General features: G+C 51.3%; 2 protein-coding genes and 1 long non-coding RNA gene across 4 annotated transcripts; all 3 read left to right on the top strand.

The window, feature by feature from the left end:
• The first annotated feature begins 29,374 nt into the window (after nt 1-29,374).
• On the top strand, nt 29,375-30,771 carry LOC135307368 (uncharacterized). The gene is made up of 5 exons (XR_010368071.1): nt 29,375-29,452; nt 29,811-29,882; nt 30,253-30,309; nt 30,511-30,582; nt 30,670-30,771. It is a non-coding gene; the product is annotated as an uncharacterized LOC135307368 (long non-coding RNA).
• Nucleotides 30,772-33,294: 2,523 nt separating this feature from the next.
• On the top strand, nt 33,295-36,864 carry LOC135307162 (uncharacterized). The gene is made up of 9 exons (XM_064431798.1): nt 33,295-33,391; nt 33,839-33,946; nt 34,595-34,663; nt 34,752-34,832; nt 34,920-35,021; nt 35,453-35,569; nt 35,889-35,960; nt 36,049-36,309; nt 36,757-36,864. Exons 1-8 carry the CDS (start codon nt 33,316-33,318, stop codon nt 36,126-36,128), a joined length of 705 nt encoding a protein of 234 aa, XP_064287868.1. The 5' UTR covers nt 33,295-33,315; the 3' UTR covers nt 36,129-36,309; nt 36,757-36,864.
• A 25,950-nt stretch (nt 36,865-62,814) lies between these two features.
• On the top strand, nt 62,815-67,947 carry LOC135307155 (uncharacterized). 2 transcript variants are annotated; one of them, XM_064431789.1, is made up of 11 exons: nt 62,815-63,705; nt 64,068-64,139; nt 64,227-64,298; nt 64,385-64,483; nt 64,929-65,036; nt 65,205-65,276; nt 65,916-66,023; nt 66,225-66,284; nt 66,371-66,406; nt 66,935-67,088; nt 67,619-67,947. In XM_064431789.1, exons 1-11 carry the CDS (start codon nt 63,609-63,611, stop codon nt 67,779-67,781), a joined length of 1,041 nt encoding a protein of 346 aa, XP_064287859.1. In that variant the 5' UTR covers nt 62,815-63,608; the 3' UTR covers nt 67,782-67,947. The 2 variants fall into 2 exon arrangements, with proteins under 2 accessions (XP_064287859.1, XP_064287858.1); XM_064431788.1 differs by having other exon boundaries at nt 66,371-66,469.
• Nucleotides 67,948-69,633: the final 1,686 nt, after the last annotated feature.

Here is a 69,633-nt window from a genome sequence, read left to right as displayed (position 1 = left end):
GGGTGGGCATGGCCTGTGGTGCAATTGGGGCTGTCTGCCAGCTGATGCCAAATGCCTTCCTGCAGAGGCTGGGCAGAAGCTGCAGCCAGGCCAGGCTGGGAAACAGCCCTGCAGGGCATGAAAGCAGCAGCGGGGCAGCGAGGCTGCCATGGATCCCTTCCTGCTGTGCCAGGCACGGCGTGTCCAGATGTGCAGCCAAAGCCCCCGGCTGCTGAGTCCCAGGAGCAGCATGAGGGAAATGCACCCACCTTGTCTTCTCTGCAGACATTCCTTCAGCATTTGCCACATGATTTATAATGGGTCCTTGAATTTCCTGCCTGCCATGTCTTTGGTCTCTCCTGTCAGAGGACCTTAAGAGAAAGTGGTTCCATTTCCCAGGAATGGACCCCACAAAAGCAGGGCTCAGCCTGTGGGGTCAGCAGGGACACACTACTCACCCCTGCCATGGGAGCTGGCCTTTTGTGCAGCATCCAAGGTAGGAGTTGGTGAGGTCGTCCCTGCAGACACGCCTGTAACACAACAGCCACAGAAGCTTCTGTCACCTGCTTCTTACCAGTCAGTCAAACATTACGCCTTGGTGGGACAGTGAGAACATACCTGCAGAATGCTCAGAGGGCTTCACAACTTCAGAGCGCCAGGCTAATGGAGAATCCTTCCCAGCATCCCAGTCTGGAAGCAAACCAAGATGAGAACTGTTTCCATTGTGTGCCAGGGCTGGCTCTGGCCCTGGGCTGGCGGCAGGGCTCCCGCTCGGGGCTGCTCCTGTGCCTGGGGCCTCTGGGCACTCAGGGCCAGCTCCGCAGCAGCTGCAGCGCCAGGGACGTTGCTGCACCAGTCCCGTTTCCCCGGGGCTCTGAACCAGCTCCAGAGGCCTGGAAGCCCAGGCGCCTCCAGCTTTGGCTGCTGCCGGGCCGGGCAAGGGCAGGCCCTGGGAGAAGAGCTGCTGCCACACAGCCCCGGCCAGGGCTGAGCCCGGCACAGCAATTACCTGCTGTGCCTGTGCCCGTGTCTGGCTTTGCCTTCCTTCCTGCAGCAGGGGCTGGCACCGAAGATGGAGTGCTTCCTTCAAGAAATACCACCTTCCACTGAAGCACTATGTCCATCTCTTGACAAAGGAAGGGAGACAGCTGCATCAGATGGAGCTGTTTCCCACTTGGGTGGTGGCATCAGAGGTAATATTTGTGAAATTTATGGAGCAGGAAAATGGCCAGGTTACAGTGGCATGATGAGAGCACTTCCACCTCCAAACAGCCACCCTTTTCCTAATCTGCAGGGCTGGATATAGTGGGGGATCTCAGGGTGTCTTACAGTTTGGGCATGGCCTGTCAGCTGATGCCCAATAACTTCCGGCAGAGGCTGGGCAGAAGCTGCAGCCAGGCCAGGCTGGGAAACAGCCCTGCAGGGCGTGAAAGCAGCAGCGGGGCAGCGAGGCTGCCATGGATCCCTTCCCGCTGTGCCGGGCACGGCGTGTCCAGATGTGCAGCCAAAGCCCCCGGCTGCTGACTCCCAGGGGAAGCATGAGGGAAATGCACCCACCTTCTCTTGTCTGCAGGGGTTCCTTCAGCTCTTGCCTCATCTGTTTGGATGGTTCCAGGGATATCTTATCTGTTGTATCTTGGATTTTCCCTGTTGGAGTACCTTAGAGAAAAATATTTCCATTTGCCAGGAATGGATCCCAGAAAAGCAGGGCTCAGCCTGTGGGGTCAGCAGGGACACACTACTCACCCCTGAGATGGGAGCTGGGCTTGAGTGCAGCATCCAAGGTAGCAGCTGGAGAAGCTGGAGAAGTCTTCCCTGTAGACACATCTGTAACACAACAGCCACAGAAGCTTCTGTCACCTGGTGCCTGCCCGCTTGTCTACAATTCTTCCTTGGTGGCACACTGAGAACATACCTGCAGGAGGCTCCAAGGGCTTCAAAACTTTATTCATCCAAGCTGATGGAGAAGCCTTCCCAGCACCCTCATCTACAATGCAGCACAGATGAGAACATTTTCCAGTGTGTGCTGGGATCTCTTTCTGCCACAGGGAACTGGGCACTGCCAGGGAGTGGGGTAAGGCCATGGCAGCCAGATGTGAATAGACATGGCCAAAGCTGCCCAGGGGCCTGGGGAGCTCTGGGCTGGCTCCTGGTCACTCTCCACACTCTTTCCCTGCCCTCAGCAACATCCCTGGGAGGGGTGGCTGCAGCAGTGCAGGGACCTGGGACTCTCCCCCTCACACACAGAAGAAATCCTCCCTAAAGCATGGGGGAAAACTGCAGCAGGCAGTGCCACAGCTATCCATCCTGCCCTCCCTCTGTCCCTCCTGCCCTCCTTCTGTGGGGAAACCCCCCAGATCCCAAGGGCAAACAGCCAGGCCCTCTCAGGACACACTGCAGCCTTGCTCTCCCCCTCTGTCCTTTCCCCACCGTGGGCACCCCGTGCAGTCGCTCCCAGGTTTCAGGACATGTCTCCCATGGAGGGACCCCAGCAGGACTGCTCAGTGCCCTGAGCCTGCTCGGGATAATTCCCCTGGGCTGTGCTGCTCTAGTCCAGGCTGTGCCCGCACTGCCAAACAGCAGAGAGGGCAGCTCAAGCCTCAGCAGGGCTCAGGCCCAGAGGCACAGCAATTACCTCCTGTGCCTGTGCCTGGCATGGCCTCCCTTCCTGGAGCTGAGGCTGGCATGCAACCACTGCTTCCTCCAGGAAATGCTTCTTTCTCCGCAGGCTCTCCTTTCATTTCTGGAGAATGGAAAAGAGACAGCTGGATCAGATGAAAACATTCCTGACTGGGAATGGGGAAGGGGACAATTTCAGGAGGCATCACTTGTGAAAGGAATGCATAAGGATCAGAAAACACCCAGGATTTTGGGACAACCCAAGGCTGCTTCCTTCCCCAAACAGCCCCAACATCTGATCTGCCTGGACACCAGGAAATTGCAGGGCATCTGAGGGTGGGCATGGCCTGTGGTGCAATTGGGGCTGTCTGCCAGCTGATGCCAAATGCCTTCCTGCAGAGGCTGGGCAGAAGCTGCAGCCAGGCCAGGCTGGGAAACAGCCCTGCAGGGCGTGAAAGCAGCAGCGGGGCAGCGAGGCTGCCATGGATCCCTTCCTGCTGTGCCGGGCACGGCATGTCCAGATGTGCAGCCAAAGCCCCCGGCTCCTGTGTGCCAGGGGAAGCATGAGGGAAATGCACCCACCTTGTCCTCCCTGCAGCACTTGCTTCAGCATTTGCCACATAATTTCTAATGGATTCTGGAATTTCTTGTCTGCCATGTCTTTGACCTCTTCTGGTGGAAGACTTTAAGAGAAAGTAGTTCCATTTCCCAGGAATGGACCCCACAAAAGCAGGGCTCAGCCTGAGGAGTCAGCAGGGACACACTACTCACCCCTGCCATGGTTGCCAGGCTTCTTTGTAGGAATCAGCAAAGGAGCTTGAGAAGTCCTCCCTGCAGACACACCTGTAACACAAAAGCCACAGAAGCTTCTGTCATCTCTGCTGATCTGCACGGGCACCTCTGAGCCGCAGGAACGGTGAGGGGATCGTGCAGGCCGAGGGCACACACGTGCATGGTTCTGTGCTGGCACCTGCAGCGATGCCTCCCTGGCCCAGCTTTGGGCTCTGAGCTGGCAGCTCTCCCAGGGGAAAGGCCTTGACCTACCCTCAGCATCTCCCACAGCCTCAGTCCTGGACGTGGCTTGGGAAGCTGCACCACCTTCACCAGCAGGTTCAGCTGCAAAGAAAGACAGGACAGAAGACCTGTAAATCCACCAACATAAACACCAGCCAAACCTTACTAAAAGTCACCACTACTCCTTGAAGTAAAATAGCCTGATGCATGTTAATACCTAAGCTTGTAAGCTGTAAAACCCATTGTTATGAGAAGTAAAATATTTTATTTTAAACTGTATTATTCATGAGGTTGTTTTAAGTGAACTGAATATTTAAGGTGTGATATGCAAATTTATTTCAAAAAATAAAATATTTTAGTGCTTTTGTTATAACAGACAAAAGAAATAGAAGTAAAAGCTAATGAAACACTGTAAAGAATATATTAGAACAATAATATGATTCCTGAAAAATCGGAAAAAAATTAAGTATATAAGATACAAACCAGATTTAAGTTCCAAGAAACACTAAAAGTAACATTAAATCAGAGAGGATATAACAAAAACCATTAGATATTTAATAAGGATCAAATTAAAATAAAGGAAAAAAGCCAAGTATAGCTGAAAGAAAGAGAAGTGTACAGACTAATTACAACTTTAGAGCTAAAATGTCAAAGAAATAAAACTATAACAATTAGAAATAAGCAGATGCTATCCTAAATCCTGAAAAACAATTTAAAAGGCTCTTATAAATCTTATGAAGTAAATACTGAGAATGAGAAGAATGACATCAGTGACTAGATCCCAAGGTGTAAGCTCTGCTACCAAGAAGATACACATCTTGGCCCTTTGGCTGCAACCCAAAGGGGCTTTGAGAGAGCTAGAGTGTTAAAACTGCAGAGGATTATTGTCACTGTATTAGTCATCCAAGCCCAAAAAGAATGAGCCATATACACACTCCCAAGTTAGTGCAGTACGCTATAATTTTAACAAATTCAGAATGTGCACTATGAGTAGTAAAAGACACTGCAAAAAAGAAAATGTGAAATATAGCAAAAAGAATAAAATGGCAAAATTTGTAAGCAATATGTTAAAACTTTTTGTTCTGGAAGAGCTAGAGAAGAAATAAATCCTGAGAGTAGAATAAAGCAAATTGCTCAAGAATTAGAAAACAAGAACATGAGACAGTTATAAAGACACGTTTTAACAGGCAACATAAGAAAACATGAAAAACTTATTTTACAATATTACCAGCCTTAAACGACTATGGAGTCAAAATATATCTAAATTACAATAAGCACATGCATTGATATAAAAAATATAATTGACAATCCAAAGAAAAGAAATTAAAGATTTAGAATAATCTACCTTATGAGAAGAGCTGTTAATTTTATGCCCTGACTAGTAGTATGAAAGTGTAGTTGTTAAGTTTTATAAATACTAAACATAAAATTAGAAAATAAGTAAGCTTTGTCAAAGTGTATCCTAAAAGTACAAATTTAATAAATTAATAGAGAAAGGGAGGGATTCTGATAGATTGTATGCACAAATTCATGCTGAGACTACAATAATCTCGCCTAATGAAAATCCTAGCATAACAAAGGAGGGTTCAGGGCAATCAACATGCACCAAAATCCTAGCCTGAATATTCATCCCCAGAAATGCTGATTCCAGAAGATTATTTCTCTGACCAAACCTCAGCAATGTGCATTCGATTTGCATCATCTATAAGATAAATGTGTGCCTCCTAGAATGCATATTGCAGGAGATTTTCCTCCAACAAAGTGAATTTTTTACCAGTTTTGGGGAAACTCTCAGCAAGAGCTGCAGCAAGAAAGGAAAAAATACAAGAATATGCAAAAAGGATAAAAACAACCATAAGAAAGCAGAAAAACTCCTGCCCTCCACACCGCTTGGAGCTTGGAAATGGACAAAAAAGACTTTGAGAGAGCTGTCCCTTCGTGATGCACAGGGGAGAGAAATGCCCCACCTGTCTCACCTGACGCTGTCAGCCTGCTTCAGGGCCAATCTGATATTTGCTTCTAGATTTTCTACGACTGAATTTTAATTATGGAATAAATTCTCCTTATTAATCAAAAAAAGCTAATTCATTTAAAACATGCGGGACTCCTGGAACCCTCATCAGGCAACCCAAAATATCCCTTTGTGCCTCTTCAGGTCCAGGCCCAGATGATCCCACAGAAGGAAATGTGCCCTCAGCCCAGGGACGCTCAGCATGGGCTCCCCCATCCCCTCGGGGCCCCGCCGCTGGGCACAGCAGCCCCTGCCTGGCTCCTGCCTGCCCACACCGTGGCCATCCACGGCTGCTTCTGGACATGGAGCTCAGCCAGTGCTTTTGCCAGGTGGGCTTTGCTGCTGCTACCACCCAGACATAACTGTGAAAACTCCAACTCTTTATTTGAATATAAAATGTGGGCCACGCCCTGCCCTGCCAGGCAAGGGCTGCCCACCTTCAGTCCTGGCCGGGGAACAGGACCAGGGGACTCAGGGGCAGAGGTTCTCGTTGAGGAGCGGTGGGTTTTGGGATGGCCTTGTGACACTGCTGCAGCCATGGCAGGGCAGATAGGGGCAGAAGTGGAGAGCTGAGGTCATGGCTCAAATTCTTGCTGCCTGCGTTGTTAGGCTGCTCTTCTGGAGATGGAGAGGAGCACCTGTGAAGAGAGGAGGTGGCTGACGCCCCAGCTGCCAGTGGCACACAGGGACCCTCCTGCACAGCTGGGCCCAGTCCTGGCCTCCACGGCTGCTCCTGGACATGGAGCTCAGGCAGTGCTGCTGCCAGGTGGGCTTTGCTGCTGCTACCTCCCAGGCACTCGCGTGACAGCTCCATCTCTTTATTGCAGCAGAAGAGCTGATTTGGGAAGTGCTGTGCTGCCCCATTTCTTCAGCCCCACTAGCTGCCCACACCCACAGTGGCACTGGGCTGCCCCCAGAAAACTGTCCAATCTGGGCTGTGGCTGCAGGGCACAGCTGCTCTACAGCACAGGTGGACTGCCTTGGGGGTAGGACTGCCCTGAGGGTAGGGACAAGGAACAGGGTGAGGTCTGCTCTATGTTTTCCTAAGGTGATTACTCTACAGACCATCAGGGGCAAGCCAACACTGCATTAAAGGCATACACCAACTTACAAACTTGGCAGGGTCCCAGGGGAGGATCCAATCTTTAGCCAATTGGGAGAAACTGAGGGTGGAACACCAGGCGGGGAATACAAGGTTTAAACCAATTGGGGATTACAGGGGAGGGGAAGAACTTAAACAAACCAATGGGCTTCCGAAGGATACAAAATTGATAGGGAAATTTCTAGAGCAAGGGGCAGGCTTGGAGAGGGACTGACATGCAATGGGAGGAGGAACAGTGAACAAAAGGGCAGGTCTTTGGAGAGATGGACAAGTGGGGCAAAACCAACACATGGGGTAAAGGAGCAAGCCCTTGGTAATAAAATATGCTATAACAATAGAAAATAAGGGGAGGAGTATAAAACTGACTGCTAGGACCGAATTACAATCAAAGACATGAACTGCAGTGCCGAAACTCTGACTTGAGGTTCAGTTGAGCACTTCCAAATAATTTCCTGGCAGAAACAGATAGCCAGACTTGCCCTTATCACATGCAAACAGAGGGTTCCCCAACAGCAACCCATTCTGAGGCTCTTCTGGGCATGGGAAACACATGTTGTGGGGTCAGCCGCATCTGTGGGAGCGATGGGGAGTGTGAGCCCGTGCTGTGCTGCACTGCTGAGCTGGCAGCACGCTGGATACGGGCAGGACATTCTCTGTTTCCCCCAGAGCTGGGGCCTGCAGGCACCTTGCCGGCCCTTGGCACAGGCTGTGCCAGCCAACAAAGCCCAGCAGGCCGGGAGGAGAGCCCGGGGGCAGCGCAGCTGCTTGGGCAGTGGCTGCTGCCAGGGACACGGGCCAAAGCCATCCCTGAGCAGCCACTGCCACCCCTGGCCCTCCCTAACAAATTCTAGGTTACATCTGTGAATTGCATGCTACACTTTCCTTCATGTTTTTCCCAATACCAGGAAGTTTCTATATATAGTAATGCCCTTGAGAATCTCTGATTATTTCAGGTTGGTTTTTTTTTTTTTTTTTTTTGTTGTTTTTTGTTTTGTTTTTTTTTTTTTTTAATTGAGACAGATGAAACAGCCTTATTGGTTTTAGTTTTGGCAGGTCTGTTTTTTTTCTTTGCATGATGGTTTACTTATTATCTACATTTAAGCTTGTTTTTATTTATGGGTTTTTTGTTCCCCAAGCAATTATTTTGACAGTCTTTTGTTCACTTCTTACTTAATGTTCCATAGATGAATAGTTTGGACTCTCTTTTTAGAGGAATATAAAGATCTCAGAAAGCTCTATTTTTAATTTTGATAACATTCTCTCTCCCCGCTCCTAGCTTTCACAATGATCGTTTTTGAAACATCACTGAGGATAGGTAGAGTTATTTGGGAAATAACCAATAGGCTTGGCTAAACCTGGGTATTGGATTATTATTTTCAGTGCTATAAACCTACATTGCTTCAAGGTTCACACCATGGTCCTGATTTGTGGCTCACCGCATGGATGACTGTCTGAATTAAAAGAATGTTTGTGAGGCAGCTGAAGAGCTTAGACCTCAGAGATTAAAATTCCTGGGAGGAGGAGGTGGAGGAAGAAAGGATAAAATCCTGATTCAAAGGGTTTTTTCTCACTTCTAGTATGCCAGAAGTATGGTAGACTACACCTGTATTCAAATGGCATTTACTTACAGAACAACTCTCTACAGTGTCAGACTCCAGGAGAAATGACTGAACACTTTTCCTCCCAATGCATCAGCTTTAATTCTAGTGAAAGGTAGGCCTTAATTACAGTCCGATTAGAGCAAATCAACACAGCAGTCTTGCCATGGTGAGAGTGGCAAGAGGAATTTGCTTGTGAACAGATGAATATGTCCCACTCAGTAATTAACAAAATTTGCCTTGACTTGGAAGAAAGTAGACAAGGTGCAATGCAGTATTTGGGTTTTATTCAGGGATAAATGGGGCAAGAAGCTGTAACAACTTAACCTGTTTTACAGAACACAAGTACTGATACGGCCAATAATGAACCCACATGAAGGGATCTTCAGGACATTCCTTTATTTCTCTAACCAGGAATGGGCAGCAAAATGCTGACATTTATCTGAAGTGGAAGCCGTGTTCCTCTCCTGTTTCTCCTTGAGCACACTGTGTGTTATTTGCAGACTTCACTGCCCAGCCCATCAATCCTCTCATGGCCAATTGCTAAATGGCACAACTACCAAAATACAGGTGCCAGCACAATCAGCCCAGCACTAATGCAGCACTGCTTTGATGGTGCACAGGAGTACAGAATGGCTTGGGTTGGAAGGGACATTTAAAGGCCATCTAGTCCCAATGGCCTGCAGTGAGCAGGGGACACCTTGAACTAGGTCAGGTTGCTCAGAGCAGGAGCTTGAATGTCTGCAGGGATGGATGTCCACTTCTCTGGGCAACCTGTGCCAGGGTTTCAAAAGCAATAGTGTAAAATATGTGCTTCTTTCATCTAGTCTGAATTGACCATCTTTTAGATTAAAAGACCCTCGGTCTGGTCACAAAAGGCTCTACTAAAAATTCTGTCCCATCTGTTTACAAGCCCCCATAAGGCACTGAAAGGCAGCAATCAGGTGTCCCTGGAGTCTTCTCTCTTCCAGGCTGAACACTGCCAGCTCTCCCATCCTGTCTCCAAAGCAGAAGGGCTCCAGCCCTCAGAGCATTTTGTCCCTCCTCTGGACTTGATCCTTCCTGTCTTGGGGACCCAGAGCAGGATGCAGTACTCTGTCGTGGTAGAGACTGAGACACTACAAAGCAACACACTCCATTTCCAGAAGGCTTCAAACCCTGTTTTTATTCTAACCTGCATGCCTTTTCTACATTCTTACAAAGCTCTTCTTGGAATAGGCCATTGCAGGTTTCTCTTATTTATCCTTCTTTCTTTCTTGGTTTCTATGTCAATGACATAGAAAATTGGCAGAAAATTATTTCCAGGTTTAACGTGGATCCTCTTATCAAACATCTTGATGGCTCACAGAGGCCACTGTAAAACCTCCTCCACAGTACTCCAGGTGGGGTCTCACCAGAGCAGAAAGGTGGAATCACCTCCTTCAGCCTGCTGGGCACTCTCCTTTGGATGCACATGGCTGCCTCACGTCCAGCCTCTCTTCTAGCAGCAACCCCAAGTCCATCCTGGCAGAGCTGCTCTGCATCCCTTCATGCCCCAGCCTGTGAGATCAGCTGAGCTGGGACTGTGTCACAACCCTTGGGCAGAGCAGCTGGGCAGGATGAGCTCGCTCCCGAAGAAGGCAGATCCACCTTCCCAAACAATTCCACCCTGGCCATGATGTCAGAGCAGGCTCTGAGGTGCCAGAGCCCCGTGGTTGCACAGCAGCACAAGGAGCCAGCAGTCAGTCCTTGAGCACAACTGTTGCGGCAGCAGCGGCGGTGGCAGCAGCGGTGCTGACATTGGGACAGCGGTGTCAGGACAGCGGTGGCACCAAGAGCTGCGGGACTGGCAGAGGGCTAGGCACCATGGCCCTTGCTCTGCGCCTCCTACTCCTGCTGCTCCTGGCCGTGGCACTGCCTGCCAGGGCTGCCCAGGCTGCCAGGTTTGTTTTTACCCCAACTGGCTTCAGCAAGGGCATTGAAACAATGAGATTGAGTTGGATATTGGCTGAGTAAAGAAACTAATGCCACATCCACTGCAATCAGTGATATGCTGACAGATGTTACTAGTGTTAGACATGCTACCCATCAAAACAGGGCAGTGGTAGATTTTCTTTTACTGGCACATGGACACGGTTGTGAGGAATTTGAAGGATTCTGTTGCATGATCCTGTCAGAGCATTCTGAATCCATCCAAACAGCATACAAAAGCTGAAAGATTTGACAGCTCAAATTAAAGAAGATGGTCTGTCATAGTTAGATGATTTGTTCCAAGAATGGAGCTTTGCACCTTGGCTAAGGGAACTCTGTAAGATAGGTCTATATGTGCAGAGTGTTTTGGTGGCCATACTAGTAGTGACACCTTGCAGACTTTGGTGCGACAAATGATGGAGAAAACTATCAAAGAAGTTTTTGTCATACAAGAGAGAAAAGTAGGAAATAGATTCACAGAAAGTTGTCAAAATCTTACAGAGATGGTAGATGAACGTATAGCCATAGAAAAAAGGTTTTGAATTAAAACCTTAGAACAGGCGAGATTTTTCTAACAATGACTTGTAATTGTTATCAGACATGACTTATGCCCTTTGAACTGACTGGACTTTCACAGCATTAAAATTGCTGTGTTGTAATATAGCAATACTTAATGTGAGCAAAAAGGAAGCTTTAAGCAAGTAACAAGCAGATATATTTTAGGAAATCTACAAAACGCAAGGGAGTTAATAAAGGAGACAGTTAGGAAAGTTTCTTTTTAGTTGAACCAAGAGGGGGAATTGTGGGAATCCATAGAATCTGAGAGTTTTGGGAAAGCTGCAAAAGGCAAGCCTCAGTGACAGCAGAACTGCAATTAGAGCTAAAAAGTAATCATAAGATTTGTCAGCAGAAAAATTGTATAAGAAGTAGGCAAGTAAAGACTTAGAGAGCAATGGTCTATGTATTAACACTTGTCTAGAACAACTCCCTAACCTGCAGAAACGTCTATCTAGTTGAACGTGAGGAAGTTCTAAGCTTAATAATGGAGCTCTGTGCGTTGTATTTTAAGCAGATATTGTATTTGAAATAAGCATGCATTATTTTAACCAAAGGAATGTGTGCTTACATTAATTGGATGGAACTACTGTCAATAGGTTTTGGGTTTTGTGATTGGCCAGGAAACTTTTAAAGTAAGTTGCAACATTAAGTTCTTGGTCTGCTGCTTGGGATGTGAAATGCTTGCATCTTCCCATTGTCATAACTATATAATGAGACTGGTGCTGGAAAATGAAACGGCTCAAGGCACATTCCTGAGTAGTACTGTCCTGTTTGTGATTTCTACATAGATCCAGATCCAGCAATAAGGGGCAGCTGTCCAGCTGAGCCCAGCTGTGCCAGCAGCTCCAGCCATGCTGGGGAGCCTTGCCAGCTCTGGACCCTGCTGTGCAGGAGGGTCCCTGTGTGCCACTGGCAGCTGGGGCCTCAGCCACCTCCTCTCTCCACAGGGGCAGTTCGGGACAGGAGTTGAAAGACGGTGGCTGCACCTCACAACCAGACAGCGTGAGCAGCTCCTCCAGCAGTAATAAGGGCCTGGACAGCCCTCTCAAGTGCTCTGTGAAGGGGACCCCAGAACAGCCATCTGCAAGGGAACCTCCTCCTACCCTGTAGATCCCACTGCCACCTGCTCTCCCCATGGGTCTCCCCAAGATGCCTTCATCTCTTTTTTGGTCTCCCTGTATCCTGTCCCAGCCATTTCTCAAGTTCTTCTAGAGACCCCAAGACTAGCCGAGCAGTCTCCAGCCCCTCCTGAGACCAACGCATCCCTTCCTCTGCCCCTGAGCTCCCTGGCCTTGCCCTCTAAACAACACTGGAGTTAAGCCCTGCTGCCCCGCCATTGGGCCATTGTGAGTCAGTGAGGAGCAAGGGGTGCAGCTACCTGAGTTGCTGCTGAGTGGCTGATTATAAGAGGTGTCTGGGGAGCAGGGCAAACAGGAGCGAGCAAACAGGGGTGTGGTGAGTCTCTGGGGCTTATACAAGGCAGTTTGCACGGCAGTTCCCACAGGCAGGGCAAACAGACAGGGTTGCCAACTTTCTTGCTAGTAAGGAGTCCTCTGTGTTGTTTGAGGTTTTTCTGCTGCCTGCTTGTGTTTGAGGTGTCTGTTAGTAATGGTCTCTACACGGTCACAAACTGTGGCTGGTATAAGTGTAAGTGAGTGAGTTGAGCCCTCCAAAAAGGATGTGTCTGTACAGACACATCAGAGCCCAGAATGTTTGAGCTTATTGGTGGCTTCAGGGATTGTTGTGGAGGAGACCTGCCTGCGGTGTGAACAGGTGAACGACCTCCTTTCACTGGTGGCTGAGCTTAGGGAGGAAGTTGAAAGGTTAAGGAGTATCAGGGAAAGTGAAATGGAAATAGGTTGGTGGAGCTGGGCCCTTCCATCTTTAAGGGAGGCCTCTGACCAAGAGACTGAGGACTTCTATGCCTCCCGCTGTCAGGCAATAGAAGGATGAAGAGGAGTGGAAATGGGTCCCCATTTGGGGAGGTAATAACAAAAACTCCTCCCCATCCCCATCATCCTGGCAGGTCCCACTACAGAATAGGTATGAGGTCCTGGAACTAAAGACCCAACTAGATGATTTAGAAGAAAACTGTCTGCCCAGTGAGCCCCCCAATTATGATTCATCTGTAAGATGGATCACTACCTCTAACATCAAGAAGAAAAGAAGGGTAATCGTAGTAGGTGATTCCCTTCTGAAGGGAACTGAGGGCCCTGTATGTCGATCAGACCCATCCCACAGGGAGGTCTGTTGCCTCCCTGGGGCCCGGGTACAAAATATCACTGAGAGACTTCCTGGGCTGATTCAGCCCTCTGATTATTATCCACTGCTGATACTCCAGGCTGGCAATAATGAGATTGAAAAGAGGTGTGTCAAGGCAATTAGAAAGGACTTTAGGGTACTGGGTCAGGTAGTTGATAGGGCAGGAGCACAGGTAGTGTTCTGCTCAGTCCCTTTGGTGGCGGAGGAAAATGATGAAAGAAACAGGAGAATCCGCATCACCAACAAATGGCTTAAGGGTTGGTGTCATCGGCAACATTTGGATTCTTTGATGATGGGGAAACTTTTACAGCATCTGCTCTGCTGGAACCAGATGGGGTACATCTCTCTGTTAAGGGCAAAAGGTTTTTAGCTCATGAACTGGCACAGCTCATTGAGAGGGCTTTGAACTAGGTTTGAAGGGGGAAGGGGATGCAGCTGGGCTCTCTGGAAGCAGGCCCAAGGGTTGCAAGGCTAAGTTAGGGGTGAAGTCAGTAGCCCAGCTGAGATGCGTGTATACCAATGCACGCAGCTTGGGCAACAAACATGATGAGCTGGAGGCCATGGTGCAGCTGCAGAGCTAGGATGTAGCTGCCATCACGGAAACATGGTGGGATGCCTCACATGGCTGGAGCGCTGCACTGGATGGCTACAAGCTCTTCAGAAGAGACGGGAAAGGAAGAAGAGGTGGAGGGGTGGCCCTTTATATTAAGCAGACTTTTGATGCCGTAGCAATTGAAACTAAGGAAGCTGGAGTTGAATGTCTATGGGTAAGAATTAAAGGGAAGGCCAACAAGGCTGACACCCTACTGGGAGTCTGTTATCGTCCACCCAAGCAGGAAGAAGAGGTAGATGACTTATTCTATAAGCAGCTAGGTAATGTTTCAGGATCATCAGCCCTTGTTCTTGTGGGTGACTTCAACCTACCAGACATCTGCTGGGAACTTAATAGAGCAGTAAAGAGGCAGTCCAGGAAATTCTTAGAGTGTATGGAGGACAACTTTTTGTTGCAGCTGGTGGGTGAACCCACCAGGAGAGGGACTATGTTAGATCTGCTGTTTGCAAATAGAGATGGGCTGGTGGGAGATGTGGTGGTTGGAGGTCGCTTGGGGCAGAGTGATCATGACATAATAGAGTTCTCAATATTTGGTGAAGTCAGGAGGAGCACCAGTAAGACTCTTGCACTGGACTTCCAGAGGACAGACTTTGGCCTGTTTAGGATACTTATTCAGAGCGTCCCTTGGGAGGCAGCCCTTAAAAACAAAGGAGTCCAGGAAGGGTGGGCATGCCTCAAAACAGAGATCTTGAGGGCACAGGAACAGACTGTCCCTGTGTGCCGAAAGATAAGTCAGTGGGGTAAACGTCCAGCCTGGCTGGGCAAGGAGGTTTAGGAGGAACTTAGGAATAAAAAGAGGATGTATCAGCTTTGGAAGGAGGGTCAGGTCTCTAAGGAAGTATTCAAGAGGGCTGCTAGAGCATGCAGGAAAAAAATTAGGGAGGCCTAATTAGGGAGGCCAAGCTCAGTTGGAATTTAGAATGGCGACTTCTGTAAAGGATAATAAAAAATATTTTTACAAATACATTAATGCTAGAAGGAAGGGTAAGACCAGCCTTTCTTCTTTACTGGGCAAGGGAGGGAACTTAATATCTGCAGATGAGGAGAAGGCAGAAGTGCTTAATGCCTACTTTGCCTCAGTTTTTAGTGGGAAGTGGACCTGCCTTCAAGACACCTGTCCGCCTGGGCTGGTTGATGGTGTCAGGGAGCAGAATGGTCCCCCCCATTATCCAAGAGGAGGCAGTCAGAGAACTACTGAAATGCTTGGATGTTCATAAATCTATGGGACCTGACGGAATCCACCCCAGGGTAAGGGGAGAGCTGGCAGATGAGCTTACAAAGCCACTCTCCATCATTTACCAACAGTCCTGGCTCACTGGTGAGGTTCCAGATGACTGGAAGCTGGCCAATGTGACACCCATTCACAAAAAGGGCACAAAGGAGGATTCTGGTAATTATAGACCAGTCAGCCTGACCTCAGTACCTGGCAAAATAATGGAACAGTTTCTATTAAGTGCCATCACACAGAATTTATAGGATGGCCAGGGTATCAGACCCAATCAGCATGGGTTTAGGAGGAGTAGGTCATGTTTAACCAACCTGGTCACCTTCTATGACCATGTAACCCGCCTAGTGGATGCAGGGAAGGCTGTAGATGTTGTTTATTTGGATTTCAGCAAGGCCTTTGACACTGTCTCCCACATCATACTCCTTGATAAACTGGCAGCCCGTGGCTTGGACAAGAGCACTCTGTGCTGGGTTAGGAGCTGGCTGCATGGCCGGGCCCAGAGAGTGGTTGTGAATGGTGCTGCATCCAGCTGGCGGCCAGCCACCAGGGGTGTCCCTCAGGGGTCTGTGCTGAGGCCAGTTCTGTTTAATATTTTTATTGATGATATGGATGAGGGTTTTAAATCTTTTATTAGTAAATTTGCAGATGACACTAAGCTGGGAGCATGTGTGGATCTGTTAGAGGGACGTAGGGCTTTGCAGAGGGACTTGGAACGGTTGGATGGATGGGAAGAATCTAATGGGATGAAGTTTAATAAGTCCAAGTGCCGAGTCCTGCACTTTGGCCACAATAACCCCCTGCAACATTATAGGCTGGGGACGGTGTGGCTGGACAGTGCTCAGGTGGAGAGGGACCTGGGGGTGCTGGTTGACAGTCGGCTGAACATGAGCCACCAGTGTGCCCAGGTGGCCAAGAAGGCCAATGGCATCCTGGCCAGTATCAGGAATAGTGTGGCCAGCAGGAGCAGGGAGGTCGTTCTTCCCCTGTACTCGGCACTGGTGAGGCCACACCTTGAGTACTGTGTCCAGTTCTGGGCCCCTCAGTTTAGGAGGGATGTTGAGATGCTTGAGTGTGTCCAAAGAAGAGCAACGAGGCTGGTGAGGGGCTTGGAACACAAGCCATACGAGGAACGGCTGAGGGAGCTGGGATTGTTTAGCCTGGAGAAAAGGAGACTCAGAGGTGACCTTACCACTCTCTTCAACTTCCTGAAGGGTGGCTGTGGTGAGCTGGGGGTCGGTCTCTTTCTCTGGGCAACAACAGATAGAACAAAAGGATACAGTCTCAAGCTGCACCAAGGGAGATACAGGCTAGACTTAAGGAGGGAGTTTTTCACAGCAAGAGTGGTCAAACACGGGATTCATCTGCCCAGGGAGGTAGTGGAGTCACCATCCCTGGATGTGTTTAAAAAAAGACTGGATGTGGCACTTTGGTGCCATGATCTAGTTGAGGTGCTAGAACATGGGATGGACTCGATGATCTTAAAGGTCTCTTCCAACCTAGAAATTCTGTGATTCTGTGATTCTATGAATCAGTAGGTGATGGCCCCTTCTTCTGTTGCAATAGAGAGATGGAGCTGCCACCCCAGTGTCTGGGAGGTAGCAGCAGCAAAGCCCACCCGGCACCAGCACTCACTGAGCTCCATGCCCAGGGGCAGCTGGGGATGGCCACGGTGTGGGCAGGCAGGAGCCAGGCAGGGGCTGCTGTGCCCAGCGGCGGGGCCCCGAGGGGATGGGGGAGCCCAGGGGGCAGGCAGCAGCATGGGGCTCCTGAGAACAAGCCACCCCATTTTGCCTTTGTTTTGAATTTTTAGAAATGAGAAAGTTTCAGAAATATTTTAAAATTTATTTATTGTAGAGAGACTACCCTAAATATTTATTCCTGAGTACTACAGAATTTAAGGACTTTTCAAGGACTAAGGACTTCACTCCTAAAGCAGTTTTAGAATCCTGAAAAAGCAACCCTATTTTATCTTCACTTCTAATTTTTAGAAATATTTAGAAATGCTTCTTGTAGAGACAGTTCACCACATGGTTCATCCCTTTTTCCACAATATGTTTCTATTTTTGAAAGTAGTCTTACAGTTCTGGAAAATTCTTTACACTTATACAATAAAAAATAAAGTGGCATTTCAGTGGTAATATTTACTCTGCAAAGAAGTAAGGCACCCTAAGACACCCAGCCTGCTGCAGAAGCAAAGATCTTTTCCCACAGGAACTTTGTACCTAGTCACAACCACATTATGTAAAACCTTTTCCCAGATGTTTCCTGGGATTCTTGACAAGCTCACCTCCTAGTCTTCAGAGGCAAACTTTGAGCACAGTGGGAATCTCTTCAAGTCACCATCTTTCTTTGCTTCTGCAAGAACTGCCTCAGTTCCAGAGCAGGGGCTTCTCTCAGCTTCCTGCTGCCCCCGGGCTCTCCTCCCAGCCTGCTGGGCTTTGTTGGCTGGCACAGCCTGTGCCAAGGGCCGGCAAGGTGCCTGCAGGCCCCAGCTCTGGGGGAAACAGAGAACATCCTGCCCGTATCCACCGTGCTGCCAGGTCAGCAGTGCAGCACAGCACAGGCTCACGCTCCCCATCGCTCCCACAGATGCGGCCGACCCCACAACACGTATTCCCGATGCCCAGAAGGGAATTGGTTTCTGCCAGGGAACACACTGCTGGCTAGAGTTAATGCCAAGCCTGGCTTTTCTATGGCATGCAGGGCATTGGGGGACCCCTGTAAGGATGGCACTTGGCCGGGGTCCCTCATGAGGCACACCAGCTGGAGGGGGGGTTTGTAGGTGTTGGGTTTTGCAGGAAGGCATGCAGGGCTTTGCGTCCTTTGTAAGTGGTGCACGAGGCTGGGGTTCCTCGTGAGGTTCTTAGGGGATTTGAGATCTCTTCTGTGGCATACAGGGGACTGGAGACATCTGTAAGGCTGGCAGGGGCTTGAGTACCTCATGATTAACGTGGCTCTTTAGTGCTTGCCGTCAAGGCCTGGAGAGGAGCTGAGTCCTTCCTAAGGTGGGCAGGAGGCTGGGCTCTTTTGTGAGGCACACAAGGCTGCCCTGGGGTCTCTGCATTGGTGAACACGGATTCCCTGCCAGGCACACAGGGATATTTTGGGGTCTGTGCTGAGGGGTGCAGGGATCCCTCAGGAGGCACAAAGGAGTATTGATGGTCTCTACGAAGGTGTGCAGGGATCCCTCATGAGATGTGCAGTGGGGTTTGTCAGTCTCCTCAGCGCAGCAAAGGGCCACTCTGGGTGGAGGCTGTGCAAAGTGGGCAGAAAGCTTCCTGCCAAGCCTTGCGGCCGGCGGGCGGGCGGAGCCCATCCTTGGGGGTCGGGCGGGGCCTCTGGAGCCGCCGCGCCCTTGTCGGGCAGGTCTCGGCCCCGGCGGGGAAGGGCCGCGGCCCCGGGCTCCGGCGGCGCTGCCGAGCAGCGGCGGAGGCACAACAAGGGCCCCGCTCCGGCCTGGCCCTGTGCTGCAGCCGAGCACAGGGACAGCCACGGCCCCTCCCTGCGCCACAGGCAGCACCGGGGCTGCAGCTGAGGCCGTACCTGCTCCCGCTGAGGAAGGAGCTCCTTGCAATGCCCACTTCCCTAAAGCACGTGGGCAAGCCAGCATGGCATGGAGACGCTTCTGAACTGTGTTCCCATGGACACTGGGATCGAGAGATGGATTGACTGGAAGTCCTGGTCCGTCACTGTGTGAAGATCATGCTGCATGCTGGAGGCAACTTCTCCATGTCCCTTTGCTGACAGAACAATCACAGATTAGCAATTGTGGCCGAGAGCAGCCCCAGGGGCACGGGGCAGAGGCAGAGGGAGGTGGGGAGGAGAAAGAGCAGGGCCGAGGTTGCCCTTGAAAGGCAGAGGCGCTCTGGGGCCCGCTCCTGGCCAGGGACCCTGCCCAGAGCCGTGCCCTGCTGGCCGGGGCCTTGAGGGGCAGCTGTCCAGCTGGGCCCAGCTGTGCCAGCAGCTCCAGCCGTGCTGGAGAGCCTTGCCAGCTCTGGGCTTTGCTGTGCAGGAGGCTCCCTGTGTGCCACTGGCAGCTGGGGCCTCAGCCACCTCCTCTCTCCACAGGAGCACCTCGGGACACGAGTTGGAAGACGGTGGCTGCACCTCACACCCAGACAGCGTGAGCAGCTCCTCCAGCAGCAGGAACGGTCTGGACAGCCCTCTCAAGTCTTCTGTGAAGAGGACCCCAGAACAACCAACTACGAGGGAACCTCCTTTTACCCTGTAGATCCCACTGCCACCTGCTCTCCCCATGGGCCTCCCCAAGCTGCCTTCATCCCTTTTTTTCTCTCCATCTGTCCCATCCCAGCCAACCCGAGTTCCTCTAGAGACCCCAGGACCAGCCCAGCACCCTCCAGCCCCTCCTGAGACCAACACATCCCTTCCTCTGCCCCTGAGCCCCCTGGCCTTGCCCTCTAAGTAACACTGAAGGTGACACCCCACCCCACCACCCCACCCCCCCCGCTTACAGGGTAGGCAATGGCCCCTTCCTCTGTTCAAATAAAGAGATGGATCTGTGTTCTGGTTTGAAAGCAAAACCAGTGAGCGACTCCAAGTCAGAAATACAATTTTTTTGGAAAAGGGGAAAAAAACCCTCAAAACACATGCAATAATACAAAAGAAAAACCACTGACAGGGTCAGAATACAGCCTGACACCCTGCTAGTTGGGGTGGTGGTAGCAGTCCAGATGAAATGGACTTGTGGAAGTGGTGATCCTGTAGAAACAATCTGGTAGCTCTCATCCTCTGGAAAAGCAGTGGGTAAGGGCAGCGGTTCCTCTGGGAATCCAGTGGAAAGCCTGCTTGTTGTGTCCCAAAACCCAGATTATATCCAGCTGGGGATGCTTAGCTCCTCCCCCATGGGCAGAGCATCTCACAGTGGGCTGATAACATTCTGCCTCATGCTGTGGGTCCTTGATTAGCCATTAAACAGAAATGGCTCTGGGAGGGAGTTATCTTTGAGTCATGTTGCAAGACATTGATGGGCCCATTAACAGGAGATAAGGAAGAAACAATGCCCCTCCTGGTTTCAGCAGCTCTTCAGGATGGGATTAGAACACATTTTTATATTGTAACCTAGGACATAATCCACCCCCTATTCTATTACCATCTATACCCAAACTAATATCCTCTTACTATATTTATGTGTATATATATATATATATATATATATATATATATGTATAATATAAAATGAAACTTTACACACAATTGTCGCTTAAAATTAGGTTAGATTTTCTTGTGGTACACAACGGCTTTCCTTGTCCTTCTGCATTACCGAGCCAGTGCAACCAGGTCCTTGAGCAAAAAAATCGCACAGATGGGTTTGGCCCTGCTTGCAGTGGGATTAATCCAAACAGTCTTTCCTAAAATACCTTTCATGTGTATCACAGGAACTTTGTCTCCATCCCCTGTGTGCAGGGGTTCAGACTGGGCAGCACCAGGATTGATAGGTCCTCAGGTGTTGACCATCCAGATGGCTTTTGCTAAGTTCAGTTCCCAGTTCCTGAAGGTTCCTCCACCAAGTGCCTTCAGGATAGTCTTAAGTATTCCTTTGCATGGTTCAACTTTCCCGGCAGCTCGTGCATGATAAGGAATATGATATCTCCTTTCAATACCATCTTCTCTGGCCCAGGGGTTGATAAGCCTTTTCTTGAAATGAATTCCATTGTCTGACTCAATTCTCTCAGGGGTGCCTTGTCTCCACAGGATTTGCTTTTCTAGGCCCAAGATGGTGTTCCAGGCAGTAGCATGAGGCACAGGGTAGGTTTCCAACCACTCTGTGGTAGGTTCTACCATGGTCAGCATGTAGCGCTTGCCTTGGCGGGTTTGGGGAAGCGTGGTGAGGTCAGTTTGCCAGGCTTCCCCATACCTGTACTTCAACCATCGCCCACCGTACCACAGAGGCTTCACCCGCTTGGCCTGTTTGATTGCAGCGCAGCTCTCGCAGTTGTGGATGACCTGTGAGATGTTGTCCATAGCAAGGCCCACCCCTCGGTCACGGGCCCATCGCTATGTTGCATCTCTCCCCTGACGACCAGAGGCACCGTGGGCCCAACGAGAGAGCTAGGAATGATTCTCCCTTGTGCTGCCAGTCTAGATCCACCTGTGATACTTTCACCTTGGCAGCTTGGTCCACCTGTTTGTTGTTGTGATGCTCTTCATTAGCCCGACTCTCGGGTACATGCACATCCACATGTCGAATCTCACGGTCAGCCTCTCTACTCGGGTGGCAATGTCCTGCCAAATCTTGGTGGCCCAGATGGGTTTCCCTCTGCGCTGCCAGTTGGCCTTTTTCCAGCAATGCAGCCATCCCCACAGAGCATTAGCTGCCATCCATGAATCGGCGTAGAGATAGAGCCTCAGCCACTTCTCTCGTTTGGCAATAGCCAAAGCCAGCTGGACGGCTTTAAGCTGTGCAACCTGACTTGATCCAGCTTGTCCCTCAGTAGCTTGTGCAACTTGTCCTGTGGGGTTCCACGCTGCAGCTTTCCATTTCCAGTTAGTGCCTATAATTCAGCAGGAACCATTAGAGAAGAGGGCATATTGTCTGATAGGCTCCGGTAGCTCACTATATGGTGGGGCTTCCTTGGCACATGCCACTTGCTCCTCTTCTTCTTCAGAAGACAATCCAAAAGTCTCCCCTTCAGGCCAGTTTGATAGAATTTCCCAAATGCCAGGGCCATTCGCATTTCCAATCTGGGTGCGCTGCGTGATGAGGGCAATCCATTTGCTCCATGTGGTGTCAGTGGCGTGATGTGTGGAGGGAACATTTCCTTTAAACATCCAGCCCAGCACTGGTAGCTGGGGTGCCAGAAGCAGCTGCGTTTTGGTGCCAGTTACTTCTGAGGCAGCTTGAACTCCTTCATAGGCAGCCAAGATTTCCTTCTCTCTGGGAATGTAGTTTACTTCAGAGCCTTCATAACTCCATCTCCAGAATCCTAGTGGTCAGCCTTGAGTCTCACCAGGCACCTCTGCCAAAGACTCCAGGACAAACCATGGTTCCCAGCTGCAGAGTAGAGCACATTCTTCACCTCTGGTCCCATCCTGACTGGGCCAAGAGCTACCGCATGAGCGATTGCCTGCTTAATCTGGGCAAGGACTTGTTGCTGTTCAGGACACCAGTGGAAATCGTTCTTCTTGTGGGTGACAAGGTAGAGAGGGCTCACAATCTGCCTGTCCTCGGGAATGTGCATTCTCCAAAAGCCTACGGCACCTAGGAAAACTTGTGTTTTCTTCTCCTTGGTAGGTGGAGACAGAGCGGTGATCTTGTTGATTAACAGGAGATAAGGCTCCTGGTTTCAGCAGCTCTTGAGGATGGGAATGGAATACATGTTTATACTGTAACCTAGGACAAGCGGTCACCCCATTGTCCAGGTGGCAGCAGCAGCAAAGCCCACCCAGCACCAGCACTGACTGAGCTCCATGCCCAGGAGGAGCCGTGGATGCCCACGGTGTGGGCAGGCAGAAGCCAGGCAGGGACTGCTGTTGAAATGGAGGTTTTGGGGGGTTCAATTAAGTTAGCAATATATGGACTAAGCATTTAAATTTTAAATTGTAGAATTATATGTTGAATTTTAACCTTTTACTTAAGAAAACTCTGCCAAGGTACAAAGGGCATAGGAAAATGCAAATTTCTGAAGCTTCTTGCTATGTAGGAGAATACCAGTGTCATAAACAGGGCAGGAGATCTTTCTCCTTTTTAATGCCTTTATTAAAAACATTCAGCTCAGGTTGGGGAGAAACAACAGGTCGCCCGCACCCCCGCTGCTGCCAGGAGTGGCACGGAGGAGGAGGATGATGCAGCTGTGTCCGCTGGTATGCAGGGAGAGCTGGGGCTTCCGTCCTCGAGGGAGTAGTGGGAATTCCGCTTTTTTGTTCTAACATTACAGGTCCTCTTTCTAGCTGACATCCTTTCAGGTTAGGGTGAAAAGTAAAAAGGATCTTAGCAGATACTAAGGATTAAGTTCCTCACCTTTAGACATTACTTAGGTTTAATAATTCCATGTTGGCTTCTTGTTTTTAGGGGTTTTTTTCCTGGAAAATTGCAAAATTTGGTGAAATGCATTCTCATCTTCATACTAGCTCTGATGTCACCTCCCCCTGCTACCTTCATGCTCCTGGGAAGCAGCAGGGGGACAATTATACTTGATTTCTAACCATTAACAGGTAATTGAAGAAAAACTATTAACAAGAGGTGATTGCTACATGAAGCTATCAACAACAAATAGTCAACATTTCAACTCTCAGCAACTGGCCCAACCTGTTTAACTTTGCAGCCTTAAAAAAAATGGATAATCTGTTGGGGCGAACACCCCAGGTGTGGAGACACGAGGCTTGACTCCATTTCAGAAGGCTGATTTATTATATATTCTATTAAAATAGTACATTAAAACTATACTAAAATAACAGAGAGGAAAAAATGACCAGAAGGCTACAAAGAAGAAGAATAGAATAGAATGCATAACAAAAATCTTGTGACTGCTCACAGGCTCAACACAGTTGGCTGTGATTGGTCATCAAGTGAAAACAATCCACATGGACCAATGGAAGATGCACCTGTTGCATTCCACTGCAGCAGATAGTTATTCTTTACATTTCTTTCCTGAGGCCCTCAGCTCCTCAGGAGGGGAAAAATCCTAGAAAAGGATTTTTAATAAAATATCATAGCTACAGATAACTTTTTTACTCATAACACCAGGAGAAGACCAGGGAATGCCAGAAGCCTAGACTAAGGAACTCCTCTGTCTCCAAGCTGATCCAACCAACAGACGTACTCAGATAAGCACCAAGGGACCAGAGTTCACGCACAAAGGAGAAAAGCTCAAAAGTTCAGTCATGAGCAAGACCACAGCCTTCGGCCTCAGAGACCACCAAAGACCCCAGTGTGACCACCACAGGAAACAACGCGTGCCCAGAAGGCCGTGGATCTCATCGCCATGTGAGGGGAGGACAGGTGGGGCCAGGGGTTGAATGTGCATGAAGAGATTGTGTAATGCATTGCATATGGAACATGTTTGTGAACAAAGATGTGGCTCGGACCAGGGCTCGGGGCACAAGTTTTCACGAGAGCCATCTCGCCTGTGCCAGGCCCTGACATGCATACCCACATCATAACTACATCAGGTTGTGGAGTGTCACTATAGGACATGAAATAAAACAACGCAGACACGCATCTCTCCAAGGTAAAAAAGAGGGCAGTTGAATTTCTGACTCCAACATTTACAGATTTCCAAAAGTGACAGTGGATTGGAGGGTGAAAGTGCCACCTCTCCAATGACACTGGGCAAACCAACAGTCCATCAAAGTTCTCTCCTGCAGAAAAGAATGCATAACAATACGTTATTTGCATAAAATACGTGAGAAAGTTTGTTACAAGAATTTAAACATCAGAAGGCTTAAAAGAACTTGTCCTAGGGTGAGGTATTGATGCTTGCATCCCCAGTCGTGTGTTCTGTTAATGCTGGATATTACGTACTGTGCCTTCACGACTGGCCCTGAAGAGCAAGGTTTGTTTTGGTTTGTTATCAGCCTGCTCCCCCACGGCTGGCAGGACAGACAGACGGCGCAGTACATAGTGCAGCTTTTGCTTTTTGCTTTGCTTTCTGTTGCTTGCTTTGCTCTTGCTTCTGCTGTGCTCCCGCTTTGCTTTTGCTTTTTGGCTTCTGCTTCTTAGTCAGTTTAGCTAAGCAGTCCAGATTTTTCCCTGGACTGTTTTTCCTTTCCCTTTTTCGAACCACTCACACCTGCTCCGGACTGGGACCTGGGAAACATTGAGAGTTTGCATCCTGTGGCTGCAGCAGCTATCCCCAGCGCCGGAGGGAGCGACAGCAGAGCCACCACTGCCAGGAAAGACTTTCTGAATTTGTCATCCTTTTCAGATGGGTGAAAGCATTGTCATCTGCTATTGTTCATTTTGTGTGCTGGGGGTGTTTTGCCTGTGAAATAAACAGGTTCTTTCCACTTCTCTCCAAGGAATCCTTCCCGACTTGCTGGGGGGAAGGGGCCATGTGGGGTTGCTTTCTGGGGGGGCCCCCTTTGGAGGTCTTCTCCCAGATTGACCCTAATCCAGGACAGAATATTAAAAACCAGGGTGACAGTGGAGTCTATTTATTCTGCAGATCGCTTCACTGTGAGCAGCGGTGGGGCCCCGAGGGGATGGGGCAGCCCATGCTGAGCGTCCCTGGGCTGAGGGACATTTCCTTCTGTGGGATCATCCTTGCCCAGACCTCCTCCAGTGCCATGCCCAGGAAAAGAGGGAAGCCATCAAGAGTATCTCCAGGGACACAGCCTGACCGGCAATGTCAGCAGGCAAAACAAAGCTCCTCCCTAATTAACACACACTGGATAGGACCTAATTGATGGGCCATCACCAATGCAGGGTGCTGCACAGGGTCTGCTGCTCTCAGCCAGGGCCAGATGGAAGGGAAGGGAAGGGAAGGGAAGGGAAGGGAAGGGAAGGGAAGGGAAGGGAAGGGAAGGGAAGGGAAGGGAAGGGAAGGGAAGGGAAGGGAAGGGAAGGGAAGGGAAGGGAAGGGAAGGGAAGGGAAGGGAAGGGAAGGGAAGGGAAGGGAAGGGAAGGGAAGGGAAGGGAAGGGAAGGGAAGGGAAGGGAAGGGAAGGGAAGGGAAGGGAAGGGAAGGGAAGGGAAGGGAAGGGAAGGGAAGGGAAGGGAAGGGAAGGGAAGGGCTGTGTAGCCTCAGGGTCCGACAGGGCTGGTGAGCAGCCCCAGAGACACAACAACCCAGGTCCAACCAGGCTTGTTTTCCAGGTCAAAACACTCGGCGTAGCTGGCCTGGACTTCCCTGTAGGGCACGTGGGGGCTTTGGAGTCCCCCTAAGGTGCACGAGGGAGTGGGGTCCCTTGTGACACACCCAGGAATATTTTAGGTTTCCTCTGAGGCATGGAGGGCACTGGGGTCCACTTCAAATCATGCAAGGGATTTGGAATCCTGTGTGAGGCATGCAGAGGGTTTGGGATCTCTCCCAAGGTGTGCAGGGTGCTGGGATCTCTCCTGAGGCACATGTCACAGTTCTGAGGTCTCATTTCACATGTAGAAAGGGCTGTGGACTCTCGTAAGCGTGCAGGTGCTTTGTGTCCCTCCTGCTGCACGCAGTGGGGCTGGAGTGTCTGCTGAGGCACGCAGGGGACGGGGAGCTCCGGCAGTCCCTCCCGGGCCCGTGCGGCTCGGGGCTGCCGCGGCCCAGGGCCAGCCGCCGTGCCGGGATGGCGGTGGCGAGGCGCCGAGGCGGAGCTGCCCCGCCGGGTCACGCTGCATCGGCACAGCACGGGCGGTGCTGAGCGCCGGGCAGGCGGCACCGCCAGCCCAGGGGCCACAGCCCCGGCCCTGCCTCTTTTGGGGCCGGGCACAGACAGCCCCGCGGGACGGGCACCGCTCAGCGCCCGAGGGGACAGAACAGGTGCCAGAGGAGCCCCAGGAGCCCTGGACAGGGCCCTGGCGTTGCCTGTCCGGCTCCCCCGGGCCTGTGGCCATCCTGGGCAGCAGGGGCTCGCTCTGGGCCGTGCTCTCCCCGGCCAGCGGGGCTCCGGGCCAGCACCCGGCTCCTGCCACTGCCCTGAGAATGCTGAGGGGATTTCGGGGCAGAAATGAACTTGACAGGGACAAAATTCATAGGAGACTTGTTTTGGCCTTTTACAAGGTTAACTGAGAAACAACTTAAAATCCCCGGCTAAATCGTCTGCTTTAACGCGTGGGGATTCCTTCAAGACCCTTCCTAACTCCCGTGGTGCCGGGCCGGGCCGCGTCCCAGCGAGCACCAACACCCAGCAGCTCGATGGATGCAGCACGGCTGGCACCAGGGAAACGAGTCAGTATCCCTACAGCTGCCCGCTCTGCCTGCACGGCTGTCACACAACAGCAATGTTCCAGAAGGAACAGGCATTTTTACATCCTCAGGACCGTGTGATCTTTGGTCCTGGTGGTGGATCAGAGAGAAAAGCCAAATGTGACAGACTAAACTTGACTGTCGGAGAGGGATGCCTCAGCAGAGGGTCTGGGGACCTGTGGTGCCAGCCAGTGGCCTGGCACTCGGACACAGCAGGAAGACCCCAGACTATCACACTTCACCTGCGAGGGTAGAAAAGCTCAGGTGTTCTTTGTTCAAGGTCCTCCAGAGGCACCAGCTGAAGCTGCTACAGTTCCACCTTGATAAAATTGTTTAAAAAGATCCAGAGGTCTGACACTCTGCTGTGGAGGACATTCCACGTGTTATATTTGCCAAATTTTCCAATCAAAAAAACCAAAAAAACAAACCCAAACAAAATTAAATAAAACAGCAATTTTAATTATGTAACTTAATATATATACAATTGAATAAACTCGAAACACTGACTATATAATTTGGTTTAAATTACAAATAATTTGGTCCTGATAATAGCGTATAAGCAAAACTAACCATGCGGGGTATGCATGGGGTACGGAGTGCAGGGCTTTTGGACCCCCATCACCTCACGGACTAGCTTGTGAAGACAAAATTCCCCTTTTTATGCTGTATGTCCTTACCATCTCCTCCCATTTTCGATTCGTCACACTTGTATCACCGCCCTCATCATCACCTTTACCACGCATGCTCCACACTTCTTTAAGTAAGTTGTACCACTCTTTGGGGATCTTCTTTGAGGAAGGCCTCTCCTCTTCCTCCATGTTCTGTAGTTCATCTTTTGGATTAAACATGCGCACCAAGCTGGTACTGTATAAACCAATATTGAGTTCTAACATTAAAGCAGTGAATCTCATATAATCAACATTTGCCTGGTGTCCAACCAAATTCTCCTCTCTTCCAACTAAATTCAGTCATTGTTATCTCTTGCTTCTTCCTGTTCTGAACAGCTGCAGGAGAACGGTGGGGAGAGGGATAACCCCTCCTCTCCCTTTCTTGCTTGGCATTACACCTTTAACTGTTTTATTATTTCCAAATATTAATTACTGTATCAGTATTGATTACTCTTTCAATTTTGTCAGCATGAATCATACCTATTTACCACACACAGTTCTCATCTTTTGGGCATTTAGGAGCTTTTCATTTTGCTTTGCACCCAAGAAAAATATAGCCCCAAATGTGCACAAATAACTCCTTTAGCATGTCCTCCTTTTCAGCTGGCTTTTCCATTGTTCTCTGCTATCTTGTCTCATCTTTCCACAATTCCTGTGTCTATTCAAGTCCAGCCTGGCACAGTGCACACATTTGCTTTAGTTCTGTAGTGATTTATGGCCAGCCATCCTGCCAACCACACCCATTTCAATGTTGCAACAACCTAATTCTGGGCTGCAGTATGTGAATCACACTCTTCTGTGTGAGATGGCAGAGCACCAGAGCGGGCACTGAAGAAGGGGCATTCGGTACATTAGTGAAGTGAGTGCTGGAACCTGGGCTAGCTCTTAGAACTCCGGCACTACGGCAGGAGTCGGGAACTGCCTCGCTATGGGGATTTACCAGAGGCAGAGCCTTTAGTGCCACTTGCTCTCCAGTGCCAGACACAAGCCACGACAGGAACGAAGCACAGGAGAAAGGAGGAGGCTCCCTGTCTTCAGGTTCTGCAAGGAACACCTTAGTCCAGGTGAAGAGAACAGGATGAGAAGCCCCTAGCTGTACTGCCCAAGGGGTTTTGTACACATACAAGTCATGGGGTGGATGCAAACAATGAACCAATAGGGAATCCTCAGGAGAGGAGTGAGGGGATTACATCAAGTGTCTGGGGCCAATTGGGGTAGGAGGGTGGAGAGGATGGGTCACAAGGGCCAGTGGGGCTCCCAGGAGTAGGGGAATGCCAAAGGGGAGTTGCAGTCAGGGATTGGCCCAAAGGTTGGGGAACCAAGGGGCTGGGTTGCCTTGACAGGCAGGGAAAGAGCTGGAACAAGGGTTTGGGAAGGACACGAGGGACAGTTTGGAGGGAGGGTAAAACCCACAGGTAAACCAACTCAGGAAAAAAATGGGGGCACAACAGAGCCCTTAAACAACACTTAAAATGAAATCAATAAAATAAATTTGAACTGCAACAATCAAGAGCATCTTGAGGGAAGCAGCCTGACCAGCAATGTCAGCAGGCAAAAGAAAGGTTTTGCTGAGCAATGGCCCTTTGATGAAGCAAAACATTTACAATCAGGGCAGTCCATTCATGCAGACGGGCACACACTCTGGGGGTACAGCTGAGGCCATGAGGTCACAGCAGGGCTCTGGGGTCACAGCAGGCTGAGCTCTCAGCAGGCCCTGAGGTCACAGAGGTGCCAGAGGTGCCAGAGCCCCGTGGTTGCATAGCAGCACAAGGAGCCAGCAGTCAGTCCCTGAGCACAACTGTTGCGGCAGCAGCGACGGTGGCAGCAGCGGTGCTGACGTTGGGACAGCGGTGTCAGGACAGCGGTGGCAGCAAGAGTTGCGGGACTGGCGGAGGACAAGGCACCATGGCCCTTGCTCTGCGCCTCCTACTCCTGCTGCTCCTGGCCGTGGCCCTGCCTGCCAGGGCTGCCCAGGCTGCTCCGCTGCAAGCGCGGCGAGCAGGTGAGCCGGCAGCCTGGCTGCCCTTTCCCGGGACAGCGCTCCCTGCTCCCTGGGAAGCGCTGGGGATGGTTTTGCCCCGGGCTTTAGGGAGGGTTTCCTCTGTGGGAGGGAGAGAGACCCCACGGGCCCTGGGCTACTCCAGCCACCTTTCCAGAGATGTTGCAAAGGGCCTGCAAAGAGGTTGGAGAGTGACCAGGAGCCAGCCCAGAGCTCCCCAGGCCCCTGTGCAGCTTTGGCCATCTCCATTCACATCTGGCTCCCACAGCCTTACCCAACACCCCTGCATTGCCCAGTTCCCTGTGGCAGAAGGGGATCCTAGCACACCATGGAAATGGTTCTGATCTCTGCTCCCTTCTAGACTGGAATAGTGACATGGGTTTTCAGGAAGTCCTGATGAAGGATGGTTTGAAGTTCTTTGAGGATGCTGGAGGCAAGTTTTCATTCTGTCTTTCCTGAGTGAATAATCAGGATTAATGCAACAAAAGCTCACTTACAAACCATTTCCCTTAACATAATCTTAAGGTTGAAAGAATCTGGAAACCTTGCCCTGCTCCCTTCTGGAGCCCTGAGGGCTCCCACAGGATCACTGTCATTGGGAGGAAGGAGCATTTAGCTTTCAATCTTCCTCCCGTGTGCAATGCCAGTGTGTCCTTCCGTGTGCTCTGTGCAGCCACAGAGAAGAGCAGAGAGGGAAGGGGCCGGGCCGGGCCTAGGGCTGTGCCCCGGGGCTGAGCCTTGTGGGCAGCCTGAGGATCTCCTGCAGTGCCACAGGAGCTCTTCTGTCCTGCCTTTCTTTGCAGCTGAACCTGCCGGTGAAGGCCCCACATCCAGGACTGAGGCTCTGGGAGATGCTGAGGGTAGGTCAAGGCCTTTCCCCTGGGAGAGCTGCCAGCTCAGAGCCCAAAGCTGGGCCAGGGAGGCAGCGCTGCAGGTGCCAGCACAGAACCATGCACGTGTGTGCCCTCGCCCTGCACGATCCCCTCACCGCTCCTGCGGCTCAGTGGTGCCCGTGCAGATCAGCAGAGATGGCAGAAGCTTCTGTGGCTGTTGAGTTACAGGTGTGTCTACAGGGAGGAGATTCATACGTACATTGGTGGTTATTGCCAACAAGACCAGTTTGCATGGCAGGGGTGAGTAGTGTGTCCCTGCTGACCTCACAAGTTGAGCACTGGTTTTGTGGGATGCATTCCTGGGAAATGGAAATATTTTTCTCTAAGTGCCTCCGAAGAGGAAGATGCAAGACACAACAGAGAAGATATCCCTGGAACCATCCAAACAGATGAGGCAAGTGCTGAAGAAAATGCTGCAGGGAGGACAAGGTGGGTGCATTTGCCTCATGCTTCCCCTGCGACTCAGCAGCCGGGGGCTTTGGCTGCACATCTGAACGCATGGTTCCCGGCACAGCAGGATGGGATCCATGGCTCATTCCCAATGAGGAATGTTTCCATCTGATCCAGATGTCTCTTTTGCATTCTCCAGAAATCAAAGGAGAGCCTGTGGAGAAAGAAGCATTTCCTGGAGGAAGCAGTGGTTCCGTGCCAGCATCTGTTGAAGGAGGGGAGGCCATGCCAGGCACAGGCCCAGGAGGTAATTGCTGTGCCTCTGGGCCTGAGCCCTGCTGAGGCTTGAGCTGCCCTCTCTGCTGCTTGGCAGTGCGGGCACAGCCTGGACTAGAGCGGCACAGCCCAGGGGAATTATCCCGAGCAGGCTCAGGGCACTGAGCAGTCCTGCTGGGGTCCCTCCATGGGAGACATGTCCTGAAACCTGGGAGTGACTGCACGGGGTGCCCACGGTGGGGAAAGGACAGAGGGGGAGAGCAAGGCTCCAGTGTGTCCTGAGAGGGCCTGGCTGTTTGGCCTTGGGATCTGGGAGCTGTCCCAGCAGAAGGAGGACAGGAGGGACAGAGGGAGGGATGGATAACTGTGTCACTGCCTGCTGCAGTTTTCGCCAGGGTTTTAGAGAGGATTTCCTCTGTGTCTGAGGGAGAGAACCCCGGGACCCTGCGCTGCTCCAGCCACCCCTCCCAGGGATGTTGCTGAGGGCAGGGAAAGAGTGTGGAAAGTGACCAGGAGCCAGCCCAGAGCTCCCCAGGCCCCTGTGCACCTTTGGCCATGTCTATTCACATCTGGCTCCCACGGCCTTAGCCGACCCCATGGCAGTGCCCAGTTCCCTGTGGCAGAAGGGGATCCCAGCACACCCTGGAAAGTGTTCTCATCTGTGCTCCGTTCTAGATGAGGTTGCTGGGAAGGCTTCTCCATCAGCTTGGATGAATAAAGTTTTGAAGCCCTTGGAGCCTCCTGCAGGTATGTTCTCAGTTTGCCACCAAGGAAGAATTGTAGACAAGCGGGCAGGAACCAGGTGACAGAAGCTTCTGTGGCTGTTGTGTTACAGATGTGTCTACAGGGAGGACTTCTCCAGCTCCTACCTTGGATTTTGCACTCAAGCCCAGCTCCCATCTCAGGGGTGAGTAGTGTGTCCCTGCTGAACCCACAGGCTGAGCCTTGCTTTTGTAGGATCCATTCCTGGGAAATGGAAATATTTTTCTCTAAGTTACTCCAACAGGGAAAATCCAAGATACAACAGATAAGATGTCCCTGCAACCATCCAAACAGATGAGGAAAGAGCTGAAGGAACCCCTGCAGACAAGAGAAGGTGGGTGCATTTCCCTCATGCTTCCCCTGGGACTCAGCAGCCGGGGGCTTTGGCTGCACATCTGGACACGCCGTGCCTGGCACAGTGGGAAGGGATCCATGGCAGCCTCGCTGCCCCGCTGCTGCTTTCACGCCCTGCAGGGCTGTTTCCCAGCCTGGCCTGGCTGCAGCTTCTGCCCAGCCTCTGCCGAAGGCATTTGGCATCAGCTGACAGGCCATGCCCAAACTGTAACACACCCTGAGATCCCCCACTATATCCAGCCCTGCAGCTTAGGAAAAGGGTGGCTGTTTGGAGGTGGAAGTGCTCACATCATGCCACTGTAACCTGGCCATTTTCCTGCTCCATAAATTTCACAAATATTACCTCTGATGCCACTGCCCAAGTGGGGAACAGCTCCATCTGATGCAGCTGTCTCCCTTCCTTTGTCAAGAGATAGACATAGAGCTTCAGTGGAAGGTGGCAATTCCTGAAGGAAGCACTCCATCTTCAATGCGAGCCCCTGCTGCAGGAAGGAAGGCGATGCCAGACACGGGCACAGGCACAGCAGGTAATTGCTGTGCCGGGCTCAGCCCTGGCCGGGGCTGTTTGGCAGCAGCTCTTCCCCCAGGGCCTGCCCTTGCCCAGCCCGGCAGCAGCCAAAGCTGGAGGCGCCTCGGCTTCCAGGCCTCTGGAGCTCGTTCAGAGCCCCGGGGAAACGGGACTGGTGCAGCAACGTCCCTGGCGCTGCAGCTGCTGCAGAGCTGGCCCTGAGTGCCCAGAGGCCCAAGGCACAGGAGCAGCCCCGAGCGGGAGCCCTGCCGCCAGCCCAGGGCCAGAGCCAGCCCTGGCACACAATGGAAACAGTTCTCATCTTGGTTTGCTTCCAGACTGGGATGCTGGGAAGGATTCTCCATTAGCCTGGCGCTCTGAAGTTGTGAAGCCCTCTGGGCATTCTGCAGGTGTGTTCTCACTGTCCCACCAAGGTGTAATGTTTGACTGACTGGTAAGAACCAGGTGACAGAAGCTTCTGTGGCTGTTGTTTTACAGCCGTGTCTGCAGGGACAACTCCACCAACTCCTACCTTGGATGCTGCACATAAGCCCAGCTCCCATGGCAGCAGTGAGTAGTGTGTCCCTGCTGAACCCAAAGGCTGAGCCCTGCTTTTGTGGGGTCCATTGCTGGGAAATGGAACTACTTTCTCTTAAGGTCCTCCACCAGAAGAGATCAAAGACATGGCAGAAAAGAAATTCCAGGACCCATTCGAAATCATGTGGCAAATGCTGAAGGAACGTCTGCAGAGAAGACAAGGTGGGTGCATTTCCCTCATGCTTCCCCTGGGTCTCAGCAGCCGGGGGCGTTGGCTGCACATCTGGACACGCCGTGCCCAGCACAGCAGGAAGGGATCCATGGCAGCCTCGATGCCCCGCTGCTGCTTTCACGCCCTGCAGGGCTGTTTCCCAGCCTGGCCTGGCTGCAGCTTCTGCCCAGCCTCTGCAGGAAGGCATTTGGCATCAGCTGACTGGCAGCCCCAGTTGCACCACAGTCCATGCCCTCCCTCAGATCCCCTGCAATTTCCTGGTGTCCAGGCAGATCAGATGTTGGGGCTGTTTGGGGAAGGAAGCAGCCTTGGGTTGTCCCAAAATCCTGGGTGTTTTCTGATCCTTATCCATTCCTTTCATAAGTGATGCCTCACCTTCCCCATTCCCAGTCAGGAATGTTTCCATCTTATCCAGCTGTCTCTTTTCCATTTTCCAGAAATGAACGGAGAGCCTGTGCAGAAAGAAGCATTTCCCGGAGGAAGCAGTGGTTGCATGCCAGCCTCAGCTCCAGGAAGGGAGGCCATGCCAGGCACAGGCACAGGAGGTAATTGCTGTGCCTCTGGGCCTGAGCCCTGCTGAGGCTTCAGCTGCCCTCTCTGCTGCTTGGCAGTGCGGGCACAGCCTGGACTAGAGCGGCACAGCCCAGGGGAATTATCCCGAGCAGGCTCAGGGCACTGAGCAGTCCTGCTGGGGTCCCTCCATGGGAGACATGTCCTGAAACCTGGCAGTGACTGCACGGGGTGCCCACGGTGGGGAAAGGACAGAGGAGGAGAGGAAGGCTCCAGTGTGTCCTGAGAGGGCCTGGCTGATTGCCCTTGGGATCTGGGGGGTTTCCCCACAGAAGGAGGGCAGGAGAGACAGAAGGAGGTAGGGAGGCATAACTGTGGCACTGCCTGCTGCAGTTTGCCTCAGGGATTTAGGGAGGATTTCCTCTGTGTCTGAGGGAGAGAGGCCCAGGGCCTTGTGCTGCTCCAGCCACCCCTTCCTGAGATGTTGCTGAGGGCAGGGAAAGAGTGTGGAGAGTGACCAGAAGCCAGCCCAGAGCTCCCCAGGCCCCTGTGCAGCTTTGGCCATGTCTATTCACATCTGGCTCCCACGGCCATAGCCGACCCCCTGGCAGTGCCCAGTTCCCTGTGGCAGAAGGGGATCCCAGCACACCCTGGAAAGTGTTCTCATCTGTGCTCCGTTCTAGATGAGGCTGGGAAGGCTTCTCCATCAGCTTGGATGAATAAAGTTTTGAAGCCCTTGGAGCCTCCTGCAGGTATGTTCTCGGTGTGTCACCAAGGAAGAATTGTAGACAAGCGGGCAGGAAGCAGGTGACAGAAACTTCTGTGGCTGTTGTGTTACAGATGTGTCTACAGGGAGGACTTCTCCAGCTTCTCCAGCTCCTACCTTGGATGCTATACGCAAGCCCAGCTCCCATCACAGTGGTGAGTAGTGTGTCCCTGCTGACCTCAAAGGCTGAGCCTTGCTTTTGTAGGATCCATTGCTGGGAAATGGAAATATTTTTCTCTAAGGTACTCCAACAGGGAAAGTCCAAGATACAACAGATACGATGTCCCTGCAACCATCCAAACAGATGAGGCAAGAGCTGAAGGAACCCCTGCAGACAAGAGAAGGTGGGTGCATTTCTCTCATGCTTCCCCTGGGACTCAGCAGCCGGGGGCTTTGGCTGCACATCTGGACACGCCGTGCCCGGCACAGCAGGAAGGGATCCATGGCAGCCTCGCTGCCCCGCTGCTGCTTTCACGCCCTGCAGGGCTGTTTCCCAGCCTGGCCTGGCTGCAGCTTCTGCCCAGCCCCTGCCGGAAGGCATTTGGCATCAGCTGACAGGCCATGCCCAAACTGTAACACACCCTGAGATCCCCCACTATATCCAGTCCTGCAGATTAGGAAAAGGGTGTCTGTTTGGAGGTGGAAGTGCTCACATCATGCCACTGTAATCTGGCCATTTTCCTGCTCCATAAATTTCACAAATATTACCTCTGATGCCACCACCCAAGTGGGAAACAGCTCCATCTGATGCAGCTGTCTCCCTTCCTTTGTCAAGAGATGGACATAGTGCTTCAGTGGAAGGTGGCATTTCTTAAAGGAAGCACTCCATCTTCGGTGCCAGCCCCTGCTGCCGGAAAGAAGGCAAAGCCAGACACGGGCACAGGCACAGCAGGTAACTGCTGTGCAGGGCTCAGCCCTGGCCGGGGCTGTGTGGCAGCAGCTCTTCCCCCAGGGCCTGCACTTGCCCGGCCCGGCAGCAGCCAAAGCTGGAGGCACCTCGGCTTCCAGGCCTCTGGAGCTGGTTCAGAGCCCCGGGGAAACGGGACTGGTGCAGCAACGTCCCTTGCGCTGCAGCTGCTGCGGAGCTGGCCCTGAGTGCCCAGAGGCCCAAGGCACAGGAGCAGCCCCGAGCGGGAGCCCTGCCGCCAGCCCAGGGCCAGAGCCAGCCCTAGCACACAATGGAAACAGTTCTCATCTTGGTTTGCTTCCAGACTGGGAGGCTGGGAAGGATTCCCCATTAGCCTGGCGCTCTGAAGTTGTGAAGCCCTCTGAGCATTCTGCAGGTATGTTCTCACTGTCCCACCAAGGCGTAATGTTTGACTGACTGGTAAGAACCAGGTGACAGAAGCTTCTGTGGCTGTTGTGTTACAGGCGTGTCTGCAGGGACGACCTCACCAACTCCTACCTTGGATGCTGCACAAAAGGCCAGCTCCCATGGCAGGGGTGAGTAGTGTGTCCCTGCTGACCCCTCAGGCTGAGCCCTGCTTTTGTGGGGTCCATTCCTGGGAAATGGAACTACTTTCTCTTAAGGTCCTACGACAGGAGAGACCAAAGACATGGCAGGCAAGAAATTCCAGGACCCATTAGAAATCATGTGGCAAATGCTGAAGGAATGTCTGCAGAGAAGGCAAGGTGGGTGCATTTCCCTCATGCTTCCCCTGGGACTCAGCAGCCAGGAGCTTTGGCTGCACATCTGGACACGCCGTGCCCGGCACTGCGGGAAGGGATCCATGGCAGCCTCGCTGCCCCGCTGCTGCTTTCACGCCCTGCAGGGCTGTTTCCCAGCCTGGCCTGGCTGCAGCTTCTGCCCAGCCTCTGCAGGAAGGCATTTGGCATCAGCTGACAGACAGCCCCAGTTGCACCACATTCCATGCCTACCCTCTGATCCCCTGCAATTTCCTGATATCCAGGCAGATCAGATGTTGGGGCTGTTTGAGGAAGGAAGCAGCCTTAGGTTGTCCCAAACTCCTGGTTGTTTTCTGATCCTTATCCATTCCTTTCACAAGTGATGCCTCACCTTCCCCATTCCCAGTCAGGAATGTTTCCATCTTATCCAGCTGTCTCTTTTCCATTTTCCAGAAATGAAAGGAGAGCCTGTGCAGAAGGATGCATTTCCCGGAGGAAGCAGTGGTTCCGTGCCAGCCTCGGCTCCAGGAAGGGAGGCCATGCCAGGCACAGGCACAGGAGGTAATTGCTGTGCCTCTGGGCCTGAGCCCTGCTGAGGCTTGAGCTGCCCTCTCTGCTGCTTGGCAGTGCGGGCACAGCCTGGACTAGAGCGGCACAGCCCAGGGGAATTATCCCGAGCAGGCTCAGGGCACTCGGGTACTGAGCAGTCCTGCTGGGGTCCCTCCATGGGAGACATGTCCTGAAACCTGGCAGTGACTGCACGGGGTGCCCACGGTGGGGAAAGGACAGAGGGGGAGAGCAAGGCTCCAGTGTGTCCTGAGAGGGCCTGGCTGTTTGCCCTTGGGATCTGGGAGCTGTCCCAGCAGAAGGAGGGCAGGAGGGAGTGTAGCAAGGAGGCATAGCTGTGGCACTGCCTGCTGCAGTCTTCCCCAAGGATTTAGTGTGGATTTTCTGTGAGTTTGAGGGAGAGAGCCCCAGGGCCCTGGGCTACTCCAGCCACCACTCCCAGGGATGTTGCTGAGGGCAGGGAAAGAGTGTGGAGAGTGATCAGGAGCCAGCTCAGAGCTCCCCAAGCCCCTGTGCACCTTTGGCCATGTCCATTCCCATCTGGGTCCCATAGCCTTACCCGACCCCCTTGCAGTGCCCTTTTCCCTGTAGCATTAGGGGATCCCAGCATGCCACAGATATGGTTCTGATCTCTGCTCCCTTTTAGACTGGAATCGTGACATGGGTTTTCAGGAAGTCCTGATGAAGGATGGTTTGAAGTTCCTGGAGGATGCTGGGGGCAAGTTTTCATTCGGCCTTTCCTTAGTGAATAATCAGGATCAATGCAACCAAAGCTCATTTATAAACCATTTCCCTTAACATTATGTAAGGGCTGAAGGATTCTGAGAATCTTTCCCTGCTCCCTTCTGGAGGCCTGAGGGCTCCCACAGGATCGCTGTCAGTGGGAGGAAGGAGCATTGATCTTTCAGTCCTCCTCCCGTGTGCTGTGCCAGTGTGTCCTTCCGTGTGCTCTGTGCAGCCACAGAGAAGAGCAGAGAGGGAAGGGGCTGGGCCCAGGGCTGTGCCCCGGGGCTGAGCCTTGTGGGCAGCCTGAGGATCTCCTGCAGTGCCACAGGAGCTCTTCTGTCCTGCCTTTCCTTGCAGCTGAACCTGCCGGTGAAGGCCCCACATCCAGGACTGAGGCTCTGGGAGATGCTGAGGGTAGGTCAAGGCCTTTCCCCTGGGAGAGCTGCCAGCTCAGAGCCCAAAGCTGGGCCAGGGGGGCATCGCTGCAGGTGCCAGCACAGAACCATGCACGTGTGTACCCTCGCCCTGCACGAACCCCTCACCGCTCCTGCGGCTCAGTGGTGCCCGTGCAGATCAGCAGAGATGGCAGAAGCTTCTGTGGCTGTTGAGTTACAGGTGTGTCTGCGGGGAGGACTTCACAAGCTCCAGGGCTGGATGCTTGGCCTCAACCCAGCTCCCATGGCAGGGGTGAGTAGTGTGTCCCTGCTGACCCCACAGGCTGAGTCCTGCTTTTGTGGGATCCATTCCTGGGAAATGGAACTACTTTCTCTTAAGGTCCTCCAAAAGGAAAGACCCTAGTTTTTGCCGCCAAAAAGTCTCATGACTCAGATGAATTCCTGAGACAAACACAGAAGGAAGCACCCGGAGGACAAGGTGGGTGCGTTTCCCTCATGCTTCCCCTGGGACTCAGCAGCCGGTGCCTTTGGCTGCACATCTGGACACGCCGTGCCCGGCACAGCAGGAAGGGATCCATGGCAGCCTCGCTGCCCCGCTGCTGCTTTCACGGCCTGCAGGGCTGTTTCCCAACCTGGCCTGGCTGCAATTCCTCCCCAGCCTCTGCAGGATGGAATTTGGCATTAGCTGATAGGGTGCCCCAACTGTACTGTGGGCCTGAGATCCCCTGCCATTTCCCAGTCTCTGAGAAGATCAGGAGGTGCAGCTGTTTGCATAAGGGAGTGCACTGGCCCAGCCCCAATTACCTGGGCTTTTTCCTGATCTTTACCTGTGACTTAGACAAGCATTGCCTCCTGAAGGTGCCACCTCCCCAGTGGGGAATATTTCCATTTGATCCAGTTGTCCCTTTTTTCCTTTTTCAAGTGATGGACCAAAAGGCTGTTCAGGAGGAGGAACACTCAGGGAGAAGCAGTGGCTCATTGGCAGCCCCTGCTGCAGGAAGGAAGGCGATGCCAGACATGGGCACAGGCACAGCAGGTAATTGCTGTGCCGGGCTCAGGCCTGGCCGGGGCTGTGTGGCAGCAGCTCTTCTCCCAGGGCCTGCCCTTGCCCAGCCCGGCAGCAGCCAAAGCTGGAGGCGCCTCGGCTTCCAGGCCTCTGGAGCTGGTTCAGAGCCCCGGGGAAAAGGGACGGGTGCAGCAACGTCCCTGGCGCTGCAGCTGCTGCGGAGCTGGCCCTGAGTGCCCAGAGGCCCAAGGCACAGGAGCAGCCCCGAGCGGGAGCCCTGCCGCCAGCCCAGGGCCAGAGGCAGCCCTGGCTCCCGACTGGGCAGGGGCTGCGCTGGCTCCTGACAGGGCCTGAGCCTGTCCCCTGGGGCTGGGGGAGCTGTCACGGGGCAGGGAGGGCCAGGGGTGGCAGTGGCTGCTCAGGGATGGCTTTGGCCCGTGTCCCTGGCAGCAGCCACTGCCCAAGCAGCTGCGCTGCCCCCGGGCTCTCCTCCCGGCCTGCTGGGCTTTGTTGGCTGGCACAGCCTGTGCCAAGGGCCGGCAAGGTGCCTGCAGGCCCCAGCTCTGAGGGAAACAGAGAACGTCCTGCCTGTATCCACCGTGCTGCCAGCTCAGCAGTGCAGCACAGCACGGGCTCACGCTCCCCATCGCTCCCACAGATGCAGCCGGCACCACAAGACCTGTTCCCGATGCCCAGGATGGCCTCGGAAGGGGCTTCTGTCAGGGAACCGACTGCTGGCTAGCGTTTCTGGCAGGCATGCTTTATTTGGAGCTTGTCTTCCTATTCTGCTGCTTTGGAATCTGGTATTCCTGGAACAGAAAACAGTGAGTGTTTTATTGCCCGCCCCCTCCAACAGCTTATTTTCAAAGTCCAGCATGGACAGGGAACATTCCCATTGAGGCTGCAGTGGAGTTGTGGCCAGCCCATGATTGTCCAAATAACTCTGCTGAGGGTTGTGCTGCTGCCCAGTGCTTCCATTGGCCTCTCAATTGCTGGGCCTTGTCCTGGGGGCCCCGCTGGGGCTGCAGCCAGTGCTGGCTCCCACTGAGGCTGCCTGGCCAAGAGCAGCCCCAGGGGCTCGGGGCAGAGGCAGAGGGAGGTGGGGAGGAGAAAGAGCAGGGCCGAGGTTGCCCTTGAAAGGCAGAGGCGCTCTGGGACCCGCTCCTGGCCAGGGACCCTGCCCAGAGCCGTCCCTGCTGGCCGGGGCCTTGAGGGGCAGCTGTCCAGCTGGGCCCAGCTGTGCCAGCAGCTCCAGCCGTGCTGGGGAGCCTTGCCAGCTCTGGGCCCTGCTGTGCACGAGGGTCCCTGTGTGCCACTGGCAGCTGGGGCCTCAGCCACCTCCTCTCTGCACAGGAGCACCTCGGGACAGGAGTTGGAAGACGGTGGCTGCACCTCACACCCAGACAGCGTGAGCAGCTCCTCCAGCAGCAGGAACGGCCTGGACAGCCCTCTCAAGTCTTCTGTGAAGAGGACCCCAGAACAACAGTCTACGAGGGAACCTCCTTCTACCCCGTAAATCCCACTGCCACCTGCTCTCCCCATGGGCCTCCCCAAGCTGCCTTCATCCCTTTTTTTATCTTTGTCTGTCCCATCCCAGCCAACTCGAGTACCTCTAGGGACCCCAGGAGCAGCCCAGCACCCTCCAGCCCTTCCTGAGACCAACACATCCCTCCCTCTGCCCCTGAGCCCCCCGGCCTTGCCCTCTAGGAATCACTGAAGATGACACCCCACCCCACCCACCCCCCCCGCTTGCAGGGTAGGCAATGGCCCATTCTTCTGTTTAAATAAAGAGCAGGATCTTTGTTCTGGTTGGAAAGCAAAACCAGTGAGCGACTCCAAGTCAGAAATACAATTTATTAGAAAAAGGGAAAAAAATCAAAACACATGCAATGATACAAAAGAAAAACCACTGACAGGGTCAGAATACAGCCTGCTGACACCCTGCTAGTTAGCGTGGTGGTAGCAGTCCAGATGAAATGGACTTGTGGAAGTGGTGATCCTGTAGAAACAATCTGGTAGCTCTCATCCTCTGGAAAAGCAGTGGGTAAGGGCGGCGGTTCCTCTGGGAATCCAGTGGAAAGCCTGCTTGTTGTGTCCCAAAACCCAGATTATATCCAGCTGGGGATGCTTAGCTCCTCCCCCAAGGGCAGAGCATCTCACAGTGGGCTGATATCATTCTGCCTCATGCTGTGGGTCCTTGATTAGCCACTAAACAGAAATGGGTCTGGGAGGGAGTTATCTCTGACTCATGTGGCAAGACATTGATGGGCCCATTAACAGGAGATAAGGAAGAAACAATGCCCCTCCTGGTTTCAGCAGCTCTTGAGGATGGCATTAGAATACATCTTTACACTGCAACCTAGGACAAGCGGTCACCCCAGTGTCCAGGTGGCAGCAGCAAAGCCCACCCAGCACCAGCACTGACTGAGCTCCATGCCCAGGAGGAGCCGTGGATGCCCACGGTGTGGGCAGGCAGAAGCCAGGCCGGGGCTGCTGGTGAAATGGAGGTTTTTGGGCGGGTTCAATTAAGTTAGCAATATATGGACTAAGCATTTAAATATTAAATTGTAGAATTATGTGTTGAATTGTAACCTTTTACTTAAGAAACCTCTGCCATGGTACAAAGGGCATAGGAAAATGCAAATTTCTGAAGCTTCTTGCTATGAAGGACAATACCAGTGTCATAAACAGGGCAGGAGATCTTTCTCCTTTTTAATGCCTTTATTAAAAAAATTCAGCTCGGGTTGTGGGAAACGACAGGTCACCCGCACCCCCGCTGCTCCCAGGAGTGGCACGGAGGAAGAGGATGATGCAGCTGTGCCCGCTGGTATGCAGGCAGAGCTGGGGCTTCCGTCCTCGAGGGAGTAGTGGGAATTCTGCTTCTTTGGTCTAACATTCCAGATCCTCTTTCTAGCTGACATCCTTTCAGGTTAGGGTGAAAAGTGAAAAGGATTTTAGCAGATACTAAGGATTAAGTTCCTCACCTTTAGACATTACTTAGGTTTCATAATTCCATGTTGGCTTGTTGTTTTTAGGAGTTTTTTTCCTGGAAAATTGCAAACTTTGGTGAAATGCATTCTCATCTGCATACTAGCTCTGATGTCACCCCCCCACCCTGCTACCTGCAGGCTCTGGGGAAGCAGCAGGGGGACAATTGCGCTTGATTTCTAACCATTAACAGGTAATTGAAGAAAAACTATTAACAAGAGGTGATTGGTACATGAAGCTATCAACAACAAATAGTCAACATTTCAACTCACAACAACTGGCCCAACCTGTTTAACTTTGCAGCCTTAAAAAAAAATGGATAATTTGTTGGGGAGAACACCCCAGGTGTGGAGACACGAGGCTTGACTCCATTTCAGAAGGCTGATTTATTATATATTCTATTAAAATACTATGTTAAAACTATACTAAAAGAACCGAGAGGAAAAAATGACCAGAAGGCTACAAAGAAGAAGAACAGAATGGAATGCATAACAAAAATCTTGTGACTGCTCACAGGCTCAACACAGTTGGCTGTGATTGGTCATCAAGTGAAAACAATCCACATGGACCAATGGAAGATGCACCTGTTGCATTCCACAGCAGCAGATAGTTATTGTTTGCATTTCTTTCCTGGGGCCCTCAGCTCCTCAGGAGGGGAAAAATCCTAGAAAAGGATTTTTAATAAAATATCGTAGCTACAGGTAACTTTTTTACTCATAAGACCAGGAGAAGACCACAGAATTCAGGAAACCTAAACTAAGGAGCTCCTCTGTCTCCAAGCTGATGGACAGAAGTGGTATGTATTCCTTTCCTTTTTTTAGGGTTGGCTACTGATAAGTCGCACAAGAGACGCCTTTGTGTGCAGTTTTGCACAAGCAGTTTGCAAGCAATCGTCTGCCGGGGAGAGGCCGGTGGTGGGGGGTCCCCAGCTGACAGAGCAGCTGGCGGAGCGTTGGTTTGAACTGTGATTGTGTATGGTTATCACGTCTGGACGGGCGTGCTTGTGTGTGTGAGTGAACGGTGAAACACGCTGCGGGGAGTGAGGTCTTGGTTTAGTTTCTCTGGTAACTGTGGTTTTTCAAAGAACATTTCAAGGGCGCCGGGTCGCCATGAGCGTGGCGCAGGTCGGCGCAGCGGGCAGAGGCGGCGCAAAGCCAGGGCAGCGGCGGCCAGCCGGCAGCGCCTGGGAGAGCAAGCAGCGCATGCCCAGCGCAGGCAGCCCCTGGCCGGCAGCACATGTGTGGTGCAGGGCGGCTCCAACGAGCGGGGCCAGCGCGGTGCAGGGCCATGAGCCGGGGCTTGCCAAATTGCTCTCGGGGCAGCGGGCCAACAGCACGGCTGGCAGGCACTCGGGGCATCAGCCGCGGTTTGTAGGGTTGCTTTGAACACCGCTAGCTGATAGCACAGCTAGCAGGAGCACGGTACAAGTCGGCATTTGCAAGCAAGCGCCGCTGGTTGGTAAGGGGCAGGAACCACCTGAAGGCAGCCAGCAAGCCCGCCTGGGCTAAGAGTTAAGTGTTTGCTGTGTGGTAACACTGCCCTTCAGTCTTGACAGCTGTTACTAGGAGAGCCTTTGCATTAGGGGTTTTGCTGCTTTTTTTGGTTTTTTGTTTGTTTTTTTTTTTCTACAAGCTGAAATAAATGGGCAGGAGATCTTTCTCCTCTTTAACGCCGTTATTTAAAAGGATCAGCTCAGGTTGAGAGCAATCGATGGATCATGCCCACGCCGCCGTTGCTCCCAGGAGTGGCACAGAGGAGGAGGGTGATGCAGCTTTGTCTGCTGGTCTGCAGGCAGAGCTGGGGATTCCATCCTCACGAGAGATTAGGAGATTCCACCTTTTTGGTCCATCACCTTGGTTCCTCTCTCTAGTCACCATTCTTTCCGGTTAGGGTGAGAAGCAAAAAGGATCCAAGCAGGCACTGGACTATGCTCCCATCCTTAGACATCACCTACGTACCCATAGTTCTATGTTGGCTCATTGTTTTTAGGGGTTTTCCTGGAAAACTGCAAAATTTGGTGCAATGCATTTGCCATCTGCATACTCGCTCTGATGCCACTCCCATTCTCCTGGTACTCGTAGGGTCCCGGCGTCCCTCCCTGGCAAGCCTCAGGGGGACAATGGTTAATCACCAACCATTAACAGGTAATTGAAGAAGAACTCTTAACAATGAAGCTAACTTAACAGCAACTGGTCCAACTTGTTTTAACTCTGCAATCTGAAAAAAAATAGATAACTTTTTATTCATAACGCAAGCGAGAGGTGATTTGCCCACGGTGGCTGCCTAACTTCAAGCCTGGGCTGGGAGAGCCCGGCCTCCAAGACATGCTCTACACAGGTGGTTTCAGCTTGAACCCAGTCAGTCTCTTCATCCGTCAGGGGCTGGGGAGTCATAGAATGGGAGGACGGAGGGAGAGACAGAGTGTTCTTGGGAGGGATATACCGCAGTTCAACACGTTGCTATAGAGCCTTTGACTGGGAACACCCCGCAGCTGAAAGAGTGCTTAGAAACGCCTTGACCTGGGGGCTTGAAGGGGTGATTCCCTGTTTTGTGTGCAGACTGACAGCTTTTCACTGGGAGCCAGACTGGCACACAGCTTGGGTTCTCCTTCAGTGCAGAAAGTGTCAGAGGAGGTGGTATTGTGTTTCATATAGACAGAGACCTGCATGCCGTGCATGCACCCCTGAACTGCCAAGATACCATAACCAAGAGGTACATGCAAGGTGTGAAATAGTGAATTTAATCTGTGGAAAAAGTCACCTAGACCCTGAGACATGGCAAGACATCTTTGAAGAGGATTGGGAAAGGATAAAGGAGTGGCACAGCTGTATCAAAAGGAAGGATTAAGGGATTTTTTTTCTTTTCTTTTCTCCCCAGTGGTTTGGATTGTACCCTTAGGAGTTTGTAACTTTGTGTGGGACTGAGCAAACAAGAAACAAGTAAAAGTTAATGGTGGATTGTTATATATTAATTATTAAATTAATTTGTATTTAATGTTAATAACATTTAATTATTTGAAGTATTATTGATTGTTAAATTGGTTATAAATATTTCTGTACATTGATTATTTGATTAATTATTACTTTTTAAAAATAACTCAGAAGAAGGGGAAAAAAGGAGTTTTGATTTGAGACTCACATCTGGACATTTGGAAATGAGTAAACTAAAGCTTGCTCTAAAAAGACATCATGGGAACAAGGCAGAGTTAGGAAGTACCTAAAGCCAGCCCATTAGGGTGTGTCTTAGCACATTGGAGAGAAATAGCAGGCAAAGGGGGCAGGCAAAATTTTAAAAAAGCCTAATTATATATTGCTCCCATTGGTGGCAATTATATCACCTGGAGGATGGGGCAAGGTGGCCTCCTACAGGTACATTGGAATAGAATACCCTGTTACAGCTAATGTTGTTTCCATAGAGGGAAGGAAATGGAAGGAGGTTTCTTATTGTGATATGTTTTTCTCCCTCCAAAATAACCCTGATTGGCAAAGGGACTGTGGCATCAGAGCCCCCTCTGACCCCCTCGTTTTGGCTCTTGAAAGAGAAAACAGAAGCAAAATGGGAGAACTCAAATGGGGCTGCTCGGCCTGTAGCATAAGACAGAGATGCAGCAGGACAGATAAAGTTTATCGCACAGCACTAGAGGAACAAGAACAAGATCTAGCTGACCTATTTAGCCCTCATTTGGGAGGGCAGAGGGGAAGGGGTAGAGACTTGGGAGGGGCTCCATCTACACCACCTACACCAGCAAGTCGACCTCTTCCACTCCTACTCCTACTCCTACTCCTACTCCTCCTCCTTTGGAGAAGACACCAGCTCCAACTCCTCCAGGTAGCCCAATAGCATCCCGAACCAGAGGACAAATACTGCAGGCCCCTTTGCAGGTGACAGTAAAACCAGGCAGAGAAAAGATATTAGTTAAGGTGCCCTTCTCCACCCTTGGTTTGGAAGCATGGGAAAGGGTTGCAGGAAATTACCAAAATGACCCAATAAACATTGCTAAATGTCTAGGAAACATTATGAAGCAGCACAATCCAGACTGGGGTGCTATTCAATTGTTATTAAACACATTCACTGAAACAGAAAGCTAGATGGTTTTAAAGACAGCCAGGAACCAGGGAGCAGATCACTTTAGACAACAACTAGTGGACCTAAAGGAACATTTTCCACTTCAGGACCCAGGCTGGAACCTGAACCAACCAGTACAAAGACAGAGGCTAAAAAATTATCAGGATTGGCTTCTATTGGGAGTGGAAAGAGCAACACCTGAAACTATAAATTGGTCAGCTTTATATGCTATTAAACAGGCACCCTCAGAATCCCCCAGAGAGTTCCTAGACCACCTGAGAAACACAATGTGACGCTATGCACCACTGGACCCTGCATCTGATCTGGGGATATGCTGGAACCCAGGACACCCCTCTGGGTGCCCTGGATGACACGTGCCCTTGGCAGAGGGCTGGGGAGCCCTAGCAGGAAGCCAGAGACACTTGGGATTTTAATCTTAACCCATGGAGCAAATTACCAACCTTGTATGAAGAATCACAAGTCACAGAAGTTTAAGTAGATTGATAATGAATTATTCCTAAGGTGAAAAGTGGAATTTCAGGGATTTTACTAGAGGGGGTCTAGGAGGCAAGATGGAGGGATTTGGGCGTTGTCCTATTTTTCTTCCTTCTTCTTCCTGGCTTCCATCTTCTTGGTGATGGTGGCACATTTGGATTGGTTTAGACTAGAAGTAGACAGTCTATCAGAGGTGATTGGTATTGGAAAATAATGATCAATGAAGTACATGTAATTCCTCGTATAAAATGTAGACACCAGCCCAGGGGCTGGCAGCGTGCCCATGACAGACCTGCAGATCAGACCTCTGCAGGTCTGAAAAAGAATGGTTTAGATAAGAGACAATAAACAACCTTGTGAACCAGAGCTGAAGAATTGCGACTCTTTCTTCCACCGTCGGGCTGGGAAAAAAGAACTCTCGGGGGGGGTCATCCTGAGTGCAGGAAACCCGAGAGGGATACAACAACTAATTAATCTATTTTTGGGACAGTCCAAGGGGGATATTTGGCACAAACTCCAAAAAGTCTTAGGAGAAGATATTCAGAATTTCGCCACTTTATTGGTGGAGGCTTGGAGAGTCTTTAGCAACAGAGAAGAAGGGGATAAACAAGGGATGAAAAACTTAATAGCAATAGTGCAGGAGGAACGGAAAGAAAGACGTGAAAGCGGGCAGGGAGCACCCAGGCAAGGCCCTCCTCGATCCGGCAGAAATCAATGTGCAAACTGTAAGAAACAGAGCCATTGGAAGAAGGACTGTCCAGAGCAGAAAGAGAATGGTCAAGGGAATCAAAGGAGAGGAGGGGTGGTTGCCCATGTGCAAGAGGATTAAAGGGGACTGGAGGAGACTACCCCAGCAGGCTCTCTGGTTGTCAAACTAAAGCTGGGGGAAATGGAAAAAGAAGGGAAATTCCTAGTCAACCTTTAGAAGCGAGTACCTTCCTGGGGCAAGGTACTCAGTTCTAAATACAGCCTTGATGCCTGTAGGGGATGATTATGCTACAGTTACGGGAGCGACTGGCCAAACTGAAAAGGCATTTTTCTTTAGGCCACTAAAATACAAACTGGGAAAGCAGTGGGGGATCCACAAATTTCTATATATGCCCAACTCCCCTGAGCAACTTCTGGACAGAGATTTGCTGGGACAATAACCGCCAACTATTGCATTCAAAAATGGGGAAATTACTCTGGAGGGAAATGATCAAAAGTATGTAGAAATATTGAGTTTGATATTAACCACTAGTCAAGTCACAAGGGAAACTGAAATCGATGAAGACGTAATGAATCAGGTGTTCCCTGGGGTATGGGCTTCTGATGTATCAGGGAGAGCAAAAAACGCTCCCCCTATACAGATCAGACTAAAAGAGGGAATGCAACCTGTCAGAGATAAACAGTATGCCCTGAGGAAGGAAGATAAGGAAGGAATTAGCCCAGTAATTGAGAAGTTTTTGCATCTAGGATTATTAAAAGAATGTCAATCTGATTTTAATGCCCCTATCCTACCAGCCAGCAAACCTGATGAGTCATACAGGTTAGTACACGATCTGCAAGCCATGAACAAGGTAACTGAGGATCTGTATCCTGTGGTGGCCAATCCCTACACGATATTAAATTGCTTAACACCTGAACTAACTTGGTTTACCGTTTCAGGTTTAAAAGATGCCTTCTTCTGCCTTCCTATCCACCTAGCCAGCCAGAAAATTTTTGCATTTGAATGGGAAAGTCCTAAAAGTGGGCAAAGAACTCAACTTACATGGACAGTACCCCCACAGGGATTTAAAAACTCACCCACTTTCTTTGGAGAACAACTTGCAAAGGAATTAGAGGCCTGGGAAGCCCCTCCAGAGGAAGCGAAGCTGCTATGAAGATGACATCCTCATAGCCACACGGACAAGTGAAGCATGCGTGGCCTGGACGGTAAGCCTCTTGAACTTTCTGGGACTCCAAGGGTACCGGGTATCAAAGAAAAAGGCTCAAGCAGTAAAACAGAAATTAACTTATCTGGGATACAAAGTCAGTACTGGACAATGTACCCTGGGCCAAAGCCGGAAGGAGGCAATATGCCAGACCCCAAAACCTCAGACTGCAAAAGAACTAGGAACTGTCCTGGGGATGATGAGTTGGTGCAGGTTACGGATCTGTTACTATGGACTGTTTGTTAAGCCCTTATATGAGCTTATTGCAACTGAAAGCAGGGAAATACAACGGACAGAGGAAGCTACGCAGGCCTTCCACCAGCTGAAGAAAGCCCTCATGTCAGCTCCAGCTCTGGGATTGCCAGACGTGAGTAAGCCTTTCCTCTTGTTCTCCAATGAGAAGCAAGGAATGGCCTTGGGAATATTAGCACAGGACCTCGGCCCGTTCCGGAGACCAGTTGCTTACTTCTCTAAGCAATTGGATGCAGCAGCTAAAGGGTGGCCTGGATGCCTCAGAGCTGCTGCAGGAGTTGTACTGAATATCCAAGAGGTAAGTCAATTCACCCTGGGCCACAAAATGACTGTGCCAGTGTCTCACACGGTGTCTGCAGTGCTGGAGGTGAAAGGCGGACATTGGCTTTTCCCACAACGATTTCTGAGATACCAAGCTATTATGGTGGAGCAAGATGCTGTGGACATTGTGGTGACTAATATTGTCAATCCAGCCTCCTTCCTCAGTGGAAACCAAGGGGAGCCAGTGGAGCATGACCGCCTGGAGGTACCCCCGGTACTCGGGGTACAGGGCTCGATGCATCAGTACATGATGTGCAGGCTGGAGACAATGTATATGTTAAGTCTCTTACAGAGAAGGCCCTGCAACCACAATGGGAGGGACCATACCAAGTGCTCCTTACTACCTTCACTGCAATCAAGACTAAGGAACAAAGTGCTTGGATCCACCACAGCCGTGTTAAGAAAGCTCCAGAAGCCCCTTGGAGAATAACACTGGGTGATGGTAAACTGAAACTGAAACTTACCCGCACAAAATGAATGCATCATGGTGGGTGGGGATTTGTGCTGAAGTGTTGTTTACAATCATTGCTGTAATCCAAAAATTAGAAAGTACTCCTAGCCAGAACAATGCTGAATGGCCTTGGTCCCAAGCCCTTACTCAATAGACCGGATCCATGGGAAAACCTTCCCATTTAAAAGGTTTAAACCTAACAACTGTGGTCATGTGCAAAAAGTAAATATAAAAAACGCTGCAATGGCAGAAACAGAGGTTGTGGTCACTTCAAGGGACCATGGGGGAGGTAATTAAGATAGGGTGTAGAATGATTATTGGGACTACCTATAGTAAAGCAACCCAAATCAGTGTAAATAAGCACTGGAAGATTTGCAATCGTCCAAATGAATTGGACTGTTGGCACAACTTCACATTAAGACAAACTGTCGACATGGTTTGCCTCTGGGCCTGCAACACTATTGGGCTGTCTTTCAAATTTAAAATAAATGCTATAGCTAAGCCTGTTACAACCCACCCCAGCACTCAAGCACAAACCCAAAATACGCCATTTAAGCTTGAACCTAGAGTTTATGAAATTGGCCCACACATAATAAGGAATACGGGTCAACAACAACAGTTATTTAATCCAGGATTATGACATTTCGAACTGTTAATGCAAACTACTATCTCGACAGTTCAGCCACCTTGTTCCCCCTTCATAAGGTCATCCTTCGAGGGATGGACAAGATGGCTACAAAAACAAGCGCACTTCAGAGACAGAATGCAAAGGGATTTAACCAAGATGTTAGGGACTGGGCTAGGGGTTTTGAATAGGATTGACTCAGAAATATTAATGAACAAATTAGCTGTAGCAGCTAGCCATCCAATAAAATTAAAACAGCCTTTACAGTCATCTCTTTTGGCATTGGGAAATAGTCAATGGCAAGTCTCGAGGGTGCTGCCGAAATGGAGAGAAATTGAAGATCAAGACCATAGCTTGCTAGCAGACACATTAATGGGGGCACAGGATAACATATCTTCAGCCCTCAGCTATATGCAAACACAATTATGGGTACAGTCAACAGCTGCTTTAATCATAAGAGAAGGAAGTAAAGGAGTCTTTCCCACTGAAGTGCTGAAGGTGGTCTGGGGCAGTGCTACAGACATTGAGAAAGATTTCCAGTCTTGGTGGGCCATGGTAATTTTACATATAATCCCCCCACTAATACAGCTCCAGCCTTCGTGCTCACTCTGTGTAATGGCACAGTTCACGCTATTCACGCCATTGCTGCCTTAGGGCTCAGTCACAAGCAGCCAGCATTATACCCCTCAGAATACAGGGTATGGGCTTGGAAAATCCAGGGGAGATGGCAAACCGTAAACTTGGAACATTACATTGCTCAAGAACAACAGGGATTCATCTGTGACAGTAATGTGATTAGTGCTCAAGACATATGCCTTGACAATGACCAAGGCATTTGCCACTTTGAGATCCACCCAGATACCAACCAAGAAACGGTACTAGTGTATATAGGTGATGGCTGTGTGTGTTTAAGGACTGTGTGTGTGATGTCATAGAAATTGATAAGAACAAGGTTGCCGGGGTCAGGATTTTCACCCGCTCGACCCAGGCTAGATGTTTCTCTTCACCAGATAGAAGGAGGGCAGCTTGAGTCCTGGATAATTTCAACTGATTTATTGCAGGGTCCAAAAAGGATAGGAAAACATGGAGGGTAGGCTGAGGGACACACAGTGAGTCGAAGGGACAGCAGGGATGGTAACACCAGCAGAGGGATACCAGGGCGAGTGCGAGATCTCTGGGGAAAGTTACAGATTTTGTGCACAGCTACATGGAGGGGGATGGGAGGGGAAAAGTTTTCACAGGAGTAACTAATGAAAGATACAAAGGGTACAGGATGAGTGGGATGGGAAAGGGAGTACAGCATTCGAACCATGGGAAAGGAATGAATTTTCCCTGACTTAGACAATGGTGCTTTCCCAGGGCATTCCTGAGATAGCTTTCTCACCCATGACCCCCACATCTCCCCCTTCTTTCTTTATTAAATAAATTTTTCCAAGTGACTTTTCTATTACTCTTTTCAAACAACTCAGGGCAACCATTATCATGAAAATGACAACTTAAATCCACACCAAATTTTTGAGAATTGATACAAGCCACCTGGGGATTCCCCACTGTGTGAGTGCTTTACCTACTACATTGATGTCTCTGGTCTCCGTCATGAGGTCTTGCACTTGGTTTCGAATTTGCTGAATGCTGGCATGTATGGAGGTGCTTTTAGATGTTAAATTAAAACAGCACAGACCAGCAAAGTCCTGACAGCTGTGACCGTGCGCAAGAAGGAGAAAATCAATGTCAGCTGTATTTTGTAGGGTGGCGTGCCTGGTGGTTTCTTCTTCCGTGAGCAGATCTGACAGGGCTGCGGAGGCAGCTTTGGCCTGACGGCTGAGCCAACACCCCAGGTGGGAAATTTCACCGAGAGCCTTTGCAGCTGCGTACCAAGGTAGAAAAATGGATGCAGAGACTCTTTTGGATTCGCTCCAATCGTAAATTTTGTCATCGCAATTTGGGTCGAATTGACTGTAAGATCTCTTTTTGATGCCAATCCTTCTTGATTCTGCCAATTTATAATTTGTGATGTGTTTGGGGTGAGGACAGTCAGCTGTTCGAGGCTGGAGGGACCTCCTTTGATCTTTGATGGGATCCCTGCCCACACTCTGTCGCCGCAGATAAGAAACACGCCTCTCGGTGACACTCTGGGAACATCACTGGACTCAGATGGTGTGCTATAGGTATACTTGCACCATGTGGCTGAATTATACTTTCTGCTATTAGGTGTTACATCTTTCTGAGTTACTGTGCCTGAGACTGCAGAGTCATGCCAAATGGGTGTGTTTTGTAGATAGAAAAACCTAACACAGTATGTAGCTGGAGCAGAGCCCAAGAGATCTAACTCCTGGGGCTCTTGTGTGGCATGTGGTAAAATCTTTGTCCAGGTGTCCCAGGTGTCAACCGGATTTGGTTTCTTCCCCGCATATGGATAATCTTTTTGCAACAGAGGCATTCCCACCAGGCACGTAGATAGAGGATTGTCCACGCTGCCCATTGGCAAGCAGATCTTATCTTGTTTCAGAGTTTTCGCCAGATTCTGCCATACATTTTCTGTCGGTTGTTGCACCATCCACCCTTCTGCTATCCACGGATGGAGCAGAATGGTGATTGCAGTGAAAAGCACTTGTTTGAATTTCATTCTTTCCAGGGTGGCCTTCCAGGGTGATTTTGCTGTAGCAAATAGCAAGAGAAACATATGACATTAAATTTCTGTACACTCTTTCAGTCACTCTCCTCACCCTCCCCCTTTTCTAATAATCGTAGGACACAAGCAGGAAAGAGAGGCGTGGGGACTTGTGGAATGGGTTGGGGGCAAGGTATGTGGGAAAAGGGATAGGGATAGTTGGGGAGGAAAGGAGGGGTTCTGCAGCAAGGTATGACAGTGGAAAATATTTTTTTGTGATGAGAGTTCGTGCTACAATGTTGGGAATTCTGGTCTTCTTGTTCCGACGCTTCCAAGTGACTGCATCTGCTGCGGTGTCTGGCTGATCAGATGCATCTTGGCTTTTCCTGGGTGGGTCAGCAGGCTGATTTGCATTCAGGTAGGGTTTGACAAAGTGGCCTGGAATCCAGTTCGGCCCTGTTTCTGTTGAAACACACACGTACCCTTGGCCCCAGGTTATTAGTGGAAAAGGACCTTTAATTTGGTGGGACTCAGGGTCTCTGATGAGCACAGGTGGGTGTTCTTTGAGATGGGCAAATATGTTGTTATGCAAATGCCAAAGGATTGGAGGATTTGGCTCTTTTGAATGGCAGTTAAGAAAAGTGAGCACATATAGTGCTTTGCAGAGTCTTTCTTGAGGTGTCATTAAAAGGGCAGAATCTTTTTGTAAACCTAACAGGTTGTTAATTTCTTTGTGTGTGCCTTCTTCTATTGATTGTCCCTGAGGGTTGCGAGGAATGCCGGTGGGATGGGGATTTCCCCAAGCTGAGAGAAAATTTTGAAATGCTTTGGAGGTGTAACTTGGTTCATTATCTGTCTTAATCTTTTTTGGAACTCCTAGGGTAGCAAAGGCCATGTTAAAGTGCTTGGTGACATCTTTGGCTTTCTCTCCTACATGCAGAGATGCAAAGATTGCACCAGAAAATGTATGTATACATACGTGAATATATTTTAATTTCCCAAAAAGTGGGTAATGAGTAATGTCTGACTGCCACAGGTCAAATGCATTCAGTCCCCTAGGATTGATACCTGTTAATACTGTTGGAAGGGCACGGGATTGGCAATTTGGACATGTGGCTACAATGGCACAGGCTTGTTCTTGTGACAATTTCAACTGACGTGCCAGGGCTGGCGCGTTTTGGTGGTAAAACATGAGGCTCAATTGTGCTTGTTTAAAAATGTCAGGTAAAGTTGGTGAAGTAATTGTGGTGGTGACTGTCATTGCCAATGCATCTGCCCTCTGGTTCCCCTCAGTAAGGAAGCCAGGCATGTCGGTGTGGGATCTTACATGTAGAATATGATAGGGTTGCTCTCCATGAGAGATGAGCCAGATGAATTCTGAAAGCAAGGAAAACAGCTGTTTGTTTTGCACGTCTTTGAGCAGAGCATGCTCTGCTCCATCAACTATCCCGGCAACATAAGATGAATCAGTCACTAAGTTAAATGGTTGCTGGAATATCCTGAAGGCCCTCACAACTGCAAAAAGCTCCGCAATCTGGGGGGAACCTTCCATGGTCTGAACATCAGATTCCCACTTTTGAGTGTTCAGGTCTTTCCAGGTAAATACCGATCTGTGGGACCTGCCAGACCCATCAGTGAACACTGTGACAGCGCCTTTAATAGGAAGATGACTTTGGAAAGTTTTTGGAACTACATGGAACGAATCTTTGAATAATTTGTGCTTTGGGTAGTGAATTGAGACTTTCCCGAGATAGCTATCTAAAGCAATTTGGATGTTTTCATTTGTTTTTAATAAGGCGTCCAATTGACCTAACTTCAAAGGCAGGTAAATGCATGAGGGATCACAGCCTACGGGGCTTCAGAGGCGATGGTGACTTTTGGCAATTAATTTTGCTAGCAACTCTGATGGTGTATACACTGTTTTCGCAGGCTGATGTGGGAGAAACAACCACTCGAGTATGATGAGTGGGTCTTTCTGTGTTGTGTCCCACTGAAATAGGAGCCCATGAAAGTGTGGGCACTTTCCCAGGATGACAAATTCAATCGGAAGGTTTTTTCTGACCTGTTCAGCCTGTCGTGTCCTCATTGCCTCTGCTACTTTCTGCAATGTTTCCTCTGCCTCTGGTGTCAGGGTCTGTGGGGCTGTGGGGTCGGTGTCTTTCCTCAGCAAGGAGAACAGTGGAGCCAGCTCTTGCCTTGTCAAGCCGAGCAAAGGCCGGACCCAAGTGATGATCCCACAAATGCGTTGAATGTGCTCTAGAGCCTGTGGCTGTTCATTTATAGAAAAAATCTGTGGTGTTACAGTTCTCCCAGTGATGAGATACCCAAGGTATGTCCACAGTGCTGACATTTGTATTTTGTCCTGAGCAATTACAAAACCTGCTTTCTCAATAGTAGAAACAGTCTTTTCGAGAGCGGCACTAAGGTAACTTTTGGTGGCAGCACAAATAAGTATGTCATCCATGTAATGGACTATGATAGCTTCAGGAAACTGATTCCTGACAGGTGATAAAACCTGAGCAACCTACATTTGGCATAACACGGGGCAGTTTTTCAATTCTTGAGGATTGATACCCATTGATACCTTTTAAAAGTCTCACTTCTGTTCAGAGATGGTACTGAAAATGCAAATCTGAGGGCATCTCCTGGGTAAAGTGGGATGTTAAAGAAGCAGTCCTTGATAGCAAGGACAGCAAGCTGCCAATCGTGGGGAAGCATAGAAGGGAAGGGGAGGCCAGGCTGAAGGGGACCATATCCTCAATAACCTCATTAATTTTTTGAAGGTCTTGGAGCAGACGCCAACTGCTTTTGCCAAGCTTTCGGATGACAAAATCTGAGGTATTTCACGGGCTAGTTGATGTAACTAATTGCCCGAGTTGTTCTTGCTCCTTGACTGATTCGATGAGCGCATTTAATTTGTCTGATGGGAGGGGCCACTGATCCACCCACATCGGAACATCGGTTTTCCAATTCAATGGTGGGGAAATTCGCTCTGCAGTGGCCCATGCCAAAAATCCCACTTGGGGTCAGGGATATAAAGGCAGGCACCTCACTGGGATAAAACATCCCTGCCAAATAGGGAGATATTGGATGACACGACAAATGGTCAGATGGTGGAGACTTGCCCCTCAGGCCCCTCTACGCTTACAAGATGAGGACTTTGCATGGAATTGACAGCTCCACCAACACCGGAGATTGTGCCACAAGGGGACACCAGTGCCCAGTCGCGGGGCCACTTTGCCCTGGGGAGGATAGTAACGTCCACTCCTGTGTCAGCCATGAGACGAAGTTCAATGGATTTCCCATTTTTGGAAATACAAGAATCAATCAGGGGTTTGTCTTTACAAATCTAGTGACATGCAAATACATCAAAATTTGAATCAGGTTCAACCTCTGAATCCTGGCCAGTTAAAATTAACATTTGTGCAAAAGGTACAAATTTCAACAATGTAAATGGTGGATTGTAACAAACAACTGACACAGTAATTTCATTGCCTGGATTTACAGTCACAACTTCTGGTAATATACTTACCTGATCTGGAGTGTGTTCACTGTCCCCAAACAGCAGGACTGTAGTTGGTTGAGGGTGGAAAGGGGGCTCAAGGTACCCAGCTGGAACTCAAACTAGATCTTCGTCGGGGAAAAGCAGATGGACAGAACTTACTAACATTGGTCGGAGGCTTTGGGGAAAGTTCCGGTTCTGCGGAACAACTGGAGTCCGTCCTCATGACTGCGGTCCTCTGCGAGGAGCCTGTTGGGGCGGGGGACTCCTGGATGGCTGGCAGCTGAGGTGGGCTTTGCAGGCAAGGCCGGTAATTTGCTGTTGTCACGCGGCGTGGCCCCATGCTCTGCTAAGCATTTCCCTGGATCGGCTGATAATATTGCTGCTGAAAGTTGTATGTGGGCCGATAGGGCTGTTGGAAAGGAAGAGGCCTAGGAGGTGGAACATAGTTAATAAATTGCCCAACAGGAAGGTGAGGACAGTCTTTCTGGAAATGTCCAAGTTGGCCACAGTAAAAGCAACGGACATTGCTAATGTTTGTCATGGCTTCCCTCAGTCCCTTGCTCACTGCAAAAGACACCAGGGCCAGCACTTTGGGGACAGAGGCTCCTGTTCAGGGTGGTGGCACTATGTCCCTAGCAACAAGCTGATAATGCAGCTGTGGCAGGGATGTTGGACATGGCTTAGGGATGGCTGATGAGAGGCGCAGGTGCAGGTACATGTCTCCCTGATGGAACTCTTTGGCCGGTCTTGTGAAGCTGCAGAGACGCTCCTGTGGAGAGAGGAGGTGGCTGAGGCCCCAGCTGCCAGTGGCACACAGGGACCCTCCTGCACAGCAGGGCCCAGAGCTGGCAAGGCTCCCCAGCACGGCTGGAGCTGCTGGCACAGCTGGGCCCAGCTGGACAGCTGCCCCTCAAGGCCCCGGCCAGCAGGGCACGGCTCTGGGCAGGGTCCCTGGCCAGGAGCGGGCCCCAGAGCACCTCTGCCTTTCAAGGGCAATCTCGGCCCTGCTCTTTCTCCTCCCCACCTCCCTCTGCCTCTGCCCCGAGCCCCTGGGGCTGCTCTTGGCCACAACTGCTAATCCGTGATTGTTCTCTCAGCAAAGGGGCATCGAGAAGTTGCCTCCAGCATGCAGCGTGATCTCCACACAGTGACGGACCAGGACTTCCAGTCAATCCATCTCTCAATCCCAGTGTCCATGGGAGCACAGTTCAGAAGCGTTTCCATGCTGTGCTGGCTTGCCCACGTGCTTTAGGGAAGTGGGCATTGCAAGGAGCTCCTTCCTCAGTGGGAGCAGGCACGGCCTCAGCTGCAGCCCCGGTGCTGCCTGTGGCGCAGGGAGCGGCCGTGGCTGTCCCTGTGCTCGGCTGCAGCACAGGGCCAGGCCGGAGCGGGGCCCTTGTGCCTCCGCTGCTGCTCGGCAGCACCGCCGGAGCCCGGGGCCGCGGCCCTTCCCCGCCGGGGCCGGGACCTGCCCGACAAGGGCGCGGCGGCTCCAGAGGCCCCGCCCGACCCCCAAGGATGGGCTCCGCCCGCCCGCCGGCCGCAAGGCTTGGCAGGAAGCTTTCTGCCCACTTTGCACAGCCTCCACCCAGAGTGGCCCTTTGCTGCGCTGAGGAGACTGAAAAACCCCGCTGCACATCTCATGAGGGATCCCTGCACACCTTAGTAGAGACCATCAAGACTCCTTTATGCCTCCTGAGGGATCCCTGCACCCCTCAGCAGAGACCCCAAAATATCCCTCTGTGCCTCGCAGAGAATCAGTGTTTACCAATGCAGAGACCCCAGGGCAGCCTTGTGTGCCTCACAAAAGACCACAGCCTCCTGCCCACCTTAGGAAGGACTCAGCTCCTCTCCAGGCCTTGACGGCAAGCACTAAACCGCCACGTTAATCACAAGGTACTCAAGCCCCTGCCAGCCTTACGGATGTCTCCAGTCCCCTGTATGCCACAGAAGAGATCTCAAATCCCCTGAGAACCTCACGAGGAACCCCAGCCCCATGCACCACTCTACAAAGGACGCAAAGCCCTGCATGCCTTCCTGCAAAACCCAACACCTACAAAACCCCCCCTCCAGCTGGTGTGCCACATGAGGGACCCTGGCCTACTGCCATCCTTACAGGCTTTTATATGGCATGCCCAATGCCCGGCATGCCATAGAAAAGCCTGGCTTGTCATTAACTCTAGCCAGCAGTGTGTTCCCTGGCAGAAACCAATTCCCTTCTGGGCATGGGGAAGACGTGTTGTGGTGCCGGCTGCATCTGTGGGAGCAATGGGGAGCGTGAGCCCGTGCTGTGCTGCACTGCTGAGCTGGCAGCACGGTGAATACGGGCAGGACGTTCTCTGTTTCCCCCAGAGCTGGGGCCTGCAGGCACCTTGCCGGCCCTTGGCACAGGCTGTGCCAGCCAACAAAGCCCAGCAGGCCGGGAGGAGAGCCCGGGGGCAGCGCAGCTGCTTGGGCAGCGGCTGCTGCCAGGGTCATGGGCCAAAGCCATCCCTGAGCAGCCACTGCCACCCCTGGCCCTCCCTGCCCCGTGACAGCTCCCCCAGCCCCAGGGGACAGGCTCAGGCCCACTAAGGACACACTGGAGCCTTGCTCTCCCTCTCTGTCCTTTCCCCACCATGGGCACCCCATGCAGTCACTCCCCAGGTTTCAGGATGTGTCCCCCATGGAAGGACCCCAGCAGGACTGCTCAGAACCCGAGTGCCCTGAGCCTGCTTGGGATAATTCCCCTGAGCTGTGCTGGTCTTGTCTGGGCTGTGTAAGACTAAACATTAAGAATTAAAGGCAATTTTACTTTTATTGCCCAAGTGTCAGAAGATTCTAGGTTTCCTTAACTGTAAAACTACTTTGTCAAATGCAGAACTGTTGGAGGAAAGGGGAACAAATATCTGGTGTCCGTATTCTATGAAAAACTCTTCTCAATGCTACAAAGGAAAAATATATCTAAATGTTTTAAAATGAAAGACAAAGATAACATGAGGGTGCTGTTGGTCTGATGAGCCCCATGCCCAGCTGCTGCCTGCCCATGCCTGGCTGTGCCCAGACGAGCAGCTCCGCCAGTGCTGGTGGTAGCACACAGACACCTGAGCTGAACCTGGACTCAAGCCTGTGATAGATGAATAATGCGACAGTTGACTCTCACAATTAAAGGATAAATATCATGCATATATGTTAAGAGAAGTTTTATATATATATAGATATGTTTTACCCCCTGTTGTGTTGTTATCTTGGGATTACCTGAGTTTGACACATTTAAGAGGGTCACCTTGCTACGAGAGCAGCACCTGACCTCCAATCGAGATGTAAGGAAGTAAACTCCAGCACTGGACATCAAAGAAGGAGTCGATAGACAGAACTTTAAGAAGGGCAAAAGAGTTAAAAGGTGAGATCTCCATTGCGTGCATGAGAATGTGGTGGGAAAAATCCTCTACTCCCGGCACAGTAACATTGTCTTTATTCAGTGTCCTGTTATATTTCTAATAAGGTTTTTAATAAACATCTAAAATTTTTACAAGTAAATATACCTTTTTGAATAATCCATTCCCTGGCTAGAGGGCTGCACCTCCTGTCCTGGATGGGCAGCTAGGTCATTCCCTTCAGGGAGAGACGGATCTGTTCTAGACAGTGGTTGTAGCATACTTCCAGCTACAAGCTGGTAATACACCTGTGGTAAGGACAACGGACACTGGCACGGAGATGCATGATGACAGGCCAAGTTCTCCATGGCTGAGGTATTAGGCCGGTCTTGTGAAGTGGGAGAGGTGCTCCTGTGGAGAGAGGAGGTGGCTGAGGCCCCAGCTGCCAGTGGCACACAGGGACCCTCGTGCACAGCAGGGCCCGAGCTGGCAAGGCTCCCCAGCACGGCTGAAGCTGCTGGCACAGCTGGGCCCAGCTGGACAGCTGCCCCTCAAGGCCCTGGCCAGCAGGGCACGGCTCTGGGCAGGGTCCCTGGCCAGGAGCGGGCCCCAGAGCGCCTCTGCCTTTCAAGGGCAACCTCGGCCCTGCCCTTTCTCCTCCCCACCTCCCTCTGCCTCTGCCCCGAGCCCCTGGGGCTGCTCTTGGCCAGGCAGCCTCAGTGGGAGCCAGCTCTGGCTGCAGCCCCAGCGGGGCCCCCCAGGACAAGGCCCAGCAATTGAGAGGCCAATGGAAGCACTGGGCAGCAGCAGAACCCTCAGCAGAGTTATTTGGACAATCATGGACTGGCCACAACCCCACTGCAGCCTCAATGGGAATGTTCCCCGACCACGTTAGACTTTCAAAAGAAGCTGTTTGAGGGGGAGAGCAACAAAACACTCACTGTTTTCTGTTCCAGGAATACCCAATTCCAAAGCAGCACAACATGAAGACAAGCTCCAAAGAAAGCACGCCTGCCAGTAACCCTAGCCAGCAGCCTGTTCCCTGACAGAAACCCCTTCCGAGGCCATCCTGGGCATTGGGAACAGGTCTTGTGGTGCCGGCTGCATCTGTGGGAGCAATGGGGAGCGTGAGCCCGTGCTGTGCTGCACTGCTGAGCTGGCAGCACGGTGAATACGGGCAGGACGTTCTCTGTTTCCCCCAGAGCTGGGGCCTGCAGGCACCTTGCCAGCCCTTGGCACAGGCTGTGCCAGCCAACAAAGCCCAGCAGGCCGGGAGGAGAGCCCGGGGGCAGCACAGCTGCTTGGGCAGTGGCTGCTGCCAGGGACATGGGCCAAAGCCACCCCTGAGCAGCCACTGCCACCCCTGGCCCTCCCTAACAAATTCTAGGTTACATCTGTGAATTGCATGCTACACTTTCCTTCATGTTTTTCCCAATACCAGGAAGTTTCTGTATATAGTAACGCCCTTGAGAATCTCTAATTATTTTCAGGGGGTTTTTTTTTTGGGTTTTTTTTTTTGGTTTTTTTTTTTTTTTTAATTGAGACAGATGAAACAGCCTTATTGGTTTTAGTTTTGGCAGGTCTGTTTTTTTTCTTTGCATGATGGTTTACTTATTATCTACATTTAAGCTTGTTTTTATTTATGGGTTTTTTGTTCCCCAAGCAATTATTTTGACAGTCTTTTGTTCACTTCTTACTTAATGTTCCATAGATGAATAGTTTGGACTCTCTTTTTATAGGAAAATAAAGATCTCAGAAAGCTCTATTTTTAATTTTGATAACATTCTCTCTCCCCGCTCCTAGCCTTCACAATGATCGTTTTTGAAACATCACTGAGGATAGGTAGAGTTATTTGGGAAATAACCAATAGGCCTGGCTTAACCTGGGTATTGGATTATTATTTTCAGTGCTATAAACCTACATTGCTTCAAGGTTCACACCACGGTCCTGATTTGTGGCTCAATGCATGGACGCCTGTCTGAATTAAAAGAATGTTTGTGAGGCAGCTGAAGAACTTAGACTCCAGAGATTAAAATTCCTGGGAGGAGGAGGTGGAGGAAGAAAGGATAAAATCCTGATTCAAAGGGTTTTTTCTCACTTTTAGTATGCCAGAAGTATGGTAGACTACACCTGTCTTCAAATGTCATTTGGTTACAGAACAGCTCTCTACAGTGTCAGACTCCAGGAGAAATGACTGAACACTTTGCCTCCCAATGCATCAGCTTTAATTCTAGTGAAAGGTAGGCCTTAATTACAGTCCAATTGGAGCAAATCAACAAAGCAGTCTAGCCATTGTGTGAATGGCAAGAGGAATTTGCTTGTGAACAGATGACTATGTCCCACTCAGTAATGAACAAAATTTGCCCTGACTTGGAAGAAAGTAGACAAGGAGCAATGCAGTATTTGGGGTTTATCCAGGGATAAATGGGGCAAGAAGCTGTAACAACTTAACCTGTTTTACAGAACACAAGTACTGATACGGCCAATAATGAACCCACATGAAGGGATCTTCAGGACATTCCTTTATTTCTCTAACCAGGAATGGGAAGCAAAATGCTGGCATTTATCTGAACTGGAAGCCGTGTTCCTCTCCTTTTTCTCCTTGAGCACACTGTGTGTTATTTGCAGACTTCACTGCCCAGCCCATCAATCCTCTCATGGCCAATTGCTAAATGGCACAACTACCAAAATACAGGTGCCAGCATAATCAGCCCAGCACTAATGCAGCACTGCTTTGATGGTGCACAGGAGCACAGAATGGCTTGGGTAGGAAGGGACATTTAAAGGCCATCTAGTCCCAATGGCCTGGAGTGAGCAGGGACACCTTGAACTAGGTCAGGTTGCTCAGAGCAGGAGCTTGAATGTCTGCAGGGATGGATGTCCGCCTCTCTGGGTAACCTGTGCCAGGGTTTCATAACAAACAGTGTAAAAAATGTGTTTCTTTCATCTAGTCTGAATTTACCATCTTTTAGATTAAAACCATTCCCCCTCGGTTTGGTCACAAAAGACTCTATTAAAAATTCTGTCCCCATCTCTTTCCAAGCCCCCATAAGGCCCTGAAAGGCAGCAATCAGGTGTCCCTGGAGTCTTCTCTCTTCCAGGCTGAACACTGCCAGCTCTCCCAGCCTGTCTCCAAAGCAGAAGGGCTCCAGCCCTCAGAGCATTTTGTCCCTCCTCTGGACTTGATCCTTCCTGTCTTGGGGACCCAGAGCAGGATGCAGTACTCTGTCGTGGTAGAGACTGAGACACTACAAAGCAACACAGTCCATTTCCAGAAGGCTTCAAACCCTGTTTTTATTCTAGCCTGCATGCTTTTTCTGCATTTTTACAAAGCTCTTAACTTTATACTTTACTCATTGGTCGCGAGATACAAGCAAAATACTCATTGGAATAGGGAGTTGCAGGTTTCTTTTATTTATCCTTTCTTTCTTGGTTTCTATGATCAATGACATAGAAAATTGCTAGAAAACTATTTTAGTTGTAAACATGGATCCTCCTACCTAACTTCTCGATGGCTCACAGAGGTCACTGTAAAACGTCTTCCACAGTACTCCAGGTGGGGTCCCACCAGAGCAGAGGGGGGGAGTCACCTCCTTCAACCTGCTGGGCACTCTCCTTTGGATGCACATGGCTGGCTCATGTCCAGCCTCTCTTCTAGCAGCAACCCCAAGTCCTTCTCGGCAGAGCTGCTCTGCATCCCTTCATGTCCCAGCCTGTGAGATCAGCTGAGCTGGGACTGTGTCACAGCCCTTGGGCAGAGCAGCTGGGCAGGATGAGCTCCCTTCCGAAGAAAGCAGAACCCACTCCAAAGATCTCCACCCTGGCCATGAGGTCACAGAAGGCTCTGAGATCACAGAGGTGCCAGAGCCCCGTGGTTGCAGAGCAGCACAAGGAGCCAGCAGTCAGTCCCTGAGCACAACTGTTGCGGCGGCAGCAGCAGCGGTGGCAGCAGCGGTGCTGACATTGGGACAGCGGTGTCAGGACAGAGGTGGCAGCAAGAGCTGCGGGACTGGCAGAGGGCAAGGCAGCATGGCCCTTGCTCTGCACCTCTTCCTCCTGCTCCTCCTGGCCGTGGCCCTGCCTGCCAGGGCTGCACAGGCTGCTCCACTCCAAGTGTGGCGAGCAGGTGAGCCGGCAGCCTGGATCCCCTTTCCCGGCACAGCGCTCCCTGCTCCCCGGGAAGCGCTGGGGATGGTTTTGCCCAGGGCTTTGGGGAGGGTTTCCTCTGTGGGAGGGAGAGAGCCCCCATGGTCCCTGGGCTCCTCCAGCCACCACTCCAGGGATGTTGCACAAGGCCTGCAAAGTGGGTGGAGAGTGACCAGAGCCAGTCCAGAGCTCCCCAGGCCCCTGTGCTGCTTTGGCCTTGTCCACTGACAACTGGCAGCCAAGGCCTTACCCGACCCCCTTGCAGTGCCCAGTTCTCTAAGGCAGAGGAGGATCCCAGCACACCATGGAAATGGGTCTGATCTGATCTGTGCTCCCCTCTAGATGAGCATGCTAGGAAGGCTTCTCCAGCAGCTTGGCTTAATGATGATTTCCAGGGTCTTAACCCTCCACCAGGTATGTTTTCAATGTTGGTAAAAGAATAATCATTGAGAACCTTGCAGGAATCAGGTGACAGGAGCTTCTGTGGCTGTTGAGTTTCAGGTGTGTCTGCAGGAAAGACTTTTCAGGCTCCTTTCCTGGTTGCTGCACACAAGCCCCGCTCCCATGGCAGGGGTGAGTAGTGTGTGACTGCTGACCCCGCAGGCTGAGCCCTGGTTCAGTGGGATCCATTCACCTGAAATGCAAATGCTTTTATTAAGGTCCTCCGAGAAGGAGGAACAAACCTGGAGGAGACAGGAAGTCCCTGGAGGCATCCAAACACATGCACAGGATCTGGAGTGACCTGGAGAGACAACGTGGTGGGTGCATTTCCCTCATGCTTCCCCTGGGACTCAGCAGCCGGGGGCTTTGGCTGCACATCTGGACACGCCGTGCCCGGCACAGTGGGAAGGGATCCATGGCAGCCTCGCTGCCCCGCTGCTGCTGCTGCTGCTGCTTTCATGCCCTGCAGGGCTGTTTCCCAGCCTGGCCTGGCTGCAGCTTCTGCCCAGCCTCTGCAGGAAGGCATTTGGCATCAGCTGCCAGGGAGCCCAAACTGCACCATGGGCCATGCCCACCCTGAGATCCCCTGCACTTTCCCAGTCTGTGAGCGCATCTGGAGGGGCAGTTCTTTGGAGGAGGAAGGGCCCTGGTCTTTCTCCTTAATCTTATCCATTACTTAAACAAGCATTGCCTCCTGAGAATGCCACATTCCCATTGGGAAACAAACCCACCTGATTCAGCTGTCCTTTTTCCTTTCTGCAGACATGGAAGGAGAGAGTGTGCTGACAGCTGCATTTCCCGGAGGAAGCAGTGGCTCCATGGCAGCCTCTGCCCCAGGAAGGGAGGCGATGCCAGGCAAAGGCCCCGGAGGTAATTGCTGTGCCTCTGGGCCTGAGCCCTGCTGAGGCTTCAGCTGCCCTCTCTGCTGCTTGGCAGTGCAGGCACACAGCATTACCTGACCCCCTTGCAGTGCTTGGTTCCCTATACAAGGGGATCCCAGCACAGCATGGAACAGTTCCCATCTGTGCTCCTTTCTAGACTGGGAACGTGACTTCCATCACTGGGAAACGCTGTTAAAGCACAGTTTAAGGATGTTGGAGCTTGGTGATGGTAGGTTTTCAGCAACTCTTTGCTAACAGAGCAATCATTGTCCAAGTGTAATCATTGTCCAGAGTGATATTCCTCTGTCATTTCCCTTAAGATCCTCCGAAGTTTGCTGGATTCTGGAAATCCTGGCCTCCAAATTTCTACTCTTGTACCCTACAGTGATCCCACAGGATTGCTGTCAGTGGGAGGAAGGAGCGTTTAGCTGTCCATCTTCCTCCCGTGTGCAATGCCAGTGTGTCCTTCCATGTGCTCTGTGCAGCCAGGGAGAAGGGCAGAGAGGGAAGGGGCCGGGCCCAGGGCTGTGCCCCGGGGCTGAGCCTTTGGCAGCTCCTTTGCCAGCCCCAGGGAGCCTGAGCTGCTCCTGCTGCCACTGCCACACCCTGGCCCTGCCTGGGGCTGGCTTTAGAGCTGCTGGCAGCTCCAGGGAGTCCTTTCTGCCCCAACTGCCCTGCAAGGGGCTCCTTCCATGCCAGTGTGGGGCCATTGCAGGCACGTGCTCCCCATGCCCCTGCTCCTGAGTGGGAGGCAGAGCTGAGGGAGTGCCTTGGAGGGCACCAATCACCCAGGTGCCCTTACTGCCACTCGGGCCTGAAGGAGAATCTTCAACAGTGTCACAGGAGCTGTTCTGTCCGTCCTTTGCAGGTGAACCTGATGATGAAGACAATCCTGATGACGAAGATAATACGTTTGATGAAGATGATCTGGATTCCCAATGTGTACCCATTACTGAGCCTCTGGGAGATGCTGAGGGTAGGTCAAGGCCTTTTCCCTGGGAGAGCTGCCAGCTCAGAGCCCAAAGCTTGGCCAGGGGGGCATCACTGCAGGTGCCAGCACAGAACCAGGCACGTGTGTGCCCTCGCCCTGCGCGATCCCCTCACCGCTGCTGCGGCTCAGTGGTGCCCGTGCAGATCAGCAGAGATGGCAGAAGCTTCTGTGGCTGTTGAGTTTCAGGTGTGTCTGCAGGGAGGACTTTGGTGGATGTTGCACACAAGCCCCACTCCCATCGCAGGGGTGAGTAGTGTGTCCCTGCTGTCCCCACAGGCTGGGACTTCGTTTTGTGGGATCCATTCCTGGGAAACGGAAATATTTCTCTTAAGGTCCTCCAAGAAGGAAGAAGAAACCTACAGGAGCTCGTAAGTCCCTGGACATTTCCAAACATCTGGAACAAAAACAGAGTGGCGTGGACAGCCAGCGTGGTGGGTGCATTTCCCTCAGCCTTCCCCTGGGACAGAGTAACCGGGGACTTTGGCTGCACATCTGGACACGCCGTGCCCGGCACAGCGGGAAGTCATCCATGCACCACAGTCCATGCACACCCTAAGATCCCCCTGCAATTTCCCAGTCTCTGAGCATATCTGGAGGGGCCTGCTCTTTGCAGGAGAGAGGGCCCTGGAGCAGCTCCAAAATCCTGGCCATTTTCCTTGTCCTTATCCATGTCTTTGACAAGTGTTACCTGGAACAGAAGGGCACAGCACAGAGGAATTATAGCATGCAGGGTCAGGGGTTTGGGTACTGAGCAGTCCTGTGCCAAGGGGCAGCAAAATGCCTGCAGGCCCCAGCTCTGGGGGAAACAGGGAGTGAGGACGTCCTGCCCGTATGCACCACGCTGCATTTCAGCAGTGCAGCACAGCACGGGCTCACGCTCCCCATTGCTCCCACAGATGCAGCCGAGAACTCAACAGATTGGAAAAGCATGAGAAGAACTTTCAGCTCGGAAACATCCTTTTTGATTACGTTGATGGCCATTGTGGCACCTGCAGCACTGTCCCTGATGATGTGCTATGCCAGAATCTGGTATTGCTCGAAGAGAAAACGGTGAGTGTTTCGCGATTCTCTGTCTCAAGCAGCTTCCTTTAAAGGCTGCTCATAGTCAGGGAATATTCCCAGAGAGTTTGCAGTGGAGCTGTGGCCAGTCCCTGGTTGTCCAGATATCTCTGCTGAGGGTTCTGCTGCTGCCCAGTGCTTCCATTGGCCTCTCAATTGCTGGGCCTTGTCCTGGGGGCCCCGCTGGGGCTGCAGCCAGTGCTGGCTCCCACTGAGGCTGCCTGGCCAAGAGCAGCCCCAGGGGCACAGGGCAGAGGCAGAGGGAGGTGGGGAGGAGAAAGAGCAGGGCCAAGGTTGCCCTTGAAAGGCAGAGGCGCTCTGGGGCCCGCTCCTGGCCAGGGACCCTGCCCAGAGTCGTGCCCTGCTGGCCGGGGCCTTGAGGGGCAGCTGTCCAGCTGGGCCCAGCTGTGCCAGCAGCTCCAGCCGTGCTGGGGAGCCTTGCCAGCTCTGGGCCCTGCTGTGCAGGAGGCTCCCTGTGTGCCACTGGCAGCTGGGGCCTCAGCCACCTCCTCTCTGCACAGGAGCACCTCGGGACAGGAGTTGGAAGACGGTGGCTGCACCTCACACCCAGCCAGCGTGAGCAGCTCCTCCAGCAGCAGGGACGGTCTGGACAGCCCTCTCAAGTCTTCTGTGAAGAGGACCCCAGAACAACCAACTACGAGGGAACCTCCTTTTACCCTGTAGATCCCACTGCCACCTGCTCTCCCCATGGGCCTCCCCAAGCTGCCTTCATCCCTTTTTTTCTCTCCGTCTGTCCCATCCCAGCCAACTCGAGTTCCTCTAGGGACCCCAGGACCATCCCAGCACCTTCCAGCCCCTCCGGAGACCAACACATCCCTTCCTCTGCCTCTGAGACCCCCGGCCTTGCCCTCTAGGAATCACTGAAGGCGACACCCCACCCCACCGCCCCCCACCCTCCCCACTCCCAGTTGCAGGGTAGGCAGCGGCCCATTCTTCTGTTGAAATAAAGAGAAGGATCTGTGTTGTGGTTTCAAAGCAAAACCAGTGAGAGACTCCAAGTCAGAAATACAATTTATTAGAAAAAGGGGAAAAAAAAAACAAAATTCATGCAATAATACAAAAGAAAAACCACTGACAGGCTCAGAATACAGCCTGCTGACACCCTGCTAGTTAGGGTGGTGGTAGCAGTCCAGATGAAATGGACTTGTGGAAGTGGTGATCCTGTAGAAACAATCTGGTAGCTTTCATCCTCTGGAAAAGCAGTGGGTAAGGGCCGCGGTTCCTCTGGGAATCCAGTGGAAAGACTGCTTGTTGTGTTCCAAAACCCAGATTATATCCAGCTGGGGATGCTTAGCTCCTCCCCCATGGGCAGAGCATCTCACAGTGGGCTGATAACATTCTGCCTCATGCTGTGGGTCCTTGATTAGCCATGAAACAGAAATGGCTCTGGGAGGGAGTTATCTCTGAGTCATGTGGCAAGACATTGATGGACCCATTAACAGGAGATAAGGAAGAAACAATGCCTCTCCTGGTTTCAGCAGCTCTTGAGGATGGGAATAGAACATAATTTTATATTATAACCTAGGACATAATCTAACCCTTATTCTATTACCATCTATACCCAAGCCAATATCCTCTTACTATATATATGTATCTATCTATCTATATATATTATATAAAATGAAACTTTACACACAATTCTTGCTTAAAATTAGGTTAGATTTCCTTGTGGTACACAACAACTTTCCTTGTCCTTCTGCATTACCTAGCCAGTGCAACCAGGTCCTTGAGCAAAAATACCCACAGATGGGTTTGCCCCTGCTTGTGGTGGGATTAATCCAAACAGTCTTTCCTAAAATACCTTTCATGTGTATCACAGGAACTTTGTCTCCATCCCCTGTGTGCAGGGGTTCAGACTGGGCAGCACCAGGATTGATAGGTCCTCAGGTTTTGACCATCCAGATGGCTTTTGCTAAGTTCAGTTCCCAGTTCCTGAAGGTTCCTCCACCAAGTGCCTTCAGGATAGTCTTAAGTAGTGCGTTGCATCATTCAACTTTCCCGGCAGCTGGTGTGTGATAGGGGATATGATATGTCCTTTCAATGCCATGTTCTCTGGCCCAGGTGTTGATAAGGCTGTTCTTGAAATGAATTCCATTGTCTGACTCAATTCTCTCAGGGGTGCCTTGTCTCCACAGGATTTGCTTTTCTAGGCCCAAGATGGTGTTCCAGGCAGTAGCATGAGGCACAGGGTAGGTTTCCAACCACTCTGTGGTAGGTTCTACCATGGTCAGCATGTAGCGCTTGCCTTGGCAGGTTTGGGGAAGCGTGGTGAGGTCAGTTTGCCAGGCTTCCCCATACCTGTACTTCAACCATCGCCCACCGTACCACAGAGGCTTCACCCGCTTGGCCTGTTTGATTGCAGCGCAGCTCTCGCAGTTGTGGATGACCTGTGAGATGTTGTCCATAGCAAGGCCCACCCCTCGGTCACGGGCCCATCGCTATGTTGCATCTCTCCCCTGACGACCAGAGGCACCGTGGGCCCAACGAGAGAGCTAGGAATGATTCTCCCTTGTGC

This window comes from Passer domesticus, chromosome 9, assembly GCF_036417665.1.
Source record: "Passer domesticus isolate bPasDom1 chromosome 9, bPasDom1.hap1, whole genome shotgun sequence".
NCBI lineage: Eukaryota > Metazoa > Chordata > Aves > Passeriformes > Passeridae > Passer > Passer domesticus.
Note: the sequence above shows the minus strand (reverse complement) of the source record. Positions and strands in the feature narration are given on the sequence as shown.

Coding starts and splice junctions, on each gene's coding strand:
- LOC135307162 (XM_064431798.1), top strand. CDS start 33,316: ATGGCAGAAAAGAAATTCCAGGACCCATTCGAAATCATGTGGCAAATG. Junction 33,392..33,838: donor ACGTCTGCAGAGAAGACAAG/GTGGGTGCATTT, acceptor TCCATTTTCCAG/AAATGAACGGAGAGCCTGTG. Junction 35,961..36,048: donor GCCCTCTGAGCATTCTGCAG/GTATGTTCTCAC, acceptor GTTGTGTTACAG/GCGTGTCTGCAGGGACGACC.
- LOC135307155 (XM_064431788.1), top strand. CDS start 63,609: ATGGCCCTTGCTCTGCACCTCTTCCTCCTGCTCCTCCTGGCCGTGGCC. Junction 66,285..66,370: donor GCCCCACTCCCATCGCAGGG/GTGAGTAGTGTG, acceptor ATTTCTCTTAAG/GTCCTCCAAGAAGGAAGAAG. Junction 66,470..66,934: donor TGGCGTGGACAGCCAGCGTG/GTGGGTGCATTT, acceptor TTGCTCCCACAG/ATGCAGCCGAGAACTCAACA.